Source organism: Argiope bruennichi, chromosome 7 (genome assembly GCF_947563725.1).
Source record: "Argiope bruennichi chromosome 7, qqArgBrue1.1, whole genome shotgun sequence".
In the NCBI taxonomy this organism is placed as follows: Eukaryota; Metazoa; Arthropoda; class Arachnida; order Araneae; family Araneidae; genus Argiope; species Argiope bruennichi.
In genome coordinates, this window is record NC_079157.1 from 92,988,403 (window position 1) to 93,060,491 (window position 72,089).

Sequence of the window (72,089 nt, forward strand, 5' to 3'; positions counted from 1 at the left end):
TCACAATTCTGTGCCACATTTTTATATCACGATTGTATGTATAAATTTCATACAACAGAATAACAATATATTACAACTTGATATTTATTGCATTGATTGGTCTAATAAAGACTTGAGACATGCATGCTAACTATAAATAACTTAATTATTCTAATGAAGTCAATATTTAATCGCGTAAATAATCTATAATTATATAAAGCTCAATGTGTGTGTGTGTGTGTGTGTTGTGTGTGTGTGTGTGTGTGTGTGTGTGTGTGTGTGTGTGTGTGTGTGTGTGTGTGTGTGTGTGTGTGTGTGTGTGTGTGTGTGTGTTGGCGCTCCACAGGCCAGACCGTTTGATCTACAGCTACCAAATTTGGTACATGTATACCTTAGTGGTCGGGAATGTGCACATGGGGTCAATAAATTATTTTTATTTTCTCGTACATATAGTATAGAGAAAGCAGAATAATCGTCAAAAAATTTGAATTCGAGATTTTGACTTACCTCTACATTTTAGAACTTTCTTGAGTTCGAAAAACACATTTTTGGTCCACTGTCCGAATTTAAGTTAACACTATAACTACAAAACGGAAAGCGTTAGATATTAAGCGGTATGCGATGCTCACCGGATAGAACCTGGGACCTTGTTGTTAGCAGTCCAGTAACTAACCGACTATACCAAAACAGCTGTCTGGATAGAAGCGCTATTACTGGCTTATATGTAATTGCTTATATGATATTCACCACAGATAAATAAGATTCGGTGCACATATTTAACATCTATAGTGTAGATACCTGCCGCATTTTGAACCAAATCCAATAAGGAGTTGATCATCTGTTAGTTTGTACTTTCAGAAACATGTAAAAGCGGTAATTATAAAGTGCAATGACTTAAATATATGAAATTTGGCTTGAAATGTTATTTTAATTTAGTGTCAAATATTTGTTTCAATCGGTTAGAAAAAAAATGCGTCTAAAACAAAAATTCGATTTTCAGATTTTATTAACCTTATGCCAAAAATTAATCAGCAAAAAAACTCACCAATGATGGCACGATAGGCTCAGTAAAAAAAATAAATTCAAGGCAAAAAATATTTCGCCAATAAGTATTATACGCCAATATCATGCAAGACGTTCTCAGGCATGACAAGGGTGTTAGAGAATATGCGAGAAAGTTTTAGGGAGACCATTACCGCTGGTTTAAGTAAATTTTCTAATATTTATAGGATATCATGGAAGTCAAATCTTGACGATAAATTTTTGACTCATAAAATGCTGCAAATTCGCATTTAAGTCTGTGCAACAGTTCAGATCCATTTGTTTAAAAAAATTATATGAGATGTTATATTTATAGAAAACCTGTAAGATTTTCTTAGTATGAAGTAATTATACTCACGAATTACGATTTGAACTATGTAATCAAGGCTACTTACCTTCAGTTGTGGTGAGACTAAAAATTTCATACCTAGCCACGATTTAGAAAACGTCGAATGTGCACAGATCGTTGATTACTATTCTAATGTATATATGTATATTTGTATTTTTTAAAAATACGAAATAAAATAATAATTATTATTACTGTAAAATAATCAATAGAGTGAGGCCTTGTCCGATCCCACTGTTCGCAGCCCTCCTCCACCCCCATCGGGCGGTCCTAGTTTGTCGTTGTCCTTTCAGAGCACAATTTTTGGATCAATCATTTGTTGTTGATCACTCACACACATTCCCTTAATACTTCTCCTTGAAGAAAAATAAAATCCCTTATTTTGGGCAATGGAGCCATCTCCTGAAGCCAGGCTCCGGTTACCCAGCCACCCTCTCTGATATGTTGGAATTGGGTTTTCTATAGAATAGGATGCTCATATAAAAGAAGTGTTCTAAACCCAAAGTGTTTAGAACTTTTATTTTTTGACAGAAAACGACAGCTGTCGTTTAAAATGATTGCCTTTTTTTATGATGCATAAGGAAAATCCGTTATGTTTTTATGCCTTGTGAATTCTTTCAGTTCATAACAGTGATTATCATTCGGTACTTTATTTCATATAGGTTAGAATAAAAACAGAATTTTTCAGATTTGGTAGTATTTTTAAACAAGTATTCACTCATTAATTAAGAATGGATTTTGGTTTATTTTTTTAAAGTGCTTTTATTTTTAATCTTTTTTTTAAAGAAAGTTTCATTTGCACTTTAATGATTCAATGTATTCGAACAAAAAACGCATGTATCACATATATGTGTTTAGAAAAAAAAAATTGAAAGGAATTTTTTTAATCTAAAATCACTTTCATTCTATCAAAATATAAAAAATTGCAAAATCAGTGACTGTGGCAGAAATATAAACCTCTGCAACAAATGACTCATTCCAGTGAATAAATAAACAAACAAGAAATTCATACACAAGAAAGAATTATTTTTCCCCCTACGCAAAATTTTATTTTCTTTGAAGACCATTAATCAAGTTTTTTTTATGTCATCGTTTCTAACTTTTTACCGGACTTTAAATAACAAATGCAAACAAATAAATACTAATGAAACGAAGTTCTCTTTTGTAGTTATCTTTGATAGGTATTCTAAACAATTCTGAGGGAAAACTTTTTTTTTCCACATTATCTTTCTCCTTTTCCCCCTACCTACGGAACTGTCGCTTGGCAATTGAGAAAAAAAATTAATGAAAAGCATTGACCTTCTACAAGTACGAACGAAAAGAGTACGAAAGTAGGTCTGATATTCTTTTGACCTTTCAAAACTACTGATTAGATAATAATAACAACACTCAACTCGCTTTTGTTGTTCTAATAAAAAATAAACAAATAAAATCTAAAGACTATACTTTCTTGCCTCCTAGGTCTAGCTCGCAAAGTGTAAATAGTCGAAGCAAATCTTCGCCCAATCGAACGATTCATCTAGAAGAACTTTCCTGCTCGTTTTGGCGTGGCCTCGTTACGAAGCATAGTTTTATAAACAGCAGACGATCGGACTGAGGAGTAAAAAATAAATAAATTGAAAACAAAACATTAAAAATAATTTGAGTCCGCAGTGTCAGTAGAGCAGCACAACTCTCCCCTTTCGTCAGAACAAAAATCTATCTCTTGTCATGAGGCAATGGCAACAGATTCGTTGTGACGTCAGACTCTGGAACTTTTCTAACGGTCAACGACCGCGATGTGCGATTTGACACAGGCTGGAAATATGCGAATTTCTATTTCAAAATCTCTGGAGTGTAACAAAGCCGTAATTTATCGGTTCCTTGTCAATCAAAGAGAGTACAAATGGTCTAGGCAGAAAGAGTTATAAGCAATGAAAATCGTTAAGCTGTCGTTGTTCAAAAAACGATTCCGAGTGTTTCTTTTCAATTGTGAATTTAAAAGGGTATGAATGTCTCCTGAATGCTGCATTGTCATCTGGAAAGGGCATAAATCATTTTTTCAAAATTTGTACTTTTAAGTAGAATGTAATAAATTATGGAATTTTTATCACTTGAATACTTATATGGATCATTGCATATCTTACATTTTCGTTTTTCATTCATTAATCTACCTAGAATATTAGCTATATTTACCTCCAATTAGATCGTTTAGATATAACTTCATATCCATGATTTCATTAAATCGTCAAATATTAAAGTCATTCAATTTTAATTGTCTTACACATATTCTGTTTATCGTGTACATGAACTTTCCAAATGAAGATCAGTGCCATGACATCATAGCTCTGTTAAAATATAAATATCCAGTTAATCTAACTTCCGTGGTATTGTAACTAAACATTTCTTATTCGTTTTTGAAACTATTAGATATTAAAACATGCACAGACGTTTACAAACTCACACATTCAACTACAATACAGTATTAGTAAAGATAGAAATTGCTATCTCTACAGAAAATTCAATGCCATTTAACTCATAAAAAGAATCATGCTGCAATAGAAATTTTATTCGTGTTGTAATTTTCACAGATATTAAACAGAAACTTATTCTTTAGCTTTCAACAATAAAAGAAAACCAAGCGATAAGGTATTTGATGAAGTGTTCGGAGCCCTGTAGCGTTTTATGTACTGGACGAAATATAATAAAATTTGACCACCATACACATTAAAATATGCGGTTTCGATTTGTCACAAAAATTAGTACCAAAAAACGCCGACAAGGAAAATTTTGGCTCTGAGATCGAAAACTTCTTTATGTAATTTGCATATACGGGTACTTTGTGACAGGACCTCGAGGATAAAAGGTAGTGTTGCGGAATTTCCCAGTGCTGCTCTTCGTGAATATCGGAGGTTAAAACAGTTACGTAGAGGACTGATGACCATAACTGACTTACGAAGAATGATTAAAAGATTTGAAACAGCAGGAATTCTTGGTGTACAACCAGGCCGAGGACATAAAGGTATGAAGGAGGAACAAGTTGCAACTGCCGCTATGGATCAGACGATAGCTAATAAGCAGGGTACCAACACTGCACGTTCAATATCACGACAAACAGATATCCCATTCTCGATGGTGAAGATCCTGAAATTTTATCTGTATAAGATAGCACCCATTCAAAAATTTCTCCCGGGGGGGGGACAAAACTACTATTGCTATAATAAATGCTTGTCATTGCTATTTGGTGTGTTGTTGTTTACTGTTTCCATTGGCAGTCTTGTATTCTTTTTTCATACATTATGCACTTGCAGCGCCAGTATATCTCCTATCAGCGTTTCTGGTACTATTTTTTTTTCTTGATAAATCAAAGCCGCATACTTTAATGTGCATGGTAGCCAAATTTTGTTATATTTCATCCAGTACATAACACACTACAGGGCTCCTAACACCTCCTGTTATTTCTTGATCAATCTGTATATATATATTCTAACCACCTTTCATAATTAACTGTTTAGATCGTATTGACTTTTTAAGAGGTTAAATTAATTTACAATACATATTTATTTTTTTAATTTCCCCTTTTAATTTGATAAGACTAAACCAATGAGAGTGGTCTACCCAGAACTTTCTCGCGTATATTATCTAATGAAGATGTTATCCTAAAGAACGGCTTGCATAGCATTGTCGTACAATAGTTACGGAATATTAAATTTTAACGTGAATTTGACGTTTTTAAAGAACCTATCGTGTCATCCTTGGCGAATCATTTGGTGATTAATCCCTGGTATGTGGTTTATAGTATCCGAAAATCGAATCTATATTTTAGACTCATTTTATGTTAAAAAGCTACACTTGTAGTCGCAAAATTTCATGCCAAATTCAATATATTAAACTAATTGTGTTTTTGAGTTATCGCGTTTATATGTTTCTGGAAGCACAGACCGACAGATAGTCAATATCTCATTGAATTTGGCACAAAGTTTGACAGATGCCTACACTATAAATGTTAAATGTGTGTGCTAAATTTCATCCATCTAGCTCTCTTCGTTTTAGAGTTATTGTTTTAACTTATATTCGAACAGTCTGACAAATAGACTTCTGAACGAAATTTGCTCAAAATTTGACAGAAATCTACAAATTCTGTGTAAAGAACGTATAGCAAATTTTATCCATCTAACTCAAAACATTTTTGTGTTATCTTTGTCACAGGCAGACAGGCGGACATTTTCCAAAAATGTATTTTTCGAACACAGGGATGTCCAAAATGTGGATATTCATCAAAATCTTGGGTTCGAATCTTTTGACGATTATGTGGCGAGTTGTGATGAGCGAGGACAGAACCTGGGGCCTTGCGTTTCGCAGCCGAGTAACATGACCACAACACAAAAGCAATTGCCCGTGTAGCGTAGCTGTTAACTGGCTTGTAAGCTTTCACTACAGACTCTCCCTCCAGTGAATTGGAGGTGAGAGGAACGATATGGCTGTTGAGTGGTGATGTATTATTTATTGGCTCTTGAATCAAACGCGCCTGTACCCATTTGAGTAGCGCCAAACGTTATGGCGAGTGTGTGTGGGGAGTGGTTGCTGTTGCTGCGTCAGGTGAGTCTGACGACTTTGGTTTGCTGTGGGTAGATGGCGCCACAACAGCTGTACGAAGGTTGAAGGTTCATCGTCCGAGGTCACCAATGTGGCGGATTGTTAGGAGTGAGGATAGAACCTGGGGCCTCGTGGTTCACAGCCGAGTAACATGACCACAATACAAAAACAATTGCCCGTGTAGCGTAGCTGTTAACTGGCTTATAAACTTTCACTACAATTACTATATTTTCCCTATACACGTATACGAGAAAGCAGAAAAAGAAAAATAAGAATTTAATTGAATAGATCAAATTTTAAGGCGTGCAAATTAAAAAGAGTGCATACTGCAAAATAAAGTCATATCACTGACTCTCCGACCCGCCCGAAGGCACACGGATAAAGAAAACTGAATGACTGGACCGCCGCAACAGCAACACTGGCTTTAACTGTGGTTGAGTCCTAAGGGTCATCACCGGGAACGGTACAACCCTTCCAGAAGGAAGTACGTCCCTTCATCGATGGGAGGAGCCAGATCAACCACCTTTCTGTGTACCCTCCAGGGTGGCGAAATCCAACTACCATACAGGAAGTATCTCATCCCCTTTTCGAGGTACCCCCCGGGGGTCTATACTGCAAAATAAAAGCGAAAGTCAAAATTTTACATCCTAATTAATGTCCAAAGAAAGCACTTTTTTTTTTTTTTTTAATTTTGATTTTAACATTTGCAAAAGCACATAATTGAATGTTTTGACGGATGAGTTTAAATTTCATGAAAACATTAAAAATTATTCTTTACAAATTGCATATTACTTTTTAAAAAATTATTAAAAGAAAAGGAAGCATTGTACAGAAATAAAATTAATATCATTAGAAAGGTTATTTTTTTCACCATTAAGATACTTCAAAACTAATTTTTGTGAGATAATAGTTTTGATAAATGTAGTCATAAATTTCCTAAAATAAGTCATAGCTATTACCCATCTGATAAAGGTTAAGCTTATTTTCGCGAGCGATTAAGATTTTTTTAATGCTTTTTTTAATGTCTATTGCATCTTATTTCCTCTGAGCGAATAGAGTTTTCGATTAATCTTATATAGAGAATTTACAATAATATATTGCGGATGCATTAATTAAAAAACCATTTAACTAAATGCAGCTGTAAAAACACAGAAGAAAGCAGTCTAAAACCTTCATATAATGATTTGTTTACATTTGTCAGCAATTCAACAACGAGTAATAAGAGCGGTATATATACCATGTACGTCAAAGTTTTATAGAGAGAGATAATAGTGTAAAAATAATTTTACAATTGTGAGGCCACAACAAAGACAAATTTTGAATAAGCTTCACTTATGTCACCACGTAAGAACATATTTTGAACACGAGAAAGAACGATAAGACGACGTAACTGTCTACATCGCGACACAAGAACAAAGTGAAAATAATTTTTCTTTGAGTGATTTTACTATAAGATTCCGACAGGAATTTTTTTTTATACTTATTGAATAAGGAAAGGAAGTCTTAGGTATCTTAGAAAGGAATGTGTAGGTTTTAGGAATTTTTATCCCTTTGCTCAGGACGTTTTTTAGAGAGCGTGTTAAAAATAATTAAATAAAAACGTGGGATTTGGATCAGAAAATAAGAGAAATTTCTAGAATAAAGTAACATAGACTAATTGACGATAAAAATTAGAAAATCAATTAAGGATTAAATGAAATTAAGAAATATATATATTTGACAACTTTTAAATTGTTATCAATAAAAAGATAAGTTTCAGAATTTTAAGATTGTATAAAAAAAAAACTTGCAATAAAACTTTAGAAAGTTATTGCGGGAAAAACGCTAAAGCTCAGTTTAAACTCTTAATTAAAATTTCAACTTTCCGATGTACATATTTTGACTTTGTAAAGCATATTTATACTAAATTTAATTTGTCTGAATACTTCGGAATTTCTTTGCATATAACTGAACGGTTCCCTCCCATTTCCTCCAATTTCTGCTACAGTATGAGTCGTTTTATAAGCTAAATTGCATTCAATTAACTTTTCTGTTGAGATAATAGTTTCTATTTTTACTAATAATAAAGAATGTGTGTGCTTGTGAAAATATGTGCATGTTTGCGCTCTATACGGCAGTCAATTTAACTTAGAGCTATCAAATTTGGCAAATGTATAATTTAGAAGGTAGAAATGTTCACCTCGCAATAATTTTTTAAATTAAATTAAAATTTTAATGAATGAAAAATTAAGCAAAAGTTTGTAGTTTTCCATTTTAATATCCAACAATATTGCAACACAAAAAATTGTTTTTACATCATCTTAAAATTTAAAAATTATCTTTTGTATGATACCGATGATTTTCCGTATACTTTTTTTCCCATTATTAATAAATATTTTAATGATATTTTAACCTTTTTTACAATTACACAATTTATAGTCGAAGTGAAATTCATATCGTTTCTATTGTTGCGACTAATATTTCATTCTGGCATTTTTCCATGGTTGATGATCAAGATATGGCTTTATTTTTCCCCATATTTAGTAGGTTTAATATAAAGTATTCCTTTAATAAAATTCTTCAAATTTTGTTGCACTTCCAACATCAAAATCAAGCAATGATGAAATGTTTTTTTTAATGTGTCCATTTATCCATACATATATATAACTGCACTAATTGGATTATATTTAATCAATCTGAGTGGCACCAATTAAGGAAATCAATTTTCTGCTTTAATATAGCTTAATAGGAATACAAATTTTATTCATATAAATCAAACTGAAAGCTCCAAATTCTTGACCGTACAGAAATATAAACTACTAAAAATGGTTTTTTTTCCCCCCCAAATCCTGCAAAGAAATACTATGAGAGTTTTATTGAAGATTTTATAACCATTAATTGAAAATTTAGTTCGTTTTTAACTATAAACGTTACACATGAGCAGATATCACAAATAAACTAGCATGGTGGAATCGGAAATTAATTGTAAGCTGAATTTAACATATCCACAATAGAGCATAGAGAAATATTAAAATAAGATTTCTTTTAATATAATATTAACTAATTTAATATAATATTAGATATTAATACTAACAATATCTGTTTAAAGTGAAGGAATTTCCTTTACTTGATAAAAAAAAATGCATACTGGCTTTTAACATTCAATGGAGATTGAAATTCAATTTCCAAAATGGCTGCCTTCCTAAAACCTTGATTTAAGTTGCCACTTACAATATTCAATCACATTTTTGGTGCAACGTCCTTTAAAAATTATTAATAATTTATGAAAAAAATTAGTTTGGTTTGGTTTTTAAGAATAGTTTTGGATGATCTGAAATGTTAACAAATTTTCTTATTTCAATTAGTATTAAGATTCCAATAATAATAATGTATAAATATAAAATTTTAAATCTTAAGTCAAAAAATTTAGACATAATATAATAATCAATGATGCATAATATCTGGAATTTAAATCAACAAAATTTATTTTAAAAATGAATTAGTCCCTTACAGACTATCCTGAAAATAAATGATATTGAATTTTTAATATTTACAAATTTTCAGAACAATTTGTAAGGGGTTAAAAATTATTAATACTTTTTAGTCCATTTAATAAAAACATCAAAAGTATAAAAAAAAATAATAATAAAATAATTATTTTCTGCTTTTTGTCTTCAGTATGTGTGTGTGAAAATTTAAAATTGAATTTAAATTAAGTCTTGATCAGCTACACCTAATGACAAAACTTTTACCAAACAGATAAGAAAGCGAGTTAATATTGCATCATCGTCCACTTCTAAACTGTATTTAAAAATTCAAGTTTCTAGCACATGAAGAAATTAGTTTAAAATTTGCTAAGTTTGAGTGCAAAATTTGAATTAAAAAACAAACAAAATAAAGGCAACAAATTTATTCTTTAATTTTAAACTACAAAATTTACTTAAAACATAATTCTAATAGTCAAATCTTGGTCTAACAACTGTAGTTTGATACTTGTTTTTCTTCTTTAACAATCTGAGCCGCTCTCTCACTTCATCCTCAGTTTCTGGCTTAGGATGATATCTGAGGGTATGCAATACTTGATCCACATAGGCCTTTGCATCAAACTTATCAGCTGCTTCAACTTGAGACAGCAATTCTTTGCGAAACTCTTGCTCTTTTCGAAGCTCTCTCTTCAACTTGATCTTTGCAAAAACAAACTTCATTCGTTTGCGCAATTTCCTTAACTTATGTTTCCTCATCTTACGCCGACGTATAAGAATCATTCGGACAGCTTCTTTCTTTATGATTTGTTTTGATGGAGGAGGATCACTTATTTCAACTTTATTGAAATTTTCAATGATAGATATAGGAATGCTATTAGTATCTTGATACACATTTATCTTATTAATAGTATTCGTTGGCATATAGAATTTCTTATGCAAATTATTTGTGAACAAGTCAATGTAGTTATTATTATTATGAAGAGATGAGGTATGTTGTTCTTTATTTAACAATGAACTGCCAGAAGATGCAACTAATTTGTCCTTTGCAAGCAAGTTCCAACCAGATTTGGGTACTGTTTCAATCAGTTGCGAAGAATCTATAAATAAAAATTATAATCAGTAAAAAATACAAATAATACTTCTTCCTTTGTCATTAGGTGCTTGCATGTATTTTAATCAGAGACATCTATATAAACGATGAAGTATCTATATAAATCACAATGGGTTTAGGTTTTACCAATTTACTATTACTTTATTGAAGTCTGTTTGAAAGTTTTCCAGTTAGTATTATTGAGTTATTCAGTGTATAAAGATCCCAATATGGAATGCTTCAAATTGCACTTTTGACATTCATTGTCTATTTTGTTTGATTTGAAGAAATCTGCAGCTGAAACCCATCAGACTCTTTTAGGAACTTATGGTGATGCTGCTCTGTCATATCCCAATTGCTGGATTTGGTTTCAATGACTTACAAGTGGTGATTTCGATGTCAATGATAAAAAAATGGCCTGGAGGACCAAAAAAAAAAAAAAATCGAAGACAATCAATTGCAAGACTTATTGGACAAAAATGGGAAAAAGTAGAAAATGATGAAAAATATTTTGATTGATATAAATTGCACCAATTTTTCTCAATAAATGCCTTTTTAAAGTGAAAAATGATCAAAATGCATGCAAGCACCTAATGGTTTAAAGTGAGGTACAACTCGTAATAACAATATATTTTTAATAAATAGCTATGGTATGTATTTCAAGGCCAGCACCTCATTTAGATAGAGTTGTAAAATAAAGAAGTAATACCAAACCTATAATCACAGAGCAATTCTCATGCTGCATTTTTCTAAAATTAATTATTGCATTATAAGTGAGCAAAAAATTGCAAATAACCTAATCTTACACAGCAAGCTAAACACATAAATACAAATCTTAATAATATATCTGAAATCCATAAAAACGGTAACTATTTCTGTTTGTATCAATGTGTCTATAATATTTTTCAATTCCATCATTTTATTATCTATATCAATAAAAGCGAAATTCATAAAAATCTAGTGGAACTTTAAATTACTTGATCGATTTTTTTCAAATTGTGCTCATAAATATTATGAAGCATATAAAGATTTTATATTAATTAATTAAATATTGGAAATCAATGCATTAAGTGTATGCAGTGATTAATTATTTAAAAAAAATTGCCAAAGATGTGATGTTTACTGTAACCAGTGACTATTCACCAAAACAAAATATCAAATAGTTTAAATTATAATTCAATAAAATTACTCAACTTAAAAGTATAAATAATTAATATTAATCATGGGAGTTGAAGATTCAGAAATGGTGATTTGCTATGGAGTTTTATGAAAATAAATATATTATATACATGTAAGCAAATTAATTTTTGAAGCAGATGGCAGATTCGAAGACATTTTGAATTTTTAAATTGGCTTTAATCCATCCCAGGAAGGGATAATTTATTTACAAGAGGTGCGGATAAAACACGTCTGGTCACAGCAACAGATTAGGCAAGAGAAGTGAGAGAAGAGCGAGAAATTAACTATCCCTCGTCTTATATAACATGCGATATTGATAAGGAAAACATTTTTTTCATGTTGCTAATACTATTAAGATTTCGATAGGGATTTCTGACGCATGTCAATCACAAGTAAGGGAAACAAAGGGATCTTTTAAAAAAGAATTTGTTTAGATCAGCAATTTTTATCCTTTCACTGAGAGCATGGGAACCGCTCACTAAAGTATTTTACAAAGCTTCTGCTGAATTAAACAGAAAAAGTAAAATGCAATCAGGAAATAAGAGAATATTTTAGAATGAAGTTACTATGGGTTAAATTAAGATAAAACCTTGGGAATTAATTTGGATTTAAATTAGAGTTTAAAATATCATTACATACATACAGAAATGGCAATAAATTATATGAGTGTGGAACTACAGGATTAGAGACAAATTTCAATGATGAAAATATTAAAATATGACTTTTTTTAAACAATTAATCAGGACACATGAAGAGTTAACTACTTGCAATCAATCTGTAATATCCAGAAAATTTACCAATCCTAGTTAAAAAGAACTGCTAGAAAAAAAAAAACAGAATTTTTAAAATTTTACATGCAACTGTTTTTAGTCATCTCTTTAAAATATGCTGTAATGTTCAAACAAGAATAGATAGACAGCGAAAATTGCAATCTATACTTCTATGAAACTGTATTGTGTTTCAGTGCAAATATCTATGCTACTTAATATAAACATTTATGTGATTTATTTTAAACAATAACGAAGGGAGGGGGAATCATAATATTCAAATAACAATTATTTGTAAACATACTTTTTCAAGTTTTTGTTGCAAATTAAAGTAATTTATCAAATTAATGCATTGAAATAAGACACTTCATTTCATAATGAAATAACTTCAAAGGATAAAATTTCACAGTTCGTAAAACTACATCTACTACAAAATTAACTCTAATGTAAAAATGATTGGAATGTTTTTGAGGGGAAAAAAATTCTTTGTATTTCTGCAAAAATATAAAGAAATTTGCATTTTAAACTCCAGAAACATTCAGTAAAATTTTGAAGAATAAGATTTTCCATAGCATACAGCCAATAAGAGAATTTTCAAGAAATGTCATTTCATAAATCTTTAAAGCGATTACAAAATTTTAAAAAAAAGTTCTTTATGGTGCAGCCTATTGCTTATATTAAACAATGACTTAACAAACTGCATACTTCAGCAATAAATATCAAAAGTATTAATCAAAGTTTGTTTCCACATTGAAAAATGTTCCTGTATAAAATGAAACACTTTCTGGATACAAAATATGATTAAGTATATTGCTATTGATTTTAATTTGTTAAATTAGCACATTTCAAGACAACAACAGTAGTTTCTAAACCAGAGAAATATTTTTATTTAAGTTAGAATTAGTAAATGCACAGTTTCAATGCTTAAAAGTTATATAACAACAGAAAATATCATATATATATATATATATATATATATATAATTAAAAATTCATCATAAAAATACTAACTTTTTGCAATAGGTATTATTCTGTTTGATTTAAAAGCAGGTAAATATGACCATAGTGGTTTGCTACATCTCGAAGTAAACTGTCTTAATGCCATGTTTATCTAAAGATAAAGAAAAAAATAATACTATAGAATACATAAAAAAAGAAAAAACAGCAAAATGATATCAATACTAAAGTATTATCATTTTTTATGTAGAATATTCACAAGATTTGTAATAGTAATAATAAAGAAATCAAAATTTCTACATACATGCATAACATTAAATTTAAATTCCTTATTTTAACTTATCATCATGGCAAATGTTAAATACATAATTAAAATCATTCAAATTAGTAAGCAACTAAGAATTATAAAATCTATTTTATAATTTTACATGTAAAAAAAAATCTTTTTTTTTATATCTAACAAGCATTCTAAAAAAATGTTTTTTAATGGTATATAAAAATTAATTAGCAAGCAATTTCTTCAAAAATACACAAATTCTCCAAATAAATACCAAAAAAATTAACTATAGTTCAAAATTCCCTTGTTAATATTTGTATTTAAGTTAAAATTTGACTACAATTGCCAATGATAGGCAATTCAGCCCAAAGTTTGCTAATGGCATGCTATTAATATACAAGTACCAATAATTTAATGAAATTTTCATTACAACAACAAATAAGAAATCAAATACAATATATATGACAAATAAAGCAATTTGCTTGCAAAAATTACATTATAATTTATACTTCCATTTCTCATATTTTAAATATATTTGTGCAGTATTTGATTTCTAGAAACCACAAGCAGTTCATTTTAAAAAATTTTATAACCCAAGTTGCCATGGAATGAATTAATGTTTTTTAATTACAAAATAGTAAGATAAAAAATACTATCAAGTGCAAATGCTGAGGTTTTTATCTGTTTCATTATATTTACTTAAATATTACAGTATTTATAAATAGCAAGCATTTCTTATTAATTAAAATTGTGCACATGTAAAGATATTATGTAGCCATGAGTCTTTAAATGAATAAAAGACATTTTGGAAAAGTTAAATTAAGGCTAAAATTGAGCTAAGTTAAGTTAAGGCTAAAATAAAAAATAATTAATCTAAATAAATAATTAAAATGATTATTAAATTAAAAATGTGTAACTAAATTAAACAATTTCTTAAATAAGGGGTTTCATAATGCAAACTGCCTAGAACCATGAAGCAGCTAAATCGAAAGAGTACTTTTATTATATTAGGTGTGCAAGAAGGCCTTCTTGGTAAATTTATTTTCATTGAAAAGATACTTCATTACCAATATTAATACTCAAAATATTCACTATTATTATCTATGGTCTTTTGATATTTATTGGATAAACAATGAATGCCTTAGCAACAGAAACTTGGTGCTACCGAAGCAAAATAGTCATTGAGATATTTTCAAACATTTTCAACTTTTGTGAACTGCTGGTCTTTCAAATATGACGATATTGCTCTAAATAAGTGGTCATTAGAAGTTCGGAGAATACACCACATGATGGAAAATTTTCAAACTTAAGACGATTAATTCCTGGGTTTGTTTTGCAATATGTGGGGGAGCGCTATCAAACAACAAGATCACTTTTCATCTCCCTTGGTTGGTAAATAGCCTTTTTTCCTCCAGAGCACCATTTGATTAGATAAATTGGGTCAGGTAACACTCAGCTGCAACAGTGTGACCAGCTTCCAGAAGTACTTAATAAATGACTGCTCTTCAATCAAACCAGGTACATAGCAACACTTTCTTGGCACGAACACTTGTTCTTGCAACTAACATTGGCCTCAATCAACTCATACTTTTCTGCATTTTGAATTCTGTACAAAATCCAATTTTTATACTCAAATAATTAACATTTTCTATATGGTGAATTTCTAATGCAATGAATAAAGAAGGTATACCAAAATACCTTTCGATTATACCTTTTGTAAATAAGGTGATCGTCCAAAATAATGCTATTTTATTGGTTGAATTGGTTTTATTTAAACTGAAGCCTCAGCTTTATCAGCAATCAGTAGAAAATTAGAAGCATAATGAGCAGACTAATTTTATCATAAATATTAAGCACTTTATAAATACTTTTTATGTACCTTTAGAGAAAAAAATAAGAACTAAAGTATTTTATATTATATGAGTTTGATTTAATAAACTAAGTTGCACATTACACAAGTAAGAGTCCATCTTCATACAAATATAAACATAAAATGCTACCAGAAATTACTGAATAATTTACAACAAAATTGAAACTGAGTTATTTCAAATGTTTTTGTATGCATGTTTCATTTAACAAATTTACTAACAGCCTTTCATTGCATATCTTAAATTATTTAATTACACTACAGTTAGTAAAATAAGAAAATAAAAAATGGTAAATGGCTACTTCATTATATTCCAATTCTTAAAAATAAAAAAATAAAAAGGTTAAGAACAATAATAAACAAAGCTAGAATATAAACATCGTGGTAATTTTATTAAATATGTAAGTAAAATGTTGTTTCTTTTTAGAGATTTTTTTAAAACACTTTCAATTCGTTACATTTTACAACTCATAACTTTTCCCAACTCATTAGACTTTACTAGAAGTGAAAAGTTTCTGACTTATCAAATAAGTATATTAGTTTTGTATTCAATTTCAGCAATTTCCTTTTAAAATCCCCCCCCCCCAAAAAAAAAAGAAATTATGAATTCAGAGTAACTTTCTTTATATCATTGAAACTATTTCTTTTCCCAACTATTTACAAAAAATTATGTGATTATTTTTGTTGTTGAACTGATATTGTTAACATTTTCAATTCTTTAAAAATGTTTATTGGATAGATTCTACCAGACTGCTATATATGATCATTGATTACATGTTGTGAAATATATGATATTTTTCATTCAAATTTTCCTTTTCAAAAATTTTATTAGTTCTGAAACCTCTTTCAACAGATGCTTGTTTACTTGCTTATGAGATAGAATCAAAATAATTTTCAAAATTTTCCAAGGTCTTTTAAATTTATGGTCTTCAAATAAAGGATATTAAAAAAATTCAGCCAATCTATGTTTCATTTTTTTTTTTTCAACATTTGCTTTCAATTTTACTAATTCAAAATTTATTCATTATATATTCCAACATTTTTAAAACAAGTATCGACAAAAGATTAAAAGCAAGTCATACTTTTAACCAATTTTTCTTTTTTAATCATGCTCTCTTTTGTGGAATATAAGACACCCAACAATTTTTGTTCTCTCCTACTAACTTTATCATTTGTATATTATTTGAAGAATTAAAATGACTTTAACAATTTACTGATAAAATAATTTTAACTGAATAATTTTCTTTTAGAAAAAAAAAGAGAGAACGAAATTGTAGTTTTGCTAATTTATGAATATCAGTTCCACAAAAAGGCAAAGTGCTCTGCTAAACATAGATAAACCTTAACAGAGATAAAGAATCTTTTACACTGATCACCGGATTTATTGAAAACCACTGAACATTGAAAGATATGACACTGTAAAGAAAATACAGTCTATAATCAAGCAGATCTAGCATGATAAAATAATATTTTCCCGCATCAAAAGGGGAATATAAGCAAATGGATAAAAACAAATAAGTACTTTTAACCCTTAACTGGGGACGTGCGGTCTGAGAGACCGCTAGCGATGGATTTTCTGTCACCCCTATTCTATTTTTAGCTCAATTGACTGGATTGATCCTGTAGCTTCCTGTTCCTGTTTTGTGATACAAGTGCACTTTCTCAACCGATTTCAACAGATGCTTTTTAAAATAATTCAGTTATTTCTTCGAGCTCAGTCTCTAAGACCACATCTCCCTGTTAGTGTCCCAGTGATAAACAAGGTTTAGTAGATGGCGCTAAAACTTGGATTCCGAAATATCATCCAGTTTAATACTCCTATTATAAAGCAGTGCTCCTGGCACTTTTAAATGAAGCACAAAGTGATTTTAGTGATAAGGATGATTTACAAAAGAGTTTTTTGATGAAAATTCACATTCAACTGATTTTGATATGTATATCCAAACATAATTAATTTTTCTAGTGAAAATGTATTTCAAAAAATTTATAAAATATATTAATATACCAAGAGATTTACATTTACAGAATTTATAGGTTGATTTTTATACTAGTTCTTAACCTGTATGCTTAAAATGCCCTAGAAAACCGTGCTATGAAAATCACACAAGCCGATAAAAAAAAGGGCCAATTTTACTCATTGTCATTTTTTTTATTTTTCATAAATTGTTGAATTTTAAATTATATTGTCTTCTGTATACCTTCATATATTGTGAAAATAAATATGGTTTAAAAAGTAAAAAGTAATATGCTTTTTCAAGAATATTATTTATTGTAACATGTAATTTGAGAAGAAAATGTATGTTCCAAAGCATTTATTTTTTTCAATGACAATATATTTTGAAAAATTTCTAAAATATATCTATCTCGAGAAAAAATATCTGCAAAATGTATTGGCAGTTTTTCATACTAATACACTCATTAGAAAATTTAAATTGAGTCTAAATGAAATGCGATCTCGTAGACCGCCCCTCCCCAGTTAAGGGTTAAGTCCCATATAAGAACCAAAAAAATAAGCAGTTTATAAGGACTTTTGATAATACTGAGCACCAGGCAAAAAATTTATTTCATTTTTCTTGCTAAATTTGGTATTTTTAAAATGCATGATTCTTTCTGATTTGCACATCAACAGTAGGAGGAATACTAGTCTAAAAAATTACGAGGAATCGGTTTCTTTCTTAATTTAAAATGAATTGTGAAAGTAAAACATGTGATTATGTCTCTAACATGTGTTCTGAAAAATAATACTAGCAAATTCTTTTCATTTTCTTATAGCGTTTTTGCGGCATAAATCAAAGAACAGATTTTTCTCTTAAATTAAAACGTTTCGCTTTCAATTAATTTTTGCATTAATGACATTTACTGTTAGATATGAAATATTTATTATTTGGTGCAGATTGGAAATTATAAAAATCCTTACCGATCACATCAAAAACAACACTTTACCACAAATAAACAAACCATACTGATGAAGGTTACAGTTACACCAATTATTATTTTTACTTTTGTCAAATAGTATTTCAGCTATGTTTCGTGTGAAAGATTTTCAATCACAATGTTATAAAAGATTTAATATTTTTTTTTTCACCTTACTAAAATTATTTTAGAATGTAAGAAATAAAGCAATGAAAATATTCAAGTTTGATTATTTTTAATAATCGACAAGTAGGCCAAACTATATATTAAAAAAAATAATTTTAAAAATCTCTCTTAAAAAAAAAAAAAAAAAACCGAGAACTAGAATTATTAATTCTAGTATACGTTTTATCCTTTGAATAGTAAATTTATCTCAGATTTGACCCCAATCCTTTTGAGGTGACTGTATGTCGGTGAAGCTTAAATAATGTATATAAAAACGATAATTTAAAAACACATTGTAGCGGATTGTGTTCAGCGAGGATATAACCTGGGACCTTGTGGTTCGCAGTTGAGTAACATGACCACAATACAAAAGCAATTGCTCATGTAGCGTAGCTGTTAACTGGCTTATAAGCTTTCACCACAGACTCTCCCTCCAGTGAGTCGGGGGTGAGATGAACGATTTGGCTGATAGATTTGTGGTGACGCTTTATAAGCCAGATAACAGCTACGAGACATGAGAAATTTCTTTTGTCTAGTGGTCTTGTTACTCGGCTACGAACCCAAAGGTTGCGAGTTCGATCCTCGCCTATCGCCAATAGCAACATTGGTGACCCGATGACGTGATACGCAAAAAACCTTCATACAACTGTTGTAGCGCCCTCTACCAGAAATAAATAAAATCAAAGCTGATAGATAATCAGCCAATAAAAAATGAAAAAAAAATGAAGCTGATAAACAATCGGCCAATAAAAAAAATGAAGCTGATAAATAATCGGCCAATAAATAAAATGAAGCTGATAAATAATCGGCCAATAAGAAAAAAAAAATGCAGCTGATAAATAATCAGCCAATAAATAAAGGAAGCTGATAAATAATCAGCCAATAAAAAAAAAATGGATAAGGCGCAACAGCCAATATATCACCACTAATAACAGCAAAAACAGGACAAAAAAATCGTTCGTCTCACCTCCGACGAACTGAAGGGGGAGTAATGTGGTGACGCTTTATAAGCCAGATAACAGCTACGAGACATGAGAAATTTCTTTTGTCTAGTGGTCTTGTTACTCGGCTACAAACCCAAAGGTTGCGAGTTCGATCCTCGCCTATCGCCAATAGCAACAGATTAAAATACTTAATTAAAATTTTTTTTATCCACATTTCAAAATTAGGAAATATTTGAAAAATATGCTGCTTTCATTCTTTGCCAGAACACATTTCCCTTTTGAATTTAAGTTATATCTCAAATTTTGAATTACTTTCAGATGTAAAAAGAATCAGAAGCCACAAAATTTATAAAAACCCAATCAATGAAGTGTACTCACTACAAATAAAAAGATAAATTGAAATTTATTGCATCTTATGAAATGCATTTTATTGGGTTCATTTTAAACATATTAAGCAAAATTTTCTAAAAATTAATAGTAATTAATATAGTGACATACGATGAGCGGATAAGAGTGACAAAGTCCTCAGGGTCTTCATCATAAGGGTCTCATAAAAACAAAACATTAATTCTGTTAGCTCTCAACAGAGCTTCGGGGAGCCACTTATGATTGCCAAAAGTGAGAAAAATCTTATGCACGGAATGGTACTTACATTCATTACGCGTTTTGGTTTAATGATGCATATATTGTTGGAAAACAATTATAGCAATTTCTAATTGTTATCTTTAAATGGCAGCATTTTTAGCATTTTAATATAGTGCATAATTCTAACTGATTTATAATCCTGAACTGATGCATAATTCTGATTTGAATGATTCATTCATCGCTTAGTTTTCAAACTGGTTTAGTATTGCATTCGACACTGAACTGAGATATCTTGAGAGTCCAAATGAAGTATAAGTATATTTGCCCTCTCTGCCATCAAGAATTCTAATTTCTGGTTTTAAAAATGCAAATTAGAATAAAGATGTTATCCCTATGGCAACCTTAAATATGATTTTAAAATGTATTAAAAAACATAAGTAGTTGCTATTGTCTTAATTATTTTCTCTTGAATAAAAAGCATTTCGTTGAACCACAAGTTAAATAAAAGAAAAGATAAATTATTATAATGACATTTTAAGCAATGATACATGCCAAAAAATTTCCACTTTCTTTGTTAACTTTATGCCTAACTTTTTGTTTGTTACTGAAGATTCCAATTTATCTAATAATGTTCCAAGGAGGTAAGTTTATTTGTTGTAAATATTACGGAACAAACACCATATCAGGCTATATTGTACCAGGTATATATATGTAAAAAAAAAAAAAAGGAAGAAAAAAAATCTGTTGAATTAATGAAAGCCATATCTTGGTTTTATATTGATATCCAATATAAAACCAATAAAACTACTACATTCTAAAGAAAATATTCAAAAAAAGAGAAGCGGACTTAAAAGGAAGCACAAAACCCATATATCTTTAAAATAATGAAAAAAATTTGAGATTATCAGGTTATATTAAAATCAGGGTTATTTGGGTCACATTTTCCAATTTTTAATTTGGTTGAATAACAAAAAAGAAGTGTGTTAAGAGAACATCTTCCATATGGTAGGTAGAATGTTTATAAATTACCCCAGATCTAAATACATTTTGGATGTTTAATGAAATTGGATCTCAAACTTTTTTATATGACAGAAATCTAGATAAATACGAACATTTTTTTATTTTTTAATATCAAAATATACAATACAGAATCAAACAAATATCAAAACAAAACATCAAAATAATAAAAGTTGCACATTCAACATTCAAATATGCTGAGAATATAAAAATAACAGTACTTTTAATAGCAACTCTCAATTTCTTTAGCATAATACCAATACATGAAAAATCCCTTAAATTTTTTTAAACATATAAATATTCAAAGTATAATTTTTGTATTTAATTAATTTCTTTAATAATTCAGATAAATCATTGATAATGGTTTCCTATTAATCATGAATAAATCTTTCATTAAGGCTCTAATAATTTCATAAAGTTTTGAAAAACAATTATTTTTATTTTTTATGGAAGCAAAAGCTAAACATTAAAAAGGTGACGGCTTACATTTTATGATTTTCCATCAAATTTCAAGACAATGGAAAAAGGCTGATTCAGCCTTTTTTTAAATTTTAATGAGAGCTTTTCAGATTTCAGAGGCAAGAAAATTTAATGGCATGCTATAGCATAGATAATATAATGGTAGCAGTAACAAAAAAGAATCGTGTTCAAGTAAAACTTTTTGGATTACTATAAGTTAATTTTTTAAACAAATAAATAAAAAAAACCTACATTAAAATAAGTTTTATGACAAAATTCAAGGAAGATTTAGTATTCAAGCTAAAAATTACTTCTTTATATGCAAAACAAAATAGTTTAATAAGAATAGAAAATTCCTGGTTGTAAGGTCCCCCCCCCCTTCCTCCTTGAGAATAATGAGAAAATCCAAATTCTCACATAAATACAAATGATGTTAAGATTCTTGGAAGATTTAACATATACCACGCACTCTCATATCTAAAGGATATTCGAAGAAATCCGGTTTTAAATCTGCAATCGTGTACTCACCAATTTAAATAAAGAGGCATTCTATCTCTTGAATAAAATTTGTATCAATCATGTACAACAGGCTAATTTCATATTTATATCAACTGCTGGTATATTTGCATTTACTTTTCTACTAAAGTAATAGTTTATTTGTCTAATATTACAGTTTTAAATCAGCAGAAACTATCAATGATTACATCATAATTTAATTTTCTTCATTCACGAGATTCAAACGTTTCATTATGTGCACATCCGAGTTTCTAATTAAATTATACAAAATTCATTTTGCTTTTTAAAAATCTAATCTTTTTCCATTATAATTTCTAATACTTACACAGATATAAAACAAACTTCCGATGATTTTTAAAAAGATTCATCAATTAGTTAAGATTCTAAGTAGTATTTCAAAAGTTCATTTTATTTTAATTGGATATAGAAATATAAAATAATCCCCAAAAATGGCTCAAATTTTTAAAGTTAGCTACTTTAATAATTTATTTTTATATATTATAAGGTTACATTACTAAGCAAGGTAATTCGGTCTAGTTTGTTAGATAAAATTTCATTTAATGCAATTGTTAAGAGAACTTCAATTACAACAAAGATTTATCTGACCTACTATTTATTCAATAAATATAATTTTAATCTTGATACAGTAGAATTATATTATATATATATATATATATATTAAAAAGATAAAAAAATAAAAGAAATATGTATGAATAAACAATTTTTACTTTTTAAATAGCACACTTTACTAAGTTGTAGGTGCATCAAATTATCACATTTTCAATCTAATATCAAAATTTAACTTATTCAATGTAAATTATACGAAGTTATTCAAATAAAATCCAATAAAAAAAACTACAAAAATTAAAAGAAATTTATCAACATCAAATTTTCTATGGACTTGCAAGTGAATAAAACAGAAAAGAAAGAAAAATGAATTATTAAGTAATTAATGAATTTGGATATAAATGAAAATTTGTGTTTCAAATAGCTTTTTAGTAGTAATAACAGAACACAAGCAATACCATAAATAATTCATGAACACAACAAGAAAAAAAAAAGTGAAAATTTATTACTGTATCTTAATTTTTCTTTTTTACAGGAGATACATAGTTGAAAACTTTTACTCGAAGGAACAAGACAAAGAACACTGTTTATCTGAAAGTCTTTTGAGAGAAGCTATGGAAGTAAGTTAGTAACATTATTGAATATGTTTGTAAACATAATTTTTCTTCAAGAAGTTATTCAAATAAAACTTGATGGGTCTATGATGAGTATTACTATATTTAAATAGCTGGATTTAATATATTTTAGCTAAACTTCCATGCCGAATTCTTTGTTGAGCAAATCGAGGTCTTTCTTATCCACAGCTTCATATAAATCTGGTCGTTTTAAAAGTGACATAGCAGTACGTAGGGTAGACCAGATACTACTCGACATTGCAGTCTTTGAACGAAGACCTTGGGGGCCACGACCTGCATTTTGAAGGTTGAGTGCTAATAAAAAATGTTCAACAGCCTCTCTGCAAGGGAAGAAAGAAAAACCATTGGATTTAATTTACCATCACAATTTTAAAAACATACACATACACACAGTAAGTATATGGATAAACACTATAGAAAACAAGAAAATTTTCAACTTTTTGATATACTGGTGTACTTACTGATTAACATTCTTATTGATGTTAAGCTTAATATATACACACACCATCAGGAATCTATACTTCTAACTTATTAAAGTTTTAAATAATTATTTTTTAAAAAATCAGGTATTTTTTATTTGTATAAGACGTTTATGAAGGGGCATCACTGTTAAGACATTCACTCAGGTCAGAAAGGAGAAAAAAGGAATTGCGACATAGAAGGAGATTTAAAGTTTTTTTAATTAAAAAAATTCAAAAAAACTTAAATTCTAATATTATATAATTTGTGGTACCATTTTAGATTAGTAGTCAAGCATTTAATGATCTCTTCTATTAATTTACATTAAAAAAATTGCATACCTTGAGAAAAATTTTTCAGAGTGCTAATGAAATTATCGCAAAATTTTAACTGAGAAAAAACATTAATAACTTAAAATTAATTTTTAAAAATACATTGCAGACTATTTACAAGAAATGACAAAATTTAAAAGCACGGAGAAATGAAAACTCTGCACATGATTTACCAGCAGAAAATGATAATTTCCTTTTTATTGGTTTTTGTACGGTTTGTGAACAAATTAAGAATTTTCTACCATTTTTTCCCTATCTGTTAACAAATGTTTTCATGCCATAAGAAATTAAAAGGTTTCCCAAGCAAAAAGAAAAATATGATGTATTACCAAAAGCAACAGTAAAACTCTAAAAGCTCATATAATAGAAACAATAATAATAAAAGCATTCAGCAATTACAGAAACAAGTATGTTTATAATATCACATGCAAAGATAACGAAACAAACATTCTGTGTTAACAATCCTCCTCCCACCCCTTTCAGCAGTTGATGAGCATAAAAAGTAAGCATTACATGAACAAACTGAAGGTCAGGATGCTACAGGGTTCTCACTCTTAGTGAAGAAAAAACAAAATTCAAAGATTTTTTAAGAATTCTCAAGGACAATTTTTTAGAAAATTCAAGAACTATAAAATGATATATCTTAGAGAAAGAAAACCAAATTATAAATTTAAATAAAATATTTTCACTATTAATATTAAATAAATTTAAGTACTTAAGAGATTTGTTATGTTCATCTTAATAAAGTAATAAAGTTAGCAGTTTTGAGTAATTTTTGAAATCACAATGGAAGCACCTATATCGTTAGTCACCATATAGAAATTACCAGATACTTTCATACAAAAAATTAAAAGGTTCCGACTTCAAAAGCACATTCACAATGTAGTTGGAAAAAATTTATTAAAAAAAGTTAATATTCCAAGTATCTCTTAACATTAATTTTGACCAATACTTGGTAAAATGAAAAGAAAAATGCAAATAAATAAATAATTATAATATATAAATAAATTTAGACATCTTTATTTATATTTAAATAAATGAACTGGAAAGAGTGTACGTTTAAAATATTTTAAATTTCATTGTTAAAACCTAAAATGTCAATTCCTAAAACCATTTGATTCATTGAACTGAAGATCTCCAATATCTTATGCCTTTTCAACTACTTTCTTTGCAGATTTCTGCAGTTCAAAATCATCTCTTCAATTTTCATCCTGTTTATTTTAAATCATTTGGTTTATTTGCAATATGTTTCTGTTTATGTTTTCACCATTTTGAGATTGTAATTTTTGGTTGTCCGGCATATTTGGAGTGGACATTTTCTGCTATACACAAGTTTTTTTATGATCTGAAAATTCACTAGTCTATTAAATTTTTTTCTTCTTCCAGTTCCAATAAAAGCAAATGCTTTACAACATACATTTAAATTTTTCAACCCCCAAATACTTTTAATTATAAAAAACATTCTTTCAATTATGATCTGATTGTGCATCAGACCAATTTTATCATCAAAATCTTAATCTTAATTATAATTATCATCAGAATCTTAATCTCTTAAGGTAAACCAATAGCCCAGATGAATTGTTATGAAAAGAATCAAAATATGACAACTTTTCATATTTTGATATGAAATAGACAAAATACATAACATTTATTTTATTAATTTAAGTTGTTGAGTTGGTTCTTAAAAATAGGCCTCTATGATTGCATCTAAATACGTTTCTAGATTAGGAGTGGAATGAGTAGATTAAAAAAACATCAGGTTTGTTTATTTATTATTATTTTGCCTTCAAATAATAGGTTATTAAACAAAAAGTTACAGGTAGTAAAAAGGTCTATAAATTGAGCTATCCAATGTTAAGATTTTATTAAGGTATCTTCAGAAAAAAAAAAAAAAATTGTAATTCTATTTAAAGATGTGTTAAACAGAAAAAAAATGCCGTATAAAATTTTTAAATTGATGATTGCGTCACTTTTTTAAAAAGCTGCATTTCTCAAAAAAGCTAAAAGATGATTATAAGAGGTTTCTTAACAATTAAAACTTAAAGTCTGAAAAAAAAAAAAAAAAAAAGAGAGAGAGAGAGAGAAAAGAAATTCTACTCCAAAAATGCTGTTCTATGAAAAAAAATAGTAGTAACTCATTTTCAAAAAAATGTTAAATAATAGCGCTCTTGAGTGTAATGGTTCAAGGAAAATGTGTTCAGACTAAATAACTGAGACAAAATGTTAATTTAAAATTTAATTATTTTAAACACAAGCACGCTTTGTAATTAATGCTTGAAACTAACATCCAGAGCACATAAGAAACAGTAGTTAGTAAGTCAATTTTTCAGAAAAAAATAATAGATAAGTCTTGTAAACCTAATAATTCATAAAGGTAAATTTTTGGTCATCATACTTTACAAAAATAACAGAATAATTTTTTAGAAATACCTAATATGGAAAATGCATATGTAGATTACATATTCTCAAATTAGAAACCTGTAGAGAATGCAAGTCTGAATCTATCTGAATTGCCGAATAAATTTAAATTAAATCAAATTAAGGTAGTATTTAAAATATTTTTGCCAAAAGAATTTACTTCTTAACAGTTTAATACTTCAAATTATTTTCATTAACTTAGAAATATACTAATTAGTTTTCTCATAACTCTGAAATTATTGGTATATAAATAATGATCTCAAAAAAAAAAAACAGCATAGGGCGTAATTTCTAATCAGATAAAATGAATTCATCATAAAAATTGAAACAAATATTTGTATGCAAATTTCTGACTGCTCCATTATAAATAAGACATCCATTCAATCCAGAAAACTAGATTTAGATTAATTTATTTCATTCACTTATAAATTAACGTAAGAATTCATAAACCACAAGTTGGTCACGTATACAGAAAAAAAATAAGTTTTGCATCTCAGCAAAATAATATTACGAGTAAAATTTAAAAGCACTAAAACAGAATTTTGCCTTCAATGAAAAATTATCGAAATATATTTTTCACCTAAACTGTGAATAATGCGACTGTGTTCAACACCAGTAAGTTGATTACTATTTAGCATATGACTTTTGTTGATAGTTGTGTTAATACTATGATAAAATTCAAATAAAGTTTTGTGATTCATTTCAAGCGGTGAATTTTTCATTATATAAACATAATACTTTAGATGAAAAAATTGTGAAAGCTGATATTCATTGAATTTGCAAAAATCTGTATTAATATATATGAACAATAAGTAATTTTAAAGATTTAAATGAAAATAAATCAGCAAAAAATGCTTTAAAACAAAATAAAACTTACTTCACTGCATTGAGGTTAATACAGCTCACACCCAAATTAAAACGGGAACGAATGAGTCCTGGGTATAATTCGAGGGCACGATAATAGGCTTCGAATGCTTCACCTGATCTATTGCTATTAGCCAACGTTGCACCTAATCTATTCCAAAGTAAGCTATCCTGCAAAAAGATAAGTTGGACAGGATATAAAAAATAATTTTTAAAAAATTAAAATTCAACAGAAATTATTTCATTATATTAAGTTTGTTTTATAATACCTGTTGCGACACCATTGCATTATTTCTCTTGATCGCAACTGTAACATCACAGCACTTACGACAAAGAGAAGTTGAAGGGATGTGATGAGGCGATCTGATTGATCTGTCATAACAACATTGTATTATATCCAATATAAAATTTGCTTCTGCGTAGTTCCGTTCGTGTGGTGTTACTTGTGTTTGTGTTTGTCTCTGTGCTTTGTATCTAATAAAGTTATTTTAATTTGTAAAAAATGAGCATATCTATTTCCTATAACCCTGCATAAGATATTTGCAGGAACGTAGGTTACAGTTGTAACATTTTAGTGGCATCCATGACAGAATGTGTTGTTGGAAATAGTTAGATTTTGTCATGGATCTTAAAGCACAAAAGGCACAGAGACAATACTTAGGACTGCACAGTATAACGAGTACTTAAGACAAATCTCAAATATTTACCTTCAGCGCTTGAGTTTAAGAATGATGTAGTAGATTTAAAGAACATTTCATTGCTACAAGTGAAATTGAAAGATAAATATTTGAGATTAGAAGCTGCCCAAGAAGCAATAACTGGAGCACTACCGCAGCTAGAAGATGACAGAGATGAATTTGAGGCTGATTTCACTGATGCAGAATGCTACCTTGAAAGATATTTAGAATACAATACCCTCATCAACAGGAAGCTGAAAGAGACCGTTATTTCAGAGGAGCCAGGCACACTAAGAAAGTTCAAGCTACTGAACTAGAACTAAAAAAATTCAATGGAGATGCAAAGAAGTTCCTTTCGTTTTTAAGCCAGTTTCAGGAAAATCATGACTATCCCGGATGAAGACAAAATGCAGTATCTTGTGGCTTCAGTCAAACCGAAATCGAAAGCTGGAGAGACTAGTTCTTAGTTTTCCAGCTACAGCTGCTAATTATCCTAAAGTAGTGGCCCAGCTGAAAGAGCGGTTCAGATGGGAAGACCTCCTTGTCCAGATTTATGTTCGAGATCTTCCGACAATCATTATAAAGAATGCTGTGTCTAGTAGAGCCAAAACAGACCTTTCAAGACTCTATGATGAATTGGAGGGAAAGCTGAGAACCTTGGAGAGTCTAGGACACACGCAGGAAAAGTTCAGAAATTTCCTAGCCCCCCTGGTTGAGAGTTGCCTACCCGAAGAAGTCCTTATGATGTGGGAACGCATCAGAAATCATCATGAATTGGGCAACAACACCGATGAAAAGAATGCTCGCTCCTTAGAGAGTCTCATGACTTTTCTACGTCAAGAAGTGCAGGGTGAAGAAATGGTTGCATTATCAAGAATTGTTGTATTGCAGAGAATCAAGCTACCCATAAAAAGGAATATGCCCCTGCCCCTCAAAACGAAACTAATATAGATCAGGCGACTGCAGCAGCCCTAGTAAACTTAAATTCCATAGGTAATAAAGTGCTTTGTATTTTTTGTGATAAACCGCATTCCAGCCATAAATGTTTTTCTGCAAAGAAAATTTCTTTAGACAAGAAGGAGCCTGTTATACAAGTTTAACTAAATCAAATCATTTCAGTAGGCAATATGATTTCAAATCTAAATTTAAGCCAGTTCTGCTTCTTTATCTCATTATGAAATTATGTGTTGTAAAAAACATGATAAATCATTAAAATTCTTCCACAATTTCTCTTTTTAACCATTGCCGCAGAAATCAAACGGTGTATTTACAAATGCTCTGTGTAATATAACTAGGCCAAGGTTGAGAAAAACACATAAAGATTCTTTTAGACTCAGCCAACCAAGTATCCTATGCGAATGAAAAATTAATTGCATTGTGCAGTTAGAATTGGTTCCTCAACAGATATTAAAACATAATTCACCCTGTTTGAGGGAATCCAAACGAAGCCTAAATAACATGGAGTTCATTCTATCGAGTTGAAAGCTTTGAAGGATGATTACTCTTGTTGTTTTGAAGTGCTTTCAGAGGAAAAAATATACAGCTACATTCCTAAAATAACAGATCAGAGTATTATAAATAATCTAAGAGAATTGAAATTAGAGTTTTCGGATTCATTCAGCAAATTAGTAATTGACTTGTTAATGAGTATGAATGTATTTGGTCGTATTTTAACTGTGATCGAGACGAAACTAGAAACTACAATTATAGGAATGCAGATGAAATGTGCCATAATGATAGAAATGTTATCACAACACTTGCAATGTATATAGGAAATAATCAGTTAACTTATCTCTGGAATCTCGAAAATTTGGGCACTTCACATCCAACATGAGAGAAAAACAAACAAAATTCTTATGAAAAAGCTTTAAATGATTTTCAGCAGAAGTTAACAATTCTTCCAAATAGAAGGTACGAGTTAGAGCCTCTATGGAAACATGATCCAGATAATAAAGGTTTAACTTGGGTTGGACATGAGAACGTAATTAAACAGACTGAAAGCATTGGCTTTCTCAGAGCATCAAAAGGTTTTTGAGAATTGGGAAAATTTGGGGCGCATGACAGATGAGGAATTAAAAACGAATAAATGTCATTACTTGATGCATAACCACGTTGTAAAACTTCAAAGTGAAACTACCAAGTACCGTCCCTGTTTTGATGGGGCAGCTTTTGAAAAAGGTAAACATCATTAAACCAATGTTTATATAAAGGTATAAATCTTCTAGTAATACCTGATATTTTAGACAGGTTTAGACTCTACCCTATAGGATTAAGTGCAGATATAGAGAAAGTTTTTTTAATGTTATCAGTAGACTCAAAAGATAGAGAATATCTTCAATTCTATTTTTTTAGTAAGGAGGGAGAATTGGAGGGAGGCATTGCCGATTTGTTTTTGGTTTAAATTCTCCTTTTGTATTAAATGCATCCATAAAACATCTGTTGGATAACGCACCACCTGAATATAGTAATGTTGTAACGAAATTGAAGTGCTCATTTTATGTTGAAATTGCTTATCTGGTGTATATAATGTAGAAGAAGACAATATCATTGATACAGCAAAAAAAGATATTGTCAAAAGGTTGTTTTAACTTGCGAGATTGACAAAGCAATGTAGCATGTAACAATGTTTCTCAACATACAGGAGATGCTTCTGTTTTAGGTATGTTATGGAATTTAGACAAAAAATACATTGAAATGTAAAAATTTTTGAAGTTTTATCGTGTGGAACAAAAAAAGATTGCTAAAAGATTCCTTTTTGTCAACAGTTCAAAAAGTTTTGACGTAAATGGGTTATCTCCAGCTACATTGCCTCCCAAATTATTATTGCAAGAAACCTGGAAGTTAAAACTGCCTTGGGATTCAGAATTGCCTAAAATTATAGTAAATAAATTTATTAAATGGTTGAATGAAATGCATTTGTTAAAAGAGGTTACTGTGCCTCAATATATTGCTATAAATAAAACCTGTAAACTTCATGTTTTTGTTGATGCTTCTGAAAGCTCATATGGTACATGTGTATGTTTGTTCGAACTGTAATAGAAAATGATGTAAGAGATGCATTCTGACATTCTAAGACTAGATTATCCCCATTGAAACCTCTAACCATTCCTAGATTAGAACTAATGGCCTGTTGCATTGGAGATAGGCTGGCCAACTCAATTATCCGTGCATTACATCTACCAGAAATAAAAATAATTTACTGGTCTGATTCAGAAGTGGCTCTTTGGTGGATAAGAGAACTCGGAAGTTGGTCTGTGTTTGTGGCTAATCAGGTAAAAGAAATAAAAGAACTTGCATAATTTCAGTCATGGAGACACGTCCCAGGTAAAATGAATATAGCAGATTTATTATCTCAAGGTTGTACACTCAAACAGATTTTAGATTCTAAATGGTGGGAAGGACCTCAATGGTTAAGAAATAGAGAACAGTGGACTACCAATGAAATTACTTGTGAACTTAAGTTATTTTGGAAGAGAGAAAGTCTGGATCAGCTAATGCAAATATTTCTGAGGGTCCAGTTCCATGGTATGCTGTATGATTTTCTAACTACAATTTAATAGTTCGTTTAATGGGCTGGGTTTTGAGATTCAACAATAATTCTAGGGTTTCTATTGAGGCAAGAAAACTTTTTGAACTATCATCGCATGATATGGAAAATGCTGAAAAGGTGTTTGTTCGATTAGTGAAAAGTAAAATGTTTTTGAATTTGAAGTCAATAACTATTGTTAATGCCCTTAAAGATAACAAGGGAATTAATAGAATAAAATTAAAATAACTGAAAGAAAAGATTATCCAAATTTTATTGCCCCTTTTTTGATGCCTAGCAAATGCATTTTAACCACACAATTAATTGAACATTATCATTTAAAATATGTCTACATTACATGAAAATCCTGGATAATGAAAACAAGAAAAATGGTTAGGGAAGTTGTTAGAAAGTGTGTGCCCTATCCTCGATATAGCCCAAAATCTCCCATGAGTGATTCAGCGAGTCTGACTGCAGATCGTGTTTAAGATGCTAACGCATTCGATGTTACAGGGATTGATTTGGCCAGACCTCTTTTTACTAGAGATGGAGGTAAGTGTGGATAGTACTGTACACCTATGCTATTTATTGTGTGGTGCATCTCGAGCTAGCGAGTTCATTGTCCACTGAGTGTTTCATTCTTTCTTTAAGACGATTTATAGCACATCATACCAGACCAGAAACTATATATACAGACAATGGAACTAACTTTGTTGGCACCAATAGCGAGTTGAAAAATCTAGATTAGGATAAAATCATGCAAGAGATGGATATTAAACCTATTAAATGGAAATTCAATCCCCAACTGCTGCTTGGTGGGAGAGATTAGTATGAGTAATTAAAGAGTTATTGAAACATACTTTAGGGTGCATGTGGTTCTAACATATGAAGAACTTCTAACTATTCTTGTGATTGTGAAGCTATGATAAATTCTCGTCCATTAACATACATTTCGGAGGATCCAAATGATTCGATACCATTGACACCTAGTTGATTTTAAATGGAAAATATTCATATGACACCACAGATTTAGACTTAAGAAAATTCTCTATATTTCAGAAAAGCTTAAGATTTCGTAGAAAATTGATCCAGGATTTCAGATCACGTTTTAGGAAAGAATATCTTAATCAACTATATCAAAAACGCCCAGGAATGATGCATCATGATTTCAAAGTTGGTGATATCATAATTGAAGAGACATAAAAAAAACACATGTATTTTGGCCTTTAGGAAAAGTAATTAGTCTGCTTCCTGGTACGGATGGTAAAGTCCATAACTTGAAATTAAAATGTAAGAACTATGAACTGATTCGACCAATTCAATGAGTTAATCCACTTGAAGTACCATTTCTAAATGATGAAGTTGCAAAATTCGATGACGCTGCTACATCTAGTATTAATAAAGACAATGAAACATTGAATAGTAGTGAAATCATAACAAATACAGTCTCTAGATCATGTGGACTAGTTAAGATACCTGAAAGACTTGGATTGTTCAATGAGGTTATACATGCTTTTGAGTGATAGTCATACACTCAAAAGGGTGGGAGAATGTTGCGACGCCACTGCATTATTTCTCTTGGATTGCAACTGTGACGTCACAGCCCTTATGCCGAAGAGAAGATGAAGGGATGTGATGAGGCAATCTGATTGCCCTGTCATTACATCAATGTATTATATCCGATATAAAAGATGCTTCTGCGCAGTTCTGTTTGTGTGGTGTTAGTTGTGTTTGTCTCTGTACTTTATATTTAATAAAGTTATTTTAATTTGTAAAAATGAGCATATCTATTTCCTATAACCTTACATAAGATATTTGCAGAACCTTAGGTTACAGTTATAACAATACCAGCAGTATATTTATTGCATATTCTTATGTCTATATTCAGTGCATGAAATGAATTTAAAATATTTGAGCTATTAACAAATAAATTTAAATATTTTGACTGGCAATTTATTATTTTTTAAATAATTATAGTAATGGAAAACACATATAGAATCTAAAATAATAAAACCATTCAATGCAAATACCATAGGTAATACTTACGTCAGGTTTAACTTCCAGTGCCGCTTTAAAACAATCTATAGCTAAATCATATTCTCCTGAGAGATTAAAAAGCACTCCCAAGCCATTTTGTACATCAGGATCTGGATCATTAGGACTCATTCTAGCAGCTTCAATATACATAGCTTGAGTATCTTTTAATTTCAGACTGCAAAGTGAAAAAAATATATATCGTAAATAACGAATGAAACCATATAAAATAAAATAAAAAAGACAATTCTGTTATAACATTACAATCATATATATCATATATATTCAAATTATAATGAGTTCATTAGTTCTGGAAAATATTCCTTAAAATTTTTTCTACTGAGCTTTGAAATTATAATTTTAAAATAATCATAGTTAATTCTTTAAAGTTTATAATTTTTTTTAAAAATTTTGGTTGATTTTTAATTCACAAATATTTTAAAAATTTCAAAAAAATTTATGGAATTTTTTTTATTTTAAATTATTATTTAAAAAATATTATCTTATTAAACAAAATCAAAAACATAAAGAGTATATATTTATATTTACAGATAAGAGTATTATGAACACAAGCATTCAATGACAAGCTTTAATATTACGAATACTTTTAACTTAAAACATTTATCAAATGCTTGTACTCAATGTTTCATCAAAAAAATAATTAATTTGCTCAAAAGTTTTTTTTTTTTTTTTTTTTTTGCCACACTGGTGATGAAAAACATAAAGGGAATGGAATATTATAGATAAATAATCATTTAATATAATAAAAAAAAAATATGAAAGTATTATAAAAAAAAAAGTAGATGGAGAAAGTGAATGTTAATGATTAAGAAGAGAAGTTAAGATTTATTTAAATTTAAAGGAAGGAAAAGGAAGCTACACATTGTAAGTTTAAAGTTACAGTAAAAATTTGCATATAGAGGATACAGATAAAACTTTTCGACTTACTTATAAAATTGCACAAATGACAATAATATGTGCACTAATTTTTATGCCACAACTTATGTTTTTTACACCATATATTAAAAGCTGTACAAGTCTCAACAACAAAAGATGTTTTATTATATTTATTTTGTTAAAATATTTTGTAATGTATATAAAATTATAATATATATATATATTGCATATTATAATTTCTAATATATATTTTATTATTTAATTAAGTCAGAACTTCAAATAATAAAATTCAACCATCACCTCTAAAGCCTTTAAATATTTTTTAATTCAATTTTTCTGCAACATTTTGTTAAACATAAATACTAAATACTATTATTGAGTAAGAAAATAATACAATTACATATTTTTAAAAATATATGGTTAAAATATACTGTCAATTCAAAAATTCTCTCTTTTTTAATTTTGCAGCATCTTTTTTTAGAAGAAATTGCTTTACACTCAGATGTTGAATATTTCATGATTCTTTCTTACTATGGCAAGTCCAGAGAGAGAGAAGAGACAAGGGTGACTTCTGATACCAAAAGATCTTGCTTACCCTGGAAGTACAGAAGATGTACTTATATTTTCTTTAATCATCCCTGGCTTCACTATTTGAGAATATTTTGGATTATGATGAAGCCATTTCACCAAAGTATCACAAGCTTGCATAGGCATGGATTCATTGGTGTAACTAACAGCCAGAGACATCAGAGCAGTCAAATTTGAAGGATCCAGTTCCAAACATCTAAGAAAAGAGTTTCATTCATTTTCTACATATTTTTTCTATTTTGTAATAATAAATTTATACACATTTTACTTTCATTTCATTAATAGTCCATGCAAATAAAAAACAACAAACAATACATTCAATTTATTATAGAAATTAAGTATTCAAAATAGTATGTCAGGCTGATCATCTCATATCAATAATTCCCAGCTTTTTTTAAAAAAAAAAAATCTTTATTACAAAAAATATTGAGCATTAAAATAAAACTACTAGAAAAAACAAAACTTCCTCCTTTTTAGATGCAAAAAGTTCCAACTTTTGTAGAAAGGAACTTAGAAACATTAACTATGCAAAATTTCTCATTTTGAAATTGAATAAAATTTAATGCAAAAAAAGTTAATCAATTGCATGGTCTTTCATTATTGCAAAAGTTTTCCAAGACTTCTATAATCCTTTTGTAACTTCGAATTTTCATTGCCTATCAACAGTTTTACTACACTTTCAATGTTAATACAAATATTTTACTAGAGATTGTAATATTAGATTCTAATATATTTAAAAAATACAAAATTTTTACAAGAAAAGTATTAATTAAAATTAAATATTTAAAAAATGGAAAATAATTTAAAAAAACTTTTTATTGAGTTATTTAGGCTTGACAATTCAGTTGATAAGAACAACCTCAGTATTTTGCTAAAAGTTGATCAAGAATTAAAATTTAATCTTTGTTACATATCACATTTTAAAAATTACATTTTTATGAAAGATTTTTAATTTTTATTAAATACTTTGAAAAACTCAAACTTAGAGCAAAAAATGCTTTTTAAGATACAAAAATTTGTTGGAGTTTTTATTGAAGAACCTTATCAATTTTAAATTTGTCACAGTATATATATATTTTTTTATTGTAGATCCTGTGAATGATTTTGATTAAATAGATTAGCGCTTATGATGCAGAGAATCATCTGAAAAATTATTAACTAGTTTAAAATTATGAGACCATGGTTTTATGAAAACAACACTGATAAGGCAGCAGAGCTGAAATCTAACATATCGGATCCAGATTTTTTAAAATTTAGATTTAAATTTCAGATTATCCCCGTGCTATTATGGCCCTAAAATAATACTGCTTTTGTAAATTGTTTATTTATTTATTTATTCATGAAGTCTTCTCCTCTTTCCCCCTCCTCCTTCTTTTTCTCTTATATTTTGTACACAGCATTAATGAGAAGACAAAGAATAATAATTATATAAAAATCAGATAGTAAAATTTCTCATATAAGGTGATGAACCATAATTATTTTCAAAAGACAAGAATAGAGTAGGGCAAAAAACTGTTTATGATTTATCATTTAATTTTCCATATAATAGAGAAAAATATTTTAGATAAAAGGCTAACAAACATATAATAAAATTAGAAATAAAATATAAGTATATCAATACCATTATAAAATTTCCATGCAAAAAAATTTCAATTAAATAGAATAAAACTATATAATGTCATATATGCTTGTAAGAAACCATTACATTTTGTGCATAATAACTAAATGGAATGTTTAAATAAATGTTTAATCTAAAATGTAATATCCACCAAATGAAGAATAGAAACTTCACGAGATGTAAGTGGGTATTACATCAGGTTGAAGATTCCAATACACAGCTGAAAAAATAATAGCATAGGAATTTAAATAAAAGTGCAATAAAAACTGTATTTATGATTAGATCAGTTTGATTTAGAAGAATACTTAATTAAAATAAATATGCATTTCCATTATTTAAATTGGGGCTTCTTAAACCGTAATTTTTACTTCTTAATAAAGTTGAGCAGAAAATTTTAAAAAATCTTCTTCCTTCAAATTCATCAATAAAAAATGGTAAAAATTTTAACCAAAGTTTCAAACTCAGTTTCTCTTTTTCTTTTATCATTTTTAAAAATCTTTAATTTATAAAGACAATATGATTTTTCAGTTAAGTGTTAATAGATAAAAATTTAAGAAGCCCTATTTTAAATAATTATTCCAGAGGAGACATAAGCAGATTATTAAAGGTTGTAATTATTATATTAAGGACGTAATTTTATCTTTTCAAAAGGAATTCTAATAATTTTTATAAGACAATAACAATAAAAAACACTTTATACAGTTTTCACTATTTAACAATTTGTTATCAAAAATTTTCATCATTATTCAATTCAACAATTAAAAAAAAACATATCAAAAACCTTTCATGCATAATTTTACAATGGACATACTTTAATAAATAATAATAATAACCAGAAAAGTTTCTTACTTTTTTGTAGCAGCAATTGCTGCTCGATCCTGTTCATTTTGTGCCTGACTTGTGCCTAAATATTGCCAGGCCTGGAATTGAAATTTTATTTAGATATAAGTAACATCTTTACAAAAAGATTACATTGGCACATTACTTAACAATAAAAGAAAACGGTACATTACTTAACAATACGGAAAATGAATCATAATACCTCAACATGATCAGGATTTTTTTGTACAGCAGCTTCAAAAAGCAGTACAGCACTAGGTAAATCGCCATTTTTTAACATTTTTAGACCTTCTTCGAAAGGATTACTGTGATCAATAAAAGGATTTTCTTTAGCATATGAATATTCCTATAAAATAAGAAAGTACATTTCACTAAAAATGAAGAAAACCATATACTCTAAAAGAGAATGTTATAGGCTTCAGATTAAAATCTAAATATAATAAATAAAATAAAAATTCAAATTTATGAACCTTATATGGGTCACAATTTTCATAATCATTCAACCATGGATGGTCATTAGTTTGATCTCTGAAACAGAAAAAGAATTTTTTTTTTATATTGATTACATAATTGAGAATAAAAATATTCATTTACTAGATAACATTTAATAGAAATTTTTATGTTCTAAAATTTTTTTATATTTTTCAACAAAATAACAATAAAGAATAATTTTTTCAATAAACTTAAAATTAAATTTTATTTCAGAAAGATTTTTTCAATTATTTTTAAGAATATATTTTAAGTAACTAAATGAAAAACTAATTAACTTTAGTTGAAGTATTCTGCAATTAATTAAAAATGTAAGCATTAATTCCTTAATTTCAAATTATGCAATAAATTGTGTCATTTATGTGTGCTAATTTAATCGCATACACATGGAAACAATAATAATCTATTTCAAAACAGATAAATACTTTTTCAGCAAATAGTTAATGAAGAATATCTTGCAATATGTTGTTAAATATATACCCAAATATTAAATTCTTCACATTAATTAAACAGTATCTTATATGCATCATAGAGTAAATAAAAGTATGTACATCATACAATAAATAAAAGTTCTAACAGTTTAAGAAACAACATAAATAGTTTGTAATATCACTGAGCAAATAATCAAATCTATATTTCCAAATTCTTTTCAGAAAAAAAAATCATTTTATAAATTTTAAAGCATAATTATCAACTTATATTATTATCTTAATTATTACTATCAACTTACTTGGCCATCTTTTCCCATTCCTTTTGCAGATTGTCCCAAAAATCTGCATCACATTTTTGCTCCTCCTCTTTCTCATCTTCTGTCTGGATGAAAGTCTTAAATTCCCTATTTTCAAGTGCAGCATTCCAAGCATAATCATACTCTTCTGCTGGCTGTTAATTTTTATTATAAGATTAAATTGAGTAGAACTAAATGAATTATTTAATATATCACTACTAATTAAAGTAGATTAAAATGCAATAAATAAAAGCAGATTTTAATAAGATTTAACTAATGCAAATAATTTTTTAAAAAAATTATTCTTTAAGGCATTTAACATGGCTGGTTTTAGTTAAGTTTACTTTGATGTACTTCAGCTTAAATTATATGTAATTTTTTTAAAAAAAAATTTGCTAAAATAAAACAAGAGCAAGCACTATTATTTTTTTAAAAAAATAATTGCAAACAACATCATATAAAAACATAATTAGACAAAATATTGACACTAACATCACAACATCATTGATAAAAAATTTACCAAGCTAAAGTCATATTCAAAAAAGTCCTAGAAAAAATGAATGTAAATTTTTAAATTTATTTTTTTCTGAATCTATTATACACTTTCTACAGATATGTGGGGCTGAATAGCACTTTTGGCTATTTCAGTAATTTTAAATTTTTCTTCTTCTTTTTTTTTCTTCTATTTTCTTTAGAAAGATTTCACCATTCCAAGAAACATCATATATTGGTATCTCAGGATTACAAATTAGTAAGAAACATTCATAAGAAAAAATGATGCTATCAACATTAAACTATAAGACAACCACTTTCTAGAGATTCATTTGTGCTCTATATCAAAAAACTAATTCATGATAATTAAATTTTGTATATATGATGATTACATTGCTATTCAGATTTTTCCCAAACCTGGTTTCCCCCCCCCCTCTCTCTCCAAGCAATTTTATAACCTTATTCTGTACATCAATGCGAGAGAGACATTGTAAAATTTCTTTGATATGTTGTTTAAACAATATTTCTTAAATTATGGCAGTTTGTTTCATGTCACAACAAGATGTCAAAAACTAGAAAAAAAATTATAAAATATTAAATTTGCTAAAAAATAATAATAATTTGGAAATATTTGCTAATTAAAAGAAAATCTGGATTTAGCCTTGCAAGTTTCGGGGGGGGGGGGGGGCAGGAGAAGACACATCAAGGATTCCCACTTAAAAAGTGGTTATCTTGACAAACATGCCTTGGGCTGTTGATATAAGACAATGTTACTACTATATAAGCTATATAAAAAGTTTGAAGGCAATTTTTCTCAAAATTGGCTGGGTATTGCACTTTAACCTTTTGAAATGTACAAACATAAATTTTCTGAATTCTTAAAAATTATGTAATTATTAAACTTTAACCTTTTGAAATGTACAAGCATAAATTTTCTGAATTTTTAAAAATTATGTAGTTAATTTAATACTTAGGGTCTAAGGGAAGAGAAAATACCTTTAAAAAATTTATAGTGGACTGCAACAAGAGGGTGGTGGTTTCACTGGAGTACCACCGCACATCTATGACATATTCGTCTCATAAATTAATACTTTTTAATTTGTTTTGTAACATACTTATTCATTATTTATTTAAGGAAATACTAAAACATATAATATTATCAATGAAAACTACTTATACAATCTTACAGCATAAAAAAAATTAGAAAAATAAAACGTTTTAATAACAAGTAATCCCCCAAATTAAGCTAACAATGGTAAGTTCTTTATGTTGCATTTAGATTTTAAATACAATCTACACTATATTCAAGTTATAAAGAAACATAATATTTAATTTAACAATTTAAAAATTATACTATATTAGAAAATATATACAACATCCCTATTATATGATTGCTTGCTAATTAATACAAGGAGAGCACAACTGAATTGAATGAAAGTTTCAACCATCCTATTCGTATAAGCCTTACTCAAATGTAAATAAATTCCTCATCCACAAAACACAAGGCAAAACCCCCCATAAATTATCACCCACTTGACTAAGAGAGACAGGGGAAGGAAAACAGATCTGTTTCACTAGTGTGTTTCAAGTGGTAGAGAATCTCATGCCGTAGGTGTGTGGTATGTCTCTGAAACCACCTAAAAAGATGAAGTATAAAGAACTTTTCTTTTGTGATTTTATTTGAAAAAAATATGTACGTTGTAGACAACTTTCACGCAACGAATTTATGAATGCATTTTGAGTTTTATTTTTTGATCGCTAAAAAAATATGAAAGTATTAAGAAAAAGCATTAAAAATTACATTTTTTTTTTTTGTACGTAAGAAGGACATTAACTAGTTACTGACATCTATAGACAATTATTAAAGTTAAAATACTATTTTAGAGTCTTTAGTTTCGATAAGAAACCACTGTACATTTAGAGATATCTTTTAGATAGTGGTGGTTTTACTGTAATATCACAGCATGTCAAAGGGCTAATATTTTAATGAATAAACACACTAAAGGTATATCAGCATTATACTAAATCTTATCCTGAATTCAATTTCCAAATGCCCTCTCCCCTTAGTAGTTGCAAAGCTTTGAAAACAATATTATGAACCATTTTTAAAATACAAAGGTACTGTTGAACAAAACCTCAAAAATATAAACGGTTTGTTTTAATATCAGATTATTCAAGCATCAACAAATAAACTGGTTACAAAGCAACTGTAAAAATAAATGGAGAGAAAGAAAATTTACAATCAAAATAAATTAAACAAGAAAAAACAATTCAGGAAGTTATTTAGTCTAACACAAATGGAATGCAAGCATAGGAATTTCAGAATTATAATTTCTTTTATATGTAGTATATAAATGAAATCTTCTATCACTATTACATTAAATTAACATTTGAAATGAAACAGTTGTGAAAATTTTAAACATGTTATTTTGAAATAAAATCTTACCTGTGCCCATGCTGAAGCAAAGTCTGCACTCCAAATATCTGGAACTGGCTTCACAGTCTCAACTGGAATTTCTTCCAGATGTTCTTCTTTCTCATCATTATCTTTCTGAATAAATTTCATGAACTAAAGAGAAAATAAACAATGATACAAATTTAAAAAATATTTTGAAACATATGATTAATACTACTAATTATTGCAAAAGGAAATTTTCTACTTTGAAAATATAAACTATCAATTTTTAAGATATTATATTGAACTATAAATGACATACTTAAATATGATTGAGCTAATGCAGAACATTTCTTTTTACAGAAATCTGATCAGGAAAAAGTGTAAGAAAACTCGGCACAGTATATTTTTATGGTCCTGATTATGCACAAATTAAGCCAAGTATATTGAGATAATGGTGATTACTTGGTTATTTTCAGATCACGCTAAGATATGGATTCACTTGTTGATTTTTGGATTACACCAAGATATGTGTTTACTCAATGATTTTTCAGGTCCAGCCAAGACACCAAGATTATTAAGCTCAATTATGCAAAAAAAATTCCAAGATTTCATCAAACTGATGGCATTCTCAGGTATACATGGCAATTTTCAGATTACAAGTTGCCAATCACCAAGTTGGTAATGGTTTACATTTTTTCAACAATTTATCTTGGGCACTATAAAAATAAACAAGAACTAAAAATTTAATAATTAATTTTCTCTTGGTTCATTTGAAATAATTTAAGAAAACAGGGAAGGTTGGCTGCTCAATCTCTTAGCCGATGTCATGCCATATTAACTTTTTTTGACACTGAAAACAGAATTTAAAAGGTCACTGAAAATACAATTTAAAAATGTCAAAAGTGCTAATGGTATGCCATTAATACGGAGTCATTGTAAATACCTGATTGTAATGATTTCTCAAGATCAAATGATATTCATCTTTTGAGCTCTACACTGCAAATTTTTTTTTTTCACAGCAATTAGAAAAACCAGTAATGAGGCACAAAATGTCATTTTATTAAATGTTTACAAATGACATTCTTTTCTCACAGATTTAGTTAAAATGGGTTTTTTAAAGATAATTATTTTGGTTGTTTAGAATTATGACCATTTACTTTTTGATATATCATGTTTATTTCGTGAAAATATTTTATGATATATGTATAGATTAGTTGTAAAGTTAAAAAAACTTCAATATCATTTTAAAGTAAAGAAGTTTGTTTGTTATCGAAGGAGAATAAAAGCATATATAAATGCATACATACTTTAGATTCCGATAACTTAGGATCAGTGACATTTTCTTCATTTTCAGTCAGTGAAGTGGCTATATCTGAAGCTTCCTTACAATTTTGGGCTTTGAAGTTTTTAGCCCACTCATTGCCAGTAGAACGTTGATTTCTAATGGGAAAAAAGAAATTGCTTAAAAACATGCAAATATATAATGCAAAGTAATAATATACAGTCAAATTTAAAATATAAACATAACTTTTATATAATTTCTGAAAATTTTATTATTTGACTATATTATTTATGCATTAAAAATGCATAGTTTTCGATGTGAAAGAAAATGCAAGAATAATGACACTTTTTAAAAAAGTTTAAATATAGTTTAAAAATTACACAACTAATTGCAGGTGAAGTCATTTTAAATATTTGACCATTCATTATTACACATTCTGAACTAGATTCAACATCAGTTTCAAAATGGTAAGAGTTGGCTTTTGTAATATAAAAATCAATCGATTTCATTTTTGGAGAAATACAGACTGTATAGTTCTAATATTCTTAAATGTTAGAAGACAAAAGTCTTATAAGAAACAGTTATCAGTCAATATAATAAAATCATTACATAATGAAAGAATTCAGAGATTGCAGTCGGTATGGAAAATTACAGAAGAAAGTTATATAATTAAAATAATCTTTATTTAAAATAATCAGGAAAAGTCAAAGAACCAGCCCAAATCATTGATTTTATTTTATATGATAGATGAATCACTCATTTGCCACTCATCATCTTTAAGTTTTAGGAGATATAAAATAAAACTAGGTGAGTAGGGAGTACCAAAATTTTAACAATTGGATAAATTTAATCAATTTTTGAAAACAATACTATCTAGTCAGAATGTTTAATGTTTAATTTAAAATAGTACTTCCTTTTGCTGTAATTAGTAAATCAAAGTTAATTAACATGGTTAGAATAATATCAATAAATACATTTGTAATAATTATTAAATATCTCTGGACAAAATTATATCTTAAAAAAATAATTTTAACTGAATAATAAAGTACGAGAATTAGTAGATCATTTTAAGCCAAGAAAAGAACAAAGATTGCATTGTACTTATTTAATGTTTCAAATTTTAATAAAATTATTACAATTATATAAATAAATATTATAACAGTATTAAAATTTATACTTTTTTTTTTACATTTAATTATTCAGATTTCAAATTTTACAGAAAGAATTATCTTAAATGGTTTCCAATTTTGGAATCATTAAATTATATTTGGCAAACGAATCTACATATTGATATAGTTTTAAAATGAACTGAATGAAATGCAGATACTTCAAATAATTAAAGATATAACAATATATATATATTAAGATCAATAAAATATGTCTTACTGAATGTCTTGCTCGGAAGTTATCAGATATTCCTCTGCCCAAGAATTATCCAAAGAATCTAAACTATTTAATCTGTTATTCTCATAAGCAAGATCATAGGATGATTCCGTGTAATTCTGTGGCCAGACAGCATTATTTTCTGAAGGGTTTTCAGTGCGGACTAAAGGGGGAAAAAAAAACAAAGTAAAAATCTCAAAATACTCAGTATTTAAATAAATACTCCAAAAACAATAATATAATAAATACCTTCTGGTGACTGATAATAAAGTGCATCAATTTCAGACATTTGGTGCAACAGACTTTCCATGTTAAAGGTTTCAGGAGCACGTCGTTCAACCTGATTTGCATCAAAAAGAAATTCCTGCACCAACTAAAGTTTAAAATATACAAGAAATTTAGAAATCAAGACTAGAATCTATCTACTTAAATTATAATTGAAATACATGAATAGTTAAAATAAAGGAGCTTATTTTATCCAAAAAATATTTGGTTATTTTAATACTTTTGTTTTATTTGAAGCAAAACTTAGTATAGGAAAGAAAAAAAAGTATTTGTTTAATACATATATTTACTAAACTTCTAATATTAATCTTTGGACTGATATTAAAAGTAATCACATGTAATATATATGCGTCAGTTTTAGATTCAATATAAAATGCCATTACAATATAAATACACACACAAAGGCCATGATTCATTGAAAAAACAGTCAAACAGTTTACATCTTTGCACAATTGATCACCTTCCAACTTCCTTCTGAACACATAAATATCCAGAAATTCAATAACATTCAATATATAAGAATATACTAATAATAGCACTGAGGGGGGAGAATGCTTTTCACTGTGTTCAAATGTGTCCCATCTTGCATATGATTGTTATATTTAATTTTAAAAAAAAAAACATTTGCACTAAATTTATACTTGATGAAAAATGCTGTTAAGTTATTGTAAAAATATCATACATTTAAAAAATATAGAGAGAACTTACTTGATCAGAAGCAGAACCCCGTGAAGGTTGGACAGCCTATAATTCAAAATATTAACTTAGATATTTATTTGAAACCAAAAAAAATTTAACAATTAGCAAAGTAAGATATTTTAATATAGAAAGTTAGAAATACCTAAAAAAAATATATTGCTGCGAAGCTTTGAAATCAATACATAATTCATATGCAATAAATCAAACACATACATAAACTTAAGGCAATAATGAAAAATTAAGCCATAAATAAAATTAACCCTTTTAAATAAAATAAACAATATACATTCTAATCAAAATAGATACCTATATTTCAAAAAACAAACTTATAATTATAAGCTGAATAAGTGTAAATATCCTTAAATGGATATTAAAATGAACAAATACATAATGAAATACGCAAAGGCTATATTACAGTTCTTAGATTAAATTTTCATTACCTTAAAAAAGATCAGAAAACTAATAACATTACCATTTAAAAAACTGAATATAATGATTTACAAATCGAGCTATTTCAGAATTGTAAAATATTTTTTTTTTTTTTTTTTTTTCAAACTGAAAACCCCTGATAATGAAATTTTTCTTATACAGTTATTTTATGCGCATCATTGGTACCAAAAATATATTTGATACACCTGATAATTTGTTTTTATTTAATATATATCTGTAGCAGAAAGTGTTTATTCTTTATGTAGTGTTTTTACAACAAGCAAACAATTTGAAATGCATCCTAAGTTGAATGAAATGAAATGCATCCTAAGTTGAATGAAATGAAATGCATCCTTAGTTGAATATTTGAAGCATTATATTTTTAGTTCGATTTTTATATTATAATGGAATACCAAATATAAATATGTAATTTAGAGTTACAATAACAATCTGTTACTTACTCAGAATTTTTTTTTATTGGAATGATTTTATTGATCATTTTATAATACCTTTTTGAAAAATATTAAATATTTTCAAAACAAAACTTATTTTGAATATAATTATACAGTTTCACAACTTTTTTGGCACACATAACTTTTGCAGCCAAAAATTTTTTTAAAAAAAAGGGGGAATTGCAGTTAGTGGATTAATGTGTGAATAAATAATTATAATGTACATTTTTCTTTATTTTTTGGTGTGCATGTGAAGTCCTTAATAATGAAAAGTAAAGGTTAATATGCAATAATAGAAATCTTACTTTAAAGAAAACAAATATAATATAGCAGACATCTTTTAAAAATATTGATATTTTAACACACACTAGTTTAACTAGCCCTCAGTGAGGACAAGTATAATTTATGAATAATTTTGATTATATTTGCATTCAAATATAGAAAAAAATGTTAACAAAAATTCTAATAATACATCTAGAGAAAAACAGATATGCAATAAAAAAATAATTTGCTAACCTGCTGACCCTTATCTTGGGTAAAGTGGCTGGCAACCTTCATGAGTGGATTGGTCAATCCACAATCGGACTCGATAAGTTCTCTCATAGCCATGTTCAAGTTCGGTTAGTTTATCGGGGAAACACCAAAAAATCAAATACCAAGTGAAGCGTAATTAGCCCTAGTCTTCAACCCCGAACCGTCCTCGGATATCATGACTGAAATAGAAAACATTTTGCAGTTATATTTTGCTTTGAAATATCCTTAAATACAATGCAACAAATATGAAATAAATGAAACATTTCAAGAAATATACAAATTATATAAGAAAAAAAATTTATGACAGAAAAAGGAAAAGCTTAATCAGCAAAACTTGCATACTTACTCTGAAATAATTTAATCTATTATTAATGTAGAATTAGACTATTACTATTAGATTACTAATGTACTTTAAATTAATATTTGATATTATGGATTTTAAGGAATGAAATGTATATTAGTATAAACCAGGAGAATGTGTAAATTGTAGGATATTGCATATTAATTAACTTCGCCTTCATGAGCACAACCTCGTGCAGACTTTGGCTGCCTCAACCATGCACACTTTTCGTGCTTTATATTCCCTCAACTCCCTTCCAGTTCTTTATCGTCAGAACACTCAGGTCTCTTTCCACATCATCCAGCCATCTAGTTGGAGGTCTTCCCTTGGCTTGAGATCCCATAGGAGTTTTTAAAGTGGATATTTTGAGGATGTTGTTTTCAAAGCTTTTCCAGATATGGCCAAGCCATCTTAACCTATTGCTCTGGATAACTAGTGTTATCTGTGGTTGCCTATAGAGTTTGTATGATTCTAAGTTGAATCTAGTTTGGCAACATCCTCTCTCTAGTACCGGGTCAAAGATAGAATCAAATTGTCCATTTACCCATACTTCAATGTTGCGATATCAGTTTTTCTGTAAACATACTAAACTTATAAAGCAGATGCTAACTAATATTAAGAATTTCATATTAATAAAAGCTACATATTTACAGTATAAAAAAAAAGAAAAAAAAGCTGGAAACCTGTCATAAATAAAGCACATTACTTTTCAGAGTAACATTCTGGTGAAAAGTAGTAGCTACAAATTACTGATTATAACAATTTTTAAACATGAATTAATACATAAGTGGTTACTTATAAATCAAATTTTAATTAAACCATACCCAATTTTACTTTGCTGAATAATACATAGTGTTTATAAATGAACATATCAACTTTGCAAACAAAACAAAGCATAGCCGTATTGTGTATCAAAAATTACAATCGATAAAAAATTTCTATTCAACACAGTTATAAGTATTCATTATAAGCAAATCGAAAAATAAGAATGATATCAAGGCAATATGATAATTCATCCCATACTCTTTCAACATTTTTGTTGCAATACACTTTTAATATCAGCTGGTTGTAGATGGACACACTTCTGCTGTCCAATGTAGTCCCAGAAAAAAAAAAAAATCAAATAGTGCCATACACACATATCTGCATCCTTTCAAAGCTTCACACCAGGTATGTAGAAAAAATTGGGGAAAGAGTTATAGTACTGTTTCGACATCCTATGGATTTCTGGAGATGCTCACAATGAAGACATAATAGAGTTGAATAACTATCAATAGTTTTTCTTTATATTTATTTATGATGAACAACACAGTTGTACTATGTTTTGTTTTCTTTTAGCAAACCTGAAAAGTTAGGATTTCATTTATAAACATCCTGTAATTCTTAAATCTGATAATAATCTGTATTTTAGAAAATTTTTGGGACCAATACATACACCAAAAAAGTTTTCCAAAATACAAAAATGTTCAGCAAAAAAAAAAAAAAAAAAAACTTAATGGAAACGTTATTCATATTACAAAAGGTTTGTAGTACATAAAATTTTAAAAAATAAAACATCACTTTTGTATGCAATACATTAAAATTAAAAAATTCAATTATGCTTTTAGTCTATGAAATAGCAAAATACTTTAACCTTTGTGATATGCAGAAAGAAGTGAACATTTTTATATAGAAAATACAAGTAGCTACAATCTCAAAATGTACATAAAGTTTTAACTTATTTATAAACAAAATTAAATTGATAGAAATATATAAAAAAATAAATTTCATATACAGTGTTCAAGTTTTACAAGAATTAAATTCAGAGTTCTGCAATTTTTAAGAAATTTAGTAAGTAAGCAAGCATTTATGGGAAGGGGATGAAATAAAACTATAATACAAAGTGATGTCTAGAAAACAGACAAGGATGGAACCGCAAATGAGCAACCTGCCTTCCACAAAAGGTACAGGTGATCAATCAATGTTACGGTTATTGAAATCTAAGTAGTCATTTTCAATAAAGATGGTTAAAGCACTTTCCAAGTTTTTTTTATTCATTGAAAGTCTGCATTGAAAGAAAAATTTAGTTTCCGAAATGCAAAGGTGGCACACCAATGGAAGCCGAATAGTTTAAAAATTCCATCCAATACCCATTAGTGATGGCAGTTGCATCATAAGCTTCAATAAAATTCCCTATTATTTTCTAGCCACAAAGACTAGCACAAGTGACAAAGAAATTCATAAAAATGAAAGTGAAGAACAGTTTCCAAAATCACCAACCCGATACACTTTCCTGCAGTATTCTGAAGTTGTCTTCGATACCACAATTGGCATCGTAAAAAGCATCCTAAAATAATTGCAAAATAAAACGATGATTCTTCACATTAATCTTCTATTTACAAAATTCGAAACAGAATAATCACAGCCCATAAATGTGCAAAAGTTAATTTTTGAAGTAAAGTATTGTCAAATAACAATGGGCCAAAATTTAAAAGAATTTATATTTAAATACTCTAGTAAAAATTGGAAGTTTTTTTAGTTAACTGTGACTGCCTTACTACAATATTCTTTTAGCAATCATTGTGTTTTTCTGATAGGTGATTGACATCTTTTTGATGCATGTAGAAAGGACATATTAAAGTAAATTTTAGCTTAAAAAAGGATATTTTTCCATATAAAACTTATGACCATTTAAAGAACCAAAATACAGAAGAAATTAATTCTATTTATCTTCATAAATTTGCATAAATAATATATATAAATACATATCATTACATGAACTGATCTGTAATCAAAAAAGTTATTACATAGTTTTTAGAAAAATGTCAATTAATTAATCTTCAGAATTCACAAATGACATATTAAAATAAAAAGGCTGAAATGTATTTAAAAAAAAGATATGTTTTTTGGCTAATAATTCTTTATGTGTACTGCATGAAAACATATAACATATTAAGAATGAATGTTAAAATAATAAAATAAAAAGGTTATACCAAGAATAACTATGATTTTATTTTGGTATATTACTTTTTATCATCTTGTATTTATTACAACTTATGACTCAACATTCTAAAATGCTTGACAATCATTTTTAAAAAAATCTAGAAAAAATACAAGTAGAAAAAAATCATACTAGATTTCAATCAGTAAAGTGATAATTACATAATGTTACTGCATCACTAATGTAAAATGTACTGTGAAATTGAAGAAATAAAAATCAGGAAATACACAAATGAGCATTTTGAACTATTAAAATTCAATAGCAAAAATATCGTTAAAATTTTTCTAAAAAAAAGACACATAACAGGTTTACATATAATATAATAGTTATACACAAATGTTTATTTCTAAAAAGTTACATTAATCAAATCATATGACACTGAATATTTTTAGATATAACAAAAGAAATCCTTTCTGTATTTTTAATGCAGAAATAAATATGGACAAAGACTTTTATCATCTATCATGTAAACAACAATTTTATTTTAATTTCTGGATATATAAAAGACCCATTCGACAAAATAATGCACTTCCTTCTCTTGAATAGTACTTATTTTTTCAATCTTTAATTCAATATTTATTGTCTAAAAAAATTGTTTTAATGAAAAATTTATAAGAATAATTACAAAGAGAGACAAAAATGAAACCTAGTACTGAAATTTATAATCATATGAAGTAGTTAAGTAGTACGAAAAAATATATAAAACATAAAATATTTCTGAATTTCTATAGATAACAACGATTGAGTAACGAAGAGAATTTGGAAATTCGCCATTAATAATACAAAGTACTGACTTACCATAAACAAACATCCTTCAAAAAAAGATACCTGTACCTTCACTCAAGTTATGCAAGAGAATTTAAGATAAAATATACTGCACAATTTTTTAAAAAATTCACTAAAATACTTGGTAAATTATAAAAATAATTTAACATTAAAATAAATAATTTCCGACTAAAAGAAGAATGAAGTGAAGGAGAAAATCACGGTTTACGAATCGTCAAGGAAAAAAATGCGAAATTCCGAATTTCATTACCAGGAACTAGAAATAGGTCAAGGATAGAAGGTCCGGGAAGAGAAAGTAATTAATGGTGGAATTTAAAAAAGAATAAAAATTTCAACTATTTCACCATAAATATTTGTATAATTAAAAATGAAGTAACTTTTCGTAATGTAAATTTACCATAGAATCCAATATTTAAAATATCTGGAATACTAGGCATTATAATATAAAATAAATTAAAAAATAACTGCATTTCAGAATCAAATGGAACAAAAGTTTAGGAGCATGATTTATAGAAATAATTAAAAAGATAAAATTCTATGTAAATGGGTGCTGTAATAGGAAAAACGCGCCGTGAAGAAAAAAACAAAACAAAAAAAGGAGGGAAGAAATATTCAAACATAATCAAGAATTTTATAAAATTAAATAAAAATTCAACATACACAGATATTTATATATTTCCTTTAAATATGATACACGCTTCGCAAGTTGTTTCAGCCACATAATTTCAGCAATATAAGGTATGATAATAGGAATGATGTAATTGCGGAGAAGTAGGCTTACTACAAGTATGACCTCTTTTATTCAAAATACTAACATTACAAATTTAAGCATAAACACTAGCACATAAAAACCAAAAAAAATAAGTACTTACTCGTTTTTAATTCTCAAGGAAAATAGTTTTCCAAATAATCATCAGAGAATGTTCGATTTTCAAAAATTACATACAAATAATAATCACACACATCTTTACGATGTTGCCATTTGACAACATAATGTGAAACAGACATTATGATTTCATAGCCGCTAAGTTGGCAAAGGTGAATAAAATAGTCCTTTCTGTTTTATAGTCTTGTCTTGATTTGCACAAACATATCATTCTTCGCATTTTAGTCTAGTAATGTAATTCCAATGAAATAATAGCAACTTGTTTGAAAATTATTAAAATTATTCATAATTCATCATTGCTATTCATAAAATATGAGTTGAAATTCATAGCAAATACTGTTTCTGGGTTATTTTGTTGGACATTTCTTTATAATATACTACAATTTATACTCGATTAAAATTAGCTATAGCCTCCATTTCAGAATGGTAACAATTGTTTGAATTTTAAAGAAAAAATAAAGGAAAACAGTCACATTCTAAAGTTTTAAAGCAAATACGAGAAGCATCCTGCTATTCCTCATTAATAATTCTCTTTAACCATATTTTGTTATTTTTAATATATATATATATCTATATATATAATAAAAAGCGAAGGAAATCTACTTTTAGTTGGAATAAGAGAAACTTCTAGATACCCTATAAGACCAGTGTGAATATTTTCTATTCATTTCTTGAGAGTGAATAAAAAAATCAATCCATCGTGGATTCGAATCTTCTTTAAAAGTTTGGTTTTAGTGCTCTAATTAGCTAATAATATACGATATATCAATGATACTGTTCGGTATTCAGAATGTGAGAGTATTGTAGTGTAGATGAGCATTTTGTACTAATAAAAGGAACATACTTTATCGCGTATGATGTAGTACTTGAGAATGAGTAACGAGATTCTTGCTAACTTTGCTTTAAATGTGTATTTACGTCATAGAAATAAAATATTCAACGCAACATAAGATAACAGCGATAAAGAACTCATTTTGAAACATACATGCTATATGATGTACATTATCTATAATTACCCTTCAACCGATTGAAACAAAAATTTGAAACAAAACTGCACTTATAGTTCATTACCAAATTTGATATATTTAGGTCACTGCGTTTTTGAATTTTTGCGTTTACTTATTTTGAAGTACTGACTAACAGACTGTTACTTCTAATTGGATTTGGCTCGTAATTTGACAGGTGTCTACATCATAGATCTTAAATCTGTATACTGAATTTTATCAATCTAGTTTTCTTCATTTTGTAGTCATCGTGTTCAAACAACCGGACAAATTTCCCCTGACCGGATTTTACTCAAAATTTGATGGATATCTGCAAATTTGGTGTAAAGACAGGAGAGACAGACAGACATTATGTTTTTCGCACTCAGGGTGGTCTAAAACTTGGAGACTCGTCAAAAACTCGAGTTTGAATTTTTGGAAGATTACTATACCTTTTCTACATTACGAATATGAAAAGGTAAAAAAAGAGAAATTTTATTCAGTGCTTATTTTTATTTCCTCGTATACAAAATATTCAGAACAAGAGTACTACTTTCAATCAAAATATTGAGCTCCAAATTTTGAGATCTTAATAAACTTTTCAAGTCAACAAAAGTATTTTGGAAATTATATTATTTTAGCTGTCTGTAACATAAAAAAGCAAAACCAAAAACAATTTCCAAAACACAAAGATCTAAATAAATAAAATTTAATATGCGAGCTTTTCAAAATAATTACATATATCCCTCAAATCTTGGGAGATAAAAGGAAGCAATAAGCTTACACGCAGTATCTATTCGTACACTTATTAGCGTTACGACTTTGAAAAGTAGTAAGCTATACAAGTGAATTTTAACATGACTTTTACGCAAAAATGGCAATATTAAAATTTTGGAGGTTAAACCTGCTAATAAGTATATAATATATTGTTTTTCTATTATATGTAGGTGTAATAACTCAAAAACACGAAAATGAAATAAATGATGTGTGGTGATCTTTAAATCAAAATCCGAGATTTACAACGATATTTGGGAACGGTCGGCCGATAGGAAGAGATCTAGAATGCTTATTCCTTTTCAATACAAAATTATGTACGAAATGCGCGTTATTATCTGAGAAGTCTAAATGAGAGCATATGCTCACTATATAATATACAGTTAGCGTATGCTCTATAATTTACATAATCAGAAATTTTACCATTTATTACTTTACTCAGCGCCTTAGGTGACCAGTTGATCCAGGAGGATTAATAGATAATAGAAGTTTCAATTAAGTACTTCGTGCAACTGTGTCTTAATAGCTTACTTACTAAAATAATTTTAACATTAAATTTTGATCGACGTATAATCCGTACTATTTTAGAAGCGTTGCGCCGTTCTATATATTGTGCTATTTATTCCCTAATTTTCGGTTTCGCTATTTATACATTCAATTACGTCACAGAAAAGAATTGAATTATCATAAAATTGGCTTAGATAAATACTTTTCCACCATTACTTGATTCTGAAATAAAACCTAAATTCTAAGAAAAACAAAATTTTAAATATTTTATTAAAAGCACACATTATATTGAAACTTATTCAGAATGGAAAAATAAGTCGGATCTTCAGATTTTGCTCCCTAATAATGAGAAAAAGAACCCCAGGAAGAAATATTAGTAGCAAAAATGAAAATAATCTGAATTTTACTTCAACAATGAAATACATTGTAAAATAGGCTTCATGTATTTTTTTTTAAGAATTAATTTTAAAAACTGAAGAAAAATTATATAATAAAAAATTGGTATCACTGAAAAGATAAGCTTTTCTAATCTTATGATGATATAAAATTCCTTTTTGTTCTGTAATTTTTTTGGAAATTATTGCGATAAAAACGTTAAGATTTCGTTTAATTTTCAATTAATTAGAATTTTATTTAAAATTTCAAAAGAGTCGCTTCAAGGAGCACATTTCTATCCACTGTAATGTATATATATATGCCGAATTCGGTAGCATTTCTGTCAAACGCTCTGTCTGGCTTGTAGAATGTCAACACACACACATTCATCTTTATTATTGGTGCAGATATAGTGCTAATGCTTATTAGGAATAACAGCATCTTTGAATTTAACATGGCTTTGGAGTTCGTCCATGTCAGGAAATCCTAATATTTTTTTGATTTTCCTAAGAGGAGAGAGTCCTAATATCGACTGACTCTCTCCCTTCGCCGTGATTATCAGGAATTTTGATATTAACATACCAACGATAATTTGTTGTGCTGATCGGCAACATGACTATTTTCATAGAAATGTAAATAAATTTATATGACTTTCTGTATTTCATGGTGTAAGTTCTTTTGACGCCTAGACATTCAGTTCTTGTCAATTAATTGCAGTGTTTGTTTAGATGATCTATCCAAGGAGGTTCGCGTACGTTACATTCATACATAAAACATTTTAGTCATTATAACTGACTAATTAATGATTATTAGTAGTTTTTATTAAATTGCAAATACATAACCTGACCTTCGGAAGGAATCTCCCAGAACTTTTTTTCGCATATTTACCTTTTAAGGGTGTGGTGTCCCCCCTCTCCTCCCATAAAAATTCTGGACTTCGGATAAGACTTTGAATATCACGAATACTAAGATTTTTGATCTTTAACATTATATTTCATAGTATAGTAAAGTAAACCGAGCATGCACTGTAAGATCCTTTTATCAACCGATTGAAGAGGAAACGCGGCAAAACAACAATCAAGTTCACTTATGAAATGTTATTTATCTAAATTTGCTGCATTTTTGGGTTATTGTGTTTACAAGCATGCGAAAATACATATCAATAGACGATCTGAACTTCCTCATTAAAATCTAATCTGGATCCTCATTTAAAATCCTCCTTGGTTTCTAAAAGCTGACCTTTATCATAAGCTACTAATTACAGCATAAAACCAGAGAGAGTGGTCAGCTTGAAACTTTCTTGCATACACATTAATAAAGGTGTTATCTCTTTCCCCAGAATGAAAATCGTGAATCTAGAATCAAGGGAGAAAATTGCATGAGTACTCAGAATTCTATTAGAGTCCCATATCTGAGCTCTTTGTGTTTCGTAATATAGTGAAGAAAATCAAATATGCTTTTTGCCCCCCTCCCCCAACGTTTTTTTTTTTGATAGATTGTAGCCAAAATTTTACACACAATTATAATTGTAGTTAAAATGTCACATACCAAAATTTTATTTGTTTAAGTCATTGCGTTTTTGAATCAACGCGTTTATATATATGCGAAAGCACAGGCCGACAAACGGTTAATCCTTTGACAAATATGATTTAAAATTTGAATAGTATCTATACTTTAGGTGCTAAAGCTGTGAATCAAAGTCCTAGGTTGTTAAGTTTTTAGTTATCTGGTTTATAAAAAATACAGATCAACAAGTCAATCTCTTGAAAGACATAGTTACATATTTGATACAGATATACATTTTAGATGCTCAGCACCTACGTATCAAATTTTATCTATTTAGCTCTTTTAATTTTGTTGTTATCGTGTTGACTTGTACTCGGACAAAGGGACAGACAAATTTCTTGCGAATGAATTTTTTTTTCCTTCATAATTTGTGAGAAATCTGCAAATTTATTGTAAAGACGTATTAAATTTAAACCTTCTAAGTAAAGGGTAATTGAGTTATCTTATAGAAAAAGTAGAACAAATATATGTAGTTTCAAAAATGTGTTTTTCCGCAGTCGGGGCGGTTTGAAAAATGAAGATTCGTCAAAATCTCGAGTTCAAATTTTTTTTACTATTATAAATCATTTTCTTTATATATTTCGTACACAAAAAACTACAAATGTTTCCACTAAATTTTGTTTTTAAATTTTTTCTAATAAACAAAACAAAACAAAAAGAAGAAGCGTTGTATTTAACCTTCTACCTGTTTGATAACACATGCACTATTTTAGCATAATTATCAGGATGGAATTACTTGCACAACTATTTCATATCAGTAGCAGATATCGAAAGACTTCAAGTTGAAAAAAAATTTATATTGTCAGTACAGTCATGATAGAAAAATAGCTTTAACAAAAAAGAAAAAAAATTATAATAATTGAGATTACATCTATTAAAAGCAGCTGTTAGCAGTGAAATTATTCTAATTAATTTTTTTCTTAAACGGAGAAATGCCAGTATCATGGTCAAAAATATCCACATTGAGATTTTTGAGGCATTTGTATGTTTTAAATTCCCATGACGTAAAAAAGGAAACACTTTTTTTTAAATGTTTGCCGTTTTTAAAAAGGATAGACCGAAAACGGAACAAGATTAATAAATGAAAATTTGTTATGTAGAATTCATTCAAAGGTTTCAGTTTTCTATCAAGTTTTGGTCTAGATTAGTTAATGTCTGTTTATCCGTTCGTGTGGGTGTGAACACGACAACTAAAAAAAAAAAAAAAGCGGTAACGTAGAAAGATAAAATTTGGCATACGGTTTATCACTAGAAACTTATGTCGGGATTTAACCAAATCCCTTTAAGTTGTTATTGTTAGCTTGTTCGTTTCTGCGCATGTTCACAGTTTTCTGTGTTTCAATGCACAATTCAAATTGCAACAAGTTAGAAGGATGCATTTCTTTATATGATACTGCTGTTGCTGTTGTTACTTATGGCACTTTACAAGCCCGCTGACGCTTATGGCCGCCCATGATGACCTGCTTGACGCACTTTACAAGCCCGCTGACGCTTATGGCCGCCCATGATGACCTGCTTGACGCACTTTACAAGCCCGCAAGTATGTGTCAACGATTTAAGTCGAGTGTGCAGAAGCTTCTGAGGGCAAAACCCCTGATCACCCGAGGGTAGAAGTCTGAAGACGCGCTACCCCTACGGTAGGACGCCGGTTTATATGATACTAGCTGCTGTACTCGCAGTTCTGATTGATTCTATTTATTTTACATATATAAGACAAAAATCTTGATATTTATCTTACATATATAGATTTATTTCTGCAATTAATAAAATATTTAAAATCTAGTAATTGGTTGTTGATAATTGATTGATTTGATAAATTTTGATAAAATCTAATAATTGAATTTTGATCAAGATAAAAACAAAACAAAAAAAGTAATATATAAATAAAAAAATTTAAGTCAATTACTACTTAGGTCAACAAAATTAATTTTTAGTTTAGTTACTTTTTATTCAATAATTACAATTAATATAAATATGTATATACATATGACAGAATTATAATATTAAGTGACAAAATAGAGCTTGGCGATCAACTTGGCTACCATTTGGCGACGGATTTGGCTATTTTGGCGACCAAATAGAAATTACTGGACAAATTTAATTAACTAATTTTTAATATTTGAAAAAAAAAAAAACTGTATTAACACCAAGTGTCATCCACTACAAGTACAAGAAATGTATTTGAACTTGAATGGATGAATAAAAAGTATTTTATTAACGATTGAAAATTTGAACATGATATATATATAGAGAGAGAGAGTGTGAGCTAATAGTAGGAATTGAAGAAGAAAAAAACAAACAGAAACAAAAGACACATGATATGATCATTAGACTCATTAAATTCCTGCAAGTAAAAAGATACGAGATAAAATACGTCAAACAATGAAAGAAATTGCAAAATTTTTAAATACGCCTCAAAAGATAATGAAAAATGAATTTAACCCAAACTCAACTGCAAAGAATGAAAACTACAAAACAAAAGCAAAGATAAAAAAATCCTGGAAAAAATAGCTTACCTTCAGCATTGACAAAAATGGTCCAATGATATATACCATTAAATAACGAAATAAGTTTAGTAATTCGATAAAATAAAAATAAAAAATAAGAGGCAACGGTTTTCCAGAAACTTTTCCTCATACTTTCCAATAAAGGTATTATTTCTCTCTCTCCTTATGTAGGGGGCCTTACATCCTTGTATGAAGTATAGAGGAATCTTATTTTCTCTCTTATGAAGTAATAACAATAAAAAATTTAAAAAATCGAACTCGAGATTTTGATTAATCTCTGTGTTTCAGACATCACTGATTCCTAAAAACATATTTTTTGCATTATGTTTGTCTGTCGTCAGCAGAATAACGCAAAAATGCTTTGAGCTAGATGGATGACATTTTGTATTTGGGATTACGACCAAATACGCAGATTAACATCAAATTTTGAACGAAATCTAATCACAGGAATTCTGTCTGTTTTGCTGTTCGAATACAAGCGGATTAGATAACTACAAAATTCAAAGAGCTATGGAGATAAAATTTGGCACGCCGATTAAAGATCTAAAATAAATATTCTTATTGAATTTCGAACCAATCTTTCAAAGAGTTGACCATCAGTCAGTCTGTACTTTTGCATGCATGTAAATTCAGGAATTCGTAAACGTAGTGATTTAAATTAAGGAAATTCGGAATGATGCCTCGTGATTACAACTCGGCATCAAAATTTTAAAATAATGTAAAAATGGTTTTTATGCGATGATATGCTTTGAAATTATTAGTAGAAAACTTAATTATTTAGTAAATTTTTAATAGAAAATCTAATTTAAATTTGAAGAAAAACTTTTTTTAATGACCACCTGCTAATCAAGAAATAGCTGTGTACCAAATTTGGTAGTTATAGGTTCAACGGTTGACTAATTAAAGCTTTTAAACAAATTTTGCATTATGTAGATTCTATGATGCATTATGTATATCCCATGATGCATGACGCAACTCAAAAACAGTATCCGAGTGATAAATACTATCAAGTTAAAATATTGGCGTTGAACAGTGTTTCTTTTCACGAACGTCTGTGACCTCATCGAGCAACTAATAAAAATAGAAAATTTTATAAATACAAATTTAGAAAATTAATTTTTATGGATCATAATATTTTCATATATAAATTTATTAAAAACAGGATGCCAGTTTTAAAATCCATATTCCTATGTTATCAAGGAACAGAGCATTATTAAAAACACATTAATACAGTTAAAATGAAAATTTATAATTAATTTTTTTTTATTTAATTGGAAAACTTTTTAGTTTAATTGGAGTTAAAATTCAATTCTTTCTAAATAGCTTTTATTAGCAGTCTTTGAGAATCATCTAATTTGGCAGGAACATAGATTATTTTTAGTTTCAAATGAATCTTTTAGGCATAACTTGATGTTCACGATTCTCTTCACAAAGAAGGATATTTCCAAACGAAGTCGAACATCTTCATGATATCACAGTGCCATTAAAAACGTAGTGTCTGGATAATCTATTTCAAATTACGCTGACGCAATTTCACTTTCTGATTCCTCCTACAAAGTGCCAAAATGATTAGCAAAAGATTTCTTTCTCAACCTTTAATGTAGAAGGAGAATCACGTGGTTAAAATATTTGACGAAACTGTGAAAGCTATTTGTAATAAAGAAATATATTTTTGAAAATTTTACAAAAAAAATATTTTTAACCAACTGGAGTTTTCTCCTCAACAATTTCTCGTATATTTTCTAGTAAATGTACTTGTGTTTTACTAACCGCATACAATTTTTGGCAATTTCTTTAGCGATTAATCACTGGAATGCGGTTAATATACAATAACCAAAACACTGAATGTGTATTTTCGACACTTTTTTTCCGAACTATTAAAAACAAATATGAGACAAAATTACAATTATTGTCACAAAAATACATACATTTTTTTTTTACATTTAAGTAATTGTATTTTTGAATTATTCTTTTTATTTGCATATAAAAATAAATACCCACAGGCGGTCCATCTCTTGATGGATTCGGTTCCAAATTTGACTTGCTCCGAATAGATTTCATTGAAATTTTGATAGCAATTTACAAATTCAGTACAAAACCCATATGCCAAGTTTCATTATTCTATTTCTAAGTATTTTTGAGTTATGTACTCACAGGCAGACAAATTTCAAAAATGTTTTTTTGTAGTTGTTGTTGTTGTTGTTTTGACTCAGGTATGTCTGAAACGTATAGATTCATCAAAAACTCAAGTTCGAATTTGCGGAAGATTTCAATATTTTTCTCAGTATTTATTGTATACGAGAAATTAAAAAATTGTCAAAAACTAAGGAAAGAATTGCATTGTCATCAAACTGGTATAATTTAAAAACACTTCGTTAAATTTTAAAATGGTATAAAAGTAAAATTTATGCTATAATATTTTCTGAAGTTATGCCAGAAAACCGTCAGAGTTTTGCTTCATTTTTTATTCTAAATTTTAATTAGAATTTCAAAAAGTCGCTGCGAGGTTTACATTTTTATCTAGTAAAGCATGTTTGTGTCGAATTCGGTATTTTTAGGTCGAATGGTCTGTTCTGTATAGCAACGAAACACACACATACAAACACTTCTTTTTATAAGTATGGATCACTTTTCTTGTTGTGGAGATTGAAACCGCCTTACCAAGTCATAAAATTCTTTTCCTGTAAGTTATATTTAGAATATGCTCATAGTTTCTTGCCTCCCAATCATCACATTTCATTCAAAGTAAACCATTGGATGAATTGGTAACGTGACAGCTGTATTGGTTTTGATGTGTACATTTACATTCAGAATCACAACAACTCGGGTTTTTTTTTTTTTTTTTTTTTTTTTACTTTCTGATATATGAAGGAAAACAGCATGAAGAAAACTAGCCTCGCAAATTCATTGAATATTCTCATTTCACACCTCGCTGCATTCGAGAAAAAAAAACCATTTGTAATGTTTATAGGCTAATATATTTACTATCCATAAATTGCAACATGCAGCGCGAAATCATTCAAAAAGTTGTATATGATAGACTGTTGAACCAGAACTACTAAGAGTAACACTTTTTTCTTTTTTTTACTTTTTTGAGTTGTAGATAGTGAGAAAAATAATTTCAAAATTTAAATTAGATTTATAATTATTTTCAGGTCATTACTAATTAAAATTAAATCATTATTAATAATAATAATAATTAATAACAAAAAATTTTCCAGATGGACAGAAACTTGAAAATTTTAAGAAGTCGCAAATTTGGATATTTTACAGCCGCTAAGCAGTAAGCTCTTTTTTTTAAATAAATTGGTCAATTTAGATTCATAATTCTGCACATTTTTAATATTTAATTATTAACTTTACTAAAATATATTTATTTTTATTTATCTACTAGCCGCCTTTGGCGACCAGCCGGTTCGCCAATCTTAATGTTCGTTAAAATTTTAATAATTAAATATTTTATGCAATTCCTACTTTAATAGCTTCTTCATCAAAATATTTTAAAAATTCAAATTTTGATAGTCATATAATTAATTCACTCATAATACAGGGTGTTTATAAAGTCCCGGACCCATTTTGATGTTTAATAACTCATAAAATAATAAAGATATAAGCAAACTTATGGCATTTATTGATGGAATAACTCATATATTTTCCTTTTCAGGTTTGAATATTTTTACTTTTGTAAATATCGTCTGCGCGTGTGGTTAATTTCAGATAATTTCATTTTCCAGTCTAAATATCTGTACTTTTCTAAATATTGTCTGCTTATTAATTGCATTTTTCTCTCTTTTGTTTTTGGCAACTATTGCAATGTTATGTTTACTTTTGATGTGTTTATTCTATGTAGTACTTTTGTATGTGATGTTTTATTCGAGCGGATATTAAGGAGAATGCATACACCACAAGAGAAAGCACAGATTTTATGGTGGTTCATAGAAATGAAATCGATAGTGCAAGCACAGAGAAATTTCAGAAGAATTTACCAAAAAGATCCTCCATCCAAAAACAGCATCTTGCGGTGGAAAAAGAATTTTCTAGAAATTGGAAGTATCGCAGATAAGAAACGTTCCAGACGTCCTTGCACAAGTGATTTTGATGTTGAGCTTGTCAGAGAGACATTTTTACACAATCCTAGAATATCTGTGAGATCAGCGGCAACAGAATTGGATATGCCAATTTCGACGGTGTACAAGGTTATTAAGAAAAAATTAAGACTGCATGCATACAAAGTTCAAATTGTTCAAGTTTTGGAACCGAACGATAGGCCTAGGAGGATGGCCTTTGCAACAGATATGCTAAGAAGGATAGAAGATGCTGCTGATTTTCTGAAGAGCATAATGTTCTCCGATGAAGCATCCTTTCATGTTTCTGGCATTGTTAATCGCCATAACGTGCGCAAATGGCTCTGTGGATGCCGACATGCTTGTCGCTACCTGGCGTGAAATTGACTATCGACTTGATATTCTCCGTGCGACGAAGTGGGCACACGTGGAAGTTCATTGACAAGGGTCATGAAACTTTTTGAGTCTATTTAACCATTTATGTTATTAATTTAAATCTATCTTTATTATTTTATGAGTTATTAAACATCAAAATGGGTCCAGGACTTTATAAACACCCTGTATTATAAAGGCCTTCAGTCATAACGTAATATGTATCTCTCTCATTTTCTGTTAGCTCCCTATAATTTATACTTTAAATTAAAATGGAAAGGATTAATCTGCAATTAATATAATAATATTTTTTATATTATATTTTATATTTTATAACAGGCGGTCACCTCTTTTGATGGATCTGTTCCAAAATTCGATAATGTAAGTCAGTCATCTGACTCTCCTACCCACCACGAAGGCACACGGATTTAAACCATAAAAATTGAATGACCGGACCGCCGCAACAGCAACATTGGCGGGAACTGTGGTTGAGTCCTAAGGGCCATCACCGGCCACCGTACAACCCTCCCCAAGGGAAGTACGTCCCGTCATCGATGGGAGGAGTCAGATCCCCCACCTATTAGTGTACCCTCCAGGGTGGCGAGATCCAACCACCATGCCGGAAGCATCTCATCCTCATTACGACGTGCCCCCGGGGGGTTTTATGGCCACTAAAGAATATCTTTCTTCATTTATGTAATATTTCAAGAATTTGTCAACAAAATTTTCTCAGATTCATCATGACCAGATCGATTCATTAAAAATGTTTAATTTTAAATGCATCAAACACTAAGAAAATAAAACGAATCGTTTAAAATTTACTAAAAAAAAACTTTACTAAAATATATTTATTTTTATTTATCTATTATGATTTTAGATTGTCCTGCATCGAAGTTTGTATATAATTAAACTAAAATAAATAATTAACATTTATGATCTATTTTAGATTAGTTTTTTATATTATTAACTTTTTGTGAAAATGTATTAGATTTTATTTATCGATCCACTATTCAGACTTGTCTAGCACCCATATTTCTACAAAATATAAAAAATTATTGAAACAGACATTGGTATCACTGGTGCAATAAGGAAAAAAAAAAGCGTGAGAATGAAAAATATTTAAATTATTATTATTAAGTTACAACTTATTTTTATAAATCATTCTTGACTAATGCTGAACTTCAAGAAATTTTCTTATTATTTTCAGTAGCGCAATGAGATTCAAAGAATTCAACTTATCTCGATTTGGGAGACATAAAATGCTCAAAAACTGGATGATAATATTCATATTCTGATTAAAACAAAACAAAACCATGATAGTATTTTTCCTTCGCAAAAACAGTCAGTGGTACGGAACCCTCAGAAATGCTGGACCTCGGGGTGATCCTGATCATGCTTAATGTTTGGTATTGATGAATTTAGGCATTTTACAGCTACAGGCAAAACACACATTCTCTTTTTATAAATGATCAACTTAATTTATATTACTACACAATTTTAATTTATTGATTGATTTCAATTTATTTTTTTATTTTATTAACCTTATAAAACATATATTTATTTATTTATTTTAAAAAGATTTATTTAAAAATAAAGCAATAAAATTCTTGAAAAATTAATCATATTTGCTGATTAATGAATTTTATGCCATTCATTATAAGCATTTAATTATTAAGAAATATTATAAAAAATAATAAAAAATATAAAAAATTATTATTTTTTAACATAATTGTCACGTGAAAAATAAAACCACCAATTAATGAATAATTAATATTTTTAAAAATGTAATAAACCAACTAATTAGTATGATAGATTATACAGTAATAATAAAATTCAAGCAAACTTAACATTAAAAACTATTATTTCACAGTACCTGATAAATGAAACATACCGTAGACAGTTAAACGAATAATTAATATTCCGTTATAATAAATAATTATTCACACTTTTGTTAATTTAATAAAGATACAAATAATTCAATATAGACACATATCGTTATTGTTTCCTATGGCACTTGCCATGGTCAAGCCCGCTGTTACGAAGACAGCAATTTTAAGCCGGTGGGGGAGCGCCTCTCGTTTTTATAGTAGCGCCATCTAGGGAGAAGAGAACGACTTAGCTACACACACGTCACAACCCTTTTTACGCGGCGGACTTCAATCGCACATTTCATTCACTCATCCACAGATCGTAATTTAGACCTCAGTCAGAGAACGATCACCCCTGATCCAGTACCCCCAGTGGTATTACTCTCGACATGGAGGACTTTGTAACCACGACAGATTTATACGCGCGTCAGCCACCAAGCAAGCGGGGAATCTTCGGCCGGCGGGGTTCGAACTTGCAGCCTAAGGGACGCGAATCCAACGCTCTACCAACCAGGTTGTCCCGGCCCTCACACATATCGTAGTCCTAGTATATTGTAATCCATAAAATTTATATTTTTATAAATTTATATGATGACTATGTTAAAAACCTTTCTAATTGACTTTTCTGTGTCCCTGCTTTAGACCAATGACCCTAAGAAACTATCTAGATTGTTAAATTGGAAATCCGGTATTGACTAGTGGTCTAAAAAATTTTATGATGTGGGGTATTCATCGGTGATCGCAATTTGAAATATTTACAGAATTTTTATGAATTTTTGACTGCAGTCTTGTCGACGAAAAGTTTATCTATCCATTGGAGGGAAATGCATTAGGTAACTCAAAAACGAAACGAGCTAGACTGATGAAATTTTGTATATTGTTTTATAACTGGAATTGTATATTTGCGTATAGTTTTAATGTAGATAACTACGTGAAAAAGTCGATTTTTTGCGAAATTATGAATTTTTCTAAATTTAATATTCTTAATGTTTGAATAGATTTCTTTATTAAACCGTTTGAATTTTGTTTCTATTTTTGGGATGTTACACTGATTTTTATATTTGCATTTACATTGTCTTAATGCTATTTTACAATTTCAGATGCTATTTTCTCAAATTCTAATTTTTGACACAACTTTCTCGTTGAAAACTTCATGAAGTAAAATCTAATGCATATTTTGTTTAAATTTTGTATAATATCAATACGTTCTACAGTTCCTGAAGTAGAGAATAAGAAACCTATTCATTTAGAAATAGTTTATAGTTGTTTTAATGCTTCACAATGTGAAAAAAATTGCTTATTTCATGTTATTTAGCAGTAGAACACCAATACTTAAAGAATGGATAGAAACACATCATGTAACTCAGAAACTAGATAATATTTTTCTTAAGTCATCTGCAAAATTATAAACAAATCATTTCATAAACTTCGAAATTAGAATAATTTTGCTTTATACTCTTTTTAGCCAAAAAAAAAAGCCCCTTCCTTCCAATTTCTTAATAAACTTTTGCCACTTACCTGTTATAACTAAAATTATTGTTTCATAGATGTTTTTTCAGCATCTTTTAATGCAATTATTCAAAAATATAATTATTTTTCGAACGTTTGTCAAGAAATTCATCCCTAACATAGTCACAAGCCTTAAAATAATCGAGACTGTGTAGAGTTTAAAAGTCCATTTACAGTTTTTATAGTAATTAATTAATTGATTCTTAGTAACTTATTTAACTTAATATTATTTTAATTTTTACCAACAAGTATGTGTACGATGGCATGCTTACAACAGTAATGTAGAACTTCCATGAAAGTAAATGAAAACACTCGTTGCTGCTAAGTAATCATGAAATAAAGGGTTAAAATAAATTCCTCAGAGTTTGATTGGGCGTCGATTAATAAGGAACCAAGTCTGCCAAATATGTATTCAAAGTTATCTGTATTCGATAGCTTTGAAGAAATGAGTTTATAATGTCATTTATTTAAAAGTTCTACTGCCAACTCTAGAGAATAGCAGAAACATTAACTATCTAAATATAAAGACAATCATTCTTAAGTAAAGGAAAATGTTAAATATGTCTTTACATTTCGTTTACTCAAAAAACATTACTTTGGTGAAATCTTTCATAAGAAATGTAATTGTAAAACCATGAGTGACTTTGTAGCTATAAATTTTGCAGATAATGTGTTTAATTATATTGGTAATCCCTAGTGAATTTTTAGAAATAAAATCTTCTAATCATTATCATGTCATTTAGAAAATTACAAACTTAGCAGTTATTAGAAGCAATAATTTATTAATTTAAAATAATATTTTAACGACGCAAGAACAAGGCTGGATGATTCTTTCTTTTCGTGACTGTACTTTATAATTAACTAAATGTAAAATCATTGTAATTAAAATTGGAATTATGCATGACTAAAATAAAAAAAAAATGTCCTCGTTAAATCTTATATTTTCATCCTGCTCAACCTTTCTCCAACCTGTAAAAATTAAATCTAAAGTTTTAAAATAAGAATACTATTAACTGCGAAATATTCTATTCATTTCCAGAGGGTCCAGTGTTTACTCACCAAAGTTCAGCTCAAAAACCAATACATTTAATAGGTAATGCTTTATTTCTAATTTCCCAAACGATTTTTTGATCACTTGTTGAATTAATGATTCTAGCTTAATAAAATTTAAACAAATTGGAATACTAAGTTAAAATTGGTTGATATTACTAAATGATCTCTGATTTGTAGCATGGGAATACGTTATGAATTATTGCTGAAATTTAATAGCATTTCCATTTTTGTAGTGCCTGTTGTAACGTTTCGGAAAAAGAAAAAAAAAATTAAAGCAAATTGCCTTAAAAAAAAGATTAATTTTTTTTTTTTTTTTTTTTTTTTTTTTGTGCTTTGCCCCATTTTATGTAAATGCGCTTCTTTTGCTTCTTTATTACATTTTTGTGTTGTGTTGTTGCGACTTACGGCACTTTACAAACCCGCTGACAGTTATATGTCAGCGATTTAAGCCGAATGAGCGTCTCTTGTTTTTTCAGTAGAGCCAACTAGGGCCAAAAGTACGACTTAACTACATGCGACACATTCGCTTGCACAACCCCTTTTTACAGGGGGGGGGCATTCACACACCTCACAGATAGAACACAGCAGAGCAACAACCGCGCCCGAACCCGGCACACCCAGATCACGGGGATGACGCGCATCACATTTCTTCTACATCTTTATTACAAGGAATATCGATTTTCGATATTCAAATATAATTTTCTAAATATATTTCAAATGCTATTAAATATATAACGAATCATATTCAATATTATTTATCAAGCAAAACTATTATTAACTGTCAAATTAAGTTGAAAATGACAATTCTCTTGTTAGAAAGCTCCAAGCTAAAATATGAATGATTTAAAAAGAATTCTGCCAAAGGAAAATAATGATTATAATTATAAATCAAATAATTTACAATAAATGATATTTTGAGCCTCGGCTAGTTTATAAGTACTCCAAAATTAACTGATATCAATTATTTTAACTGAAAAGAGAAAGACTCCCAGACACCTTTTTGCATACTCTAATAAATATAGTTTCCCTTTTCTCATGAACACCATGCTTTTCAGATTTTTATTTTCAGAGTCTACACATGAGAATTTTGTGCTACTCAATATAGTAATGAAAACTGAATCCGTCTTTTTGTTGATCGATTTAAACCAAAATTTGACGCAAAACTAAAATTTTACTAGCAAGATCGCATGCCAAATTTCATTTATCTAACCGTGTTTACATGTATGAGAATGTACAGATCGACAGATGGTCGATCTCTTGATAGAATTTGATTCAAAATTCGATACCTATCTTCACTTCAGGTGCTAAATTTGGGAACCAAATTTTATCCATTTAGCTTTTTATATTTTGTAATTACTGTGTTCGTCTGTTCTGGCCAGACTTCCTGCCTATAATGGATAGTGTTCAAAATTTGATGAAAATCGGTAAATTTAATATAAAGGCAACATATTAAATTTCATTTATTTAGCTCAAGGCATTTCTTGATTATCGAGCTGACAGACAGACGAGTAGAAATGATAGACAGTCAGACGGACAGATATATTTACGAAAAATGTATTTTTTGGATATAGGGAGGTCTGAAATTTGGAGATTTGTCAACATTTTTTGTTTGTTTTAATTTTTTCGACTATTACAATATTGTCTCTTTATATAGTTGGTATATAAGAAAAAAAAAGATTGAAAAATCAGGAAAATAATTACATTTTAATCAAATTGATATCATTAAAAATACTTGTTTCAATTATAAAATGGTATAAAAATAAAATTTTAACTATTATATTTTCCGAAATTATGACAGAAAAACGTATACGAGAAAATAATAATTGTGAATTTTTACATCAAAACTCTGAAGTTCAATTGAAACATTTTCAATTCAGCTTTAACACTTCTATCTTAACTGAATAACTGATAGAAGCTTACTATAAGACAATGTTAATATGCGATAGCCGGATAAACTCAAATAAGGATTATTTTTTTACTAAAAACAAAAATGAAATCTGCGTTTGTGAACGCTTTAGTCTGGTTTTCTATTTTTTATATTATCAAACTTATTTCTGCATACATGTCTGAAAGAAAATTCTGAATCGAACAATACTAATAGCCTGAAATAAAAAAAAGATAGTTTGTGCAATGGAAATCTTAAAAAGTAATTAATTTATTACGCTAATTAATCGTCTCCCTTTACGTGGAAAATGGGCGAAACGTACATTTTTCGATTTAAGAAAAATATTCATTAATAGTTGGCCTATCAGCGTCCAGATGGCACCATAAGTATCGTAAAACTGCATTTTACTTTGAACGCAATCTCTCTCTCACACACATTTTCCCTTTGCAATAAGTAAATAAAAATTTAATTCCACATTACTTGATTAATATTTCAAAAGCGTCTTTAAAAAATGTAAAAAAATACTTAATTCTATCTCTACGAAAAATAAAAGAGAATCGGTTGCAATTTTTAGACTAAACAACCCTGCAACCTCAACAACCTCAAAAGAAAGAAGGCTTGATGAAGGATAGATTAAAAAAAAAAAAAAAAAAAAAAAACTTCTTAGCGTAGTTGTTTAATAAATAAATTGAATCACGTATAAAACTTATTAAAATCATAACTTAAACTAAAAATATTTATTTTTTAATAATATATTGAAATTTCAAAATGTTCACTGCCATAATTTTATATCCATGATTTCGATAATCTAATTAAATAAAGAGTAAATCATAGGCAGTCAGGCTGTAAAAAGAAAGTGTTAATCATTCATTGTATGATTATGTTTTATTTCATTTAACAGCTGCAGTAAAATAATTTATAATGTTATATTTTTTGAAAAATTTCTAATTTCTTTATAACCTTTCATAATCGATTAATTTCCTTATTTTATATTTGAAAATCATTAACTAACAATTATGGTTTTTTCAAGAATTTTAATGTGGTTAGATGGATGTTTGTGTGCATCCGAGCTCTATAGGCCAGACCGTATGCCCTAGGACTACTTAACTTGGCACATTATATAATTTGGATGGTGGAAACGTGCACCACAGAGCAATTTTTTTTTTTTGAAATTTTATCTGGAAATTAAATTAAACGAAAATTATCACAGGGAGTAGACCAAAAATTTGATTAAACTCAAAAACTTATTTTTATTTCATTTTAAAATTTTAAAAAAAGTAAACTATTTTAAGTGTATTTTACTACAGTATAATTCATTGATCATGTTAAGCTCAAATCGTTTTCAATGTTGCAACTAATATTTTTTCCTGGCTTTTTCCCATTATTGATGATCAAGTTCTGATAATGCGGCTTATTTTTCAATACTGAGTAGGTTTCAGTACAAGATATATTTGAAAAAAAAATTAATTTTTTTGTCTGTATAAATAAGAGTTAGTTCCAAAATCAAACAATTGTGAATTTTTTAAAAAAAACCGTGCTTTTTCAGTACTTTTGCTCTTTTTTATGATATAATTGAATGCAGGGCTTCTAAGTTGGTATGAATTTATATGCCTATCGAATTAGAAATTTAAAACGCTTTGTTAAGGAAGCCATTAAGGTCACATTACAAGAAATATTTAATTTAAGTTTTTAGGAACCATTAATCTCAGTATCTGGTCACTGAAAATGGGACCTCATATTAAAATAAATAAAAGCATTATATGTTTACGAAGTTACTAAAATAAAAATAAAAAACTTAAACGATTCATTAACGTGAATAATTAAAAATGTGAAATTAAATGACAAGCTTTTAAAGAAGCGGTGTAGGCTTGTAAAATGCCTAAATTTGCTATTAGCATCGTGCGAATTAAACCCATAATAAACCAAAAGGCGTTGTAGAGAAAGGGTTGAAAAAACATAAAACATGTTAAAAAAATCGGTTTGGTGATATTATGGTATGATTTGGATGATACAGTGTCCAATTATATTTATTTACTCACTGCTTCGCTTTCTATGTTTTGATTCGTAGAGCAGATGTCAAAGTCCAGCTGCAAACATTTAGACTATTCGCGCGATTTTGAAAAGAAATCGTCTGCCTGAGAAGACTATTGTACCGACAGTTACAGAATGCTGCTGAAAAATGAATACAATCTTGGTCAGGAAAATGGTGAAAGAAATTATGCAAAGCCACGGTTTTGCATTTGTTCATTCCAATTCTCTTCAGGGTTCATCTATTATTAGAGGAATTTTGCTGTCTGTAATTGTTAAGCTTTTGAAAAAGAGGGATTTGGTTGATACTGAAACCGATGAAGAGAATTCAAAATTGGTAAGTTTCTTATTTTTAAATTATCATTAAGTAACATTGCCCGAATTGTTGGAAACTAATTTTAGGCTTTAAAATGGGTAATCCGAGTTTAGGTTTGTTATCGGTTACTTTATAGTTATATTCAGTTGTTCTAATTCAGAATAACTATTAATTTGATGCCCCTTCATTTCCAGATTGTAGATTTTACAGCGTTGTCGGGAAAATCCTTTAAATTCAAAACAGCCTCTCATGTAGCTAAGGAAGTACTTATAGCTAAGTACTTATGTTGAATCTATTAAAATTTGTAACAGCGCCCCCAGCTACAAAATAAGGAAGTTACTTTTTGTAACTTCTTTATTTCTCAATTACACGTACAGCAACCTGTCTCAATAAATTCAGCAGAGTTATTAGTACACATTATCTGTCTATACGAGACGCCACTTTAAATTTAAAGGACTTAACTGTTCACCCTGTAAACTTACAAATCTTGTCTGTCTGTACATCACTAATATACAGTTTGTTAAT

General features: G+C 28.6%; 2 protein-coding genes across 4 annotated transcripts; both read right to left on the reverse strand.

The window, feature by feature from the left end:
* Positions 1-9,815: 9,815 nt before the first annotated feature.
* Positions 9,816-18,560, reverse strand: LOC129976032 (uncharacterized). The gene is made up of 3 exons (XM_056089370.1): positions 18,459-18,560; positions 13,452-13,551; positions 9,816-10,502 (listed from the first exon to the last, which is right to left on the reverse strand). The coding sequence occupies exons 2-3, from the start codon at positions 13,543-13,545 to the stop codon at positions 9,874-9,876; spliced, it is 723 nt and encodes a 240-aa protein (XP_055945345.1). The 5' UTR covers positions 13,546-13,551; positions 18,459-18,560; the 3' UTR covers positions 9,816-9,873.
* Positions 18,561-23,191: 4,631 nt separating this feature from the next.
* Positions 23,192-51,883, reverse strand: LOC129976671 (peroxisomal targeting signal 1 receptor-like). Of its 3 annotated transcripts, none has more exons than XM_056090367.1 (15): positions 51,744-51,883; positions 46,748-46,944; positions 45,360-45,395; positions 44,616-44,739; positions 44,370-44,529; positions 43,009-43,141; positions 41,750-41,872; positions 38,815-38,966; positions 38,066-38,123; positions 37,798-37,941; positions 37,605-37,675; positions 35,145-35,333; positions 33,665-33,830; positions 27,429-27,586; positions 23,192-23,662 (listed from the first exon to the last, which is right to left on the reverse strand). In XM_056090367.1, the coding sequence occupies exons 2-15, from the start codon at positions 46,838-46,840 to the stop codon at positions 23,455-23,457; spliced, it is 1,815 nt and encodes a 604-aa protein (XP_055946342.1). In that variant the 5' UTR covers positions 46,841-46,944; positions 51,744-51,883; the 3' UTR covers positions 23,192-23,454. The 3 variants fall into 3 exon arrangements, with proteins under 3 accessions (XP_055946342.1, XP_055946343.1, XP_055946340.1); XM_056090368.1 differs by lacking the exon at positions 51,744-51,883 and adding an exon at positions 51,532-51,646; XM_056090365.1 differs by lacking the exon at positions 51,744-51,883 and adding an exon at positions 50,884-51,012.
* Between the last annotated feature and the right edge of the window lie 20,206 nt (positions 51,884-72,089).

Excerpts from the sequence above, each read along its gene's own strand:
- LOC129976671 (XM_056090367.1), bottom strand. The coding sequence starts at position 46,840 with ATGGCTATGAGAGAACTTATCGAGTCCGATTGTGGATTGACCAATCCA. Across the intron at positions 38,967-41,749 it reads TTGCTTCAGCATGGGCACAG|CCAGCAGAAGAGTATGATTA; the intron begins GTAAGATTTTAT and ends AAAAATTAACAG. Across the intron at positions 23,663-27,428 it reads ATTAACCTCAATGCAGTGAA|AGAGGCTGTTGAACATTTTT; the intron begins GTAAGTTTTATT and ends CTTCCCTTGCAG.
- LOC129976032 (XM_056089370.1), bottom strand. The coding sequence starts at position 13,545 with ATGGCATTAAGACAGTTTACTTCGAGATGTAGCAAACCACTATGGTCA. Across the intron at positions 10,503-13,451 it reads AATAATACCTATTGCAAAAA|ATTCTTCGCAACTGATTGAA; the intron begins GTTAGTATTTTT and ends TTTTATTTATAG.